This window comes from Gobio gobio (genome assembly GCF_949357685.1).
Source record: "Gobio gobio genome assembly, chromosome: 1".
In the NCBI taxonomy this organism is placed as follows: Eukaryota; Metazoa; Chordata; class Actinopteri; order Cypriniformes; family Gobionidae; genus Gobio; species Gobio gobio.
Genome location: NC_137097.1, coordinates 684,561 through 756,649, shown reverse-complemented (window position 1 = coordinate 756,649; position 72,089 = coordinate 684,561). Strand labels below are relative to the sequence as shown.

Below are 72,089 nucleotides of genomic sequence, written 5' to 3'. Positions count from 1 at the left end.
CGTGACCTGGCAAAGATGGCACGCAAGTACTTGTCTGCTCCATGCACAAGCATAGACAGCGAGAGACTGTTCAGTGCAGCAGCTCATGTTCTCGATGAGAAGAGGAACAGACTTCACTGTGATAAAGCAGAGAAGCTACTCTTCATCAAGAAAAACCTGCCACTTTACCTCAAGAAGTAGAATGGGCTTGTCTAATGTTTAAATAGCCTATTTATTATCCACTTTGCACATCTGCAATTTTTGGTGCATTTGTTGTTGTTCAAGTTCTACAGTTAACATATGGGCTATGGCAGTCTTTGTTTTGATACACTATTATGTTGAAGGCCTACAGAGAAAATATTGTTGTATCTTTAAGCAGTTGCACTTGTTCTGAATGCACTTTCTTGTAGTAGTCCTACAGAGAAAAAAATTGAAAACCTTTCTGCAGGCCAGTTGGCCTGTACCTTATTATTTAATGTACGCATGAGTGGGGTCAAGTTAAACATTTTAGTTTGAATTTTATTTTATACTGTGCATTGTTGCAATGTGCTAAATAAATATTTGCATAATTTGTAATTGATTTATTCTTTGAAACTTTAATATTAATGTATGCAATTGCAATGCCTTGATTTTAGTAAAGTTAGTACACAGTCATAGCCATAAATGCAATGGTACTAATAATTGGCATAATTTCTTTCTGTGTTTAGGTTTTCGGTTTTCGGCCATGGTTTCCTCTTTTTCGGTTTTCGGTTTCGGCCAAGAATTTTCATTTCGGCGTATCCCTAGTTTTAACATAAACACAGTCGTGACCAGCTCACAGGAACAGTGGGATCCATGCGTGCGTCAGGTCTTAAAGGGACAGAAGTTATTTATTATTCAAACTACAAAAAGACAAACGATCACTTACGAGCACACATTTTCTGAATGCCTTTGGCAGAATTCAAATGAGCCATTTTAATTACATTTTAAGATTAGAGTGAGATTAATCTAGATTAAAAACATTAATCTATGCCCACCACTACTTTATATATATATATATAATTATTTTTAGACCATACCTGAGCAGTAATGTTAGCACTGTGTTTGCCTATATAATGTGTATCTTTGTTAATTGTTTATCATATATATATATATATATATATATATAAAACAAAAGATAAACAATTAACAAAGATGCACATTATATAAGATATTTTTGGCTTCATTTAGCCGTAGTCACGTGACATAGGTGTTTTGAATCATGCTTCGGATCGTTCTACTCGAAACATCTGCGCTACAGTTTTGCGTCAGCCATCCCTGACGTGCACATGAAACCGAAAGTATAATTCACTCGTCTCGTCTCGGTCTGTTTCGGAGCACGCGCGCTGCTTTTGGAATGATTTCTGTTACTGTATCACTTGACTATTCTTAATTGTTATTGAATTAATCCTGACATTGAGCATAATTTACAAATAATGTGACCAAAAATGTTTTTATGTAAAATGCTTCTTTAATAAACATGAAACAAACTACAAATGGAGTATGCTGTTTCCGCAAACAAACGAATGAAGAATTGATGAAAAAATGTGAGTAGTAAACTACACTAACTAAAGGAAAACATGGGACACATTGGTCACAGATAGTTTGGTGATGATCCGAGATCTGTGTGCCAAATTCCTCAACATTCCCTCTGTGTTTGGTGTCTTAATGAAGACAAGCGACAGGAACCACTGCTGATTTACTAAAAGGAATAAAACAAAAGTAAACACCAACGTCTAATATTAATGAATTCTATAAAAAATGAAAGCTTTTTTTTATGCTTTTTTAAAGTCATTTTTATGTGCCCCACATTCCTGTTGCCCGCAGGTGGCGTTATGACTGTCACTGAATATTGGCATGTAGATGTGCTCAGGACATGACTCTTATCAAACATGTGAAGTTTGGGGCAGATCGGACATTGTATGCCTCACTTACAACAGCTTCCTGTTTCATGGCGAAACATCAGACACTAGCTGGGTCCCAAAGTGATGGCCGCGGACTGTGAAATGAACTAATGACTGAACCGAGGGACAGGGTTGCCAGGTCCGAACAACAAAACCCCTCCAATTGCTAATCAAAAGTAACGGAATCACCGGCAAAACGTGGGGGGCGGGCGGTAGAACTATTGCTAAAGTAAAGACAACTTAAACCTGTGGACTATAGGAAACAAACAACCAATTCCAGACTTAGCAACACTGAACGAGCGGCGTTAAATTGCCTATAGGCAACAGGTGTATGACAACAGATTTTAATTTGCACATTTTAATTTGCATGACAAAATAAATGTATTGAAGAATTTGTTTAAAGGTAGGGTAGGTAAGAATGATCTAAAACACTTTTGTCCAAATTTGTTTAAACTTTCTTTATATGTCAATACATAATTAAAATGTAAGTACTCTGAAAAAGAGAGTATAAAAATCGAGTGACTATAGACTTTTTAATCTGCAATAAACACCGCTCATTATTTTCGTTCGGGACGAAACAAGTGATTGGCTTGGGCGACTGTCACTCTCTCTCGCTACCATGGCTACCGCCGCTTTTGCTCCAGGATCTGCCCACATGCGCGCAACCGTTTGATTTGAGTTCAAGAGGCTGTATTTCTGCTGGACAGGTAATCCTTCATTTTGATTATACATTTTTTTGGTTTATGTTTTCATGAAGCATGTCTCACTAGCACACGTAGCTGCCTAATATAGCTAACATAACATTACTTAGCATAAAGTTACAATGTTATACACTTAGCAAACCATTAGTAGAGATGATAAATACTCAATATGCTTAGCTCAAGTTGATCGCTGTCGTGTTGAATTTCGCAAAATGTAACTTTAGATAACAAAATGCATGTGTAAAAGCTAGTACACCGCATCCAGGAACTTTTTTTAGAACTAAGTTAGCTTTAGCTACTACCCTCTGTCTAAACTCTTTTACCATGTTCACCGGGAACTTTACCTGCATGTTTATTTCGGCCCTTGGTTTGTTTTTATATTCTCTACTTATGTTTACTGATGTTTTCATCTTGTATCTGTGTGTGTCGTAGACACGGTGTTGTGTGTGTATTTTAAACTTTACCAGTATCGTTATTCTAGCTTGAGAGTGAGTACTAAAAGACATCTTATTTGTTTATATTCATAATGATAAAGTTAGATTTTTTATTACATGTGATTCTGACATGATGTCACTACATGCACTTCTTCTCCACTCGCCTCAGGTAAATAATGCGTCTTTCAGCTGAGCTGATCGCGGTGGGCGTAGCGCGTTCATGTGTTTTGGGGGCATGGCTTTGGAAAGAGCCCAGAAGGGAGAAGATGGAGTGAATGGAAATAATGTCACCAGTGGGTAAAGTCTAAAGTGGGTAAAATAAAGTCTTTAAAACAGTCGTGAGAGGTCTACAGACACTCAATTTTTATACTTTCTTTTTCTGAGTACTTACATTTTAATTATGTATTGATATATAAAGAAAGTTTAATCAAATTTGGAAAAAAAGTTGTTTAACCAAATCCTACCTACCCTACCTTTAATGTACTTGCATTACAAAAATAAACAATGTACAGAACAACCACTTCTCTTTTATTCAGCCTACACATTTCAAGTTACATGACGAAAATAAACAATGTATAGTAGGCTATTACTTTGGTTAATTTACAAATAACTTTCATTACAAAAATAAATATAGCCTATAGAACATTTTCATTTTTAACTTAGGCCTATACATTACAAAAAATTAACAATGCATTTACTTTGTTACATTTGCAAATAACTTGCATTCCAAAAAAAATAAAAATAATGTATATTCATTTTAAAAAAGAATATATAGAAAAAATTTTCTGTGCATCCCGACCACTTGTTTACGTGAATTTACATGAATTTACGTGAATTCCGTGAGTTTACGAGAATAACATCCCAGATAGCAAATTGGCTTTGGGCCGGATCTGGCTAAATTTCGGCTGAGATTTTGGCCCACATACCGCATGGGATTACGGTCCAAGGTTGGCCCAAGTGTTGTTTGCCGAAAGTCAACCAGAGCAATGCCGGAAGAAGACCAAAACTCGCCCAGAGCTTTACAATGTACCCAGAAATAATCCAGAACTGGCCCACAACAATGCCGTAATCCCCAGATGTCAGCCAGACAAGAGCCAAACTGCCACCACCCTTACCCCAGAACTCAGCTCCAGGAAACAGCCATAACTTAGTCCCCAAAACTGAGCCAGAAATTATCCCTGTGTAATAATTATATATTGTGCAAGGAATAATAAAAGAATGACACTACACAAATGTTAAGTACAGCATTTTATTGAGAGGGGAAGAAAATCTCAGCCAGAAACATGAAAAAGATAAACCAATAGTAGAGTAAAAGCAACAAATAGTCACAATACAAGAATAATTAAAAGAGCAATAAATTAAAATGTATGTTACAAAACAATGCAATTAAGCAATTAAAAAAAAAGTATGTGTCATGCTTAAATAATGAAATACAGAAACAGATCAAAATACAGTGTCCGAGAAACCTCAAAGCACTGAACAGAAGAAAACACTAGCAAATAAAAAAAAACATCTTCATGCTGCAAATACAGGGCTCCAGACTGCGCCTAAAATGGTCGCATTTGCGACTAAAAATATTAATTTGCGAGTGATATTTTTGCAGAGATCGCCACTGGCGACCATACAAATTTACATATCATGATTATAAAATGTGCATGTTATGTGCGTGTTCTGTGAAGAGTAGCCTATCACATCATTTGTTGTGTTGACGTAGTAAAATGAGACGCTACACGTGAAAGTTTCACTGTGATAGAGCGCCAAATGTGATTGTGAAGGGGTAAATCGAGACTCATCTTTCCGCGCTATAAAAACCATGTCAAAACGAAAAATATCGGACTTTTTCAAACAATCCTCATCGAGCACCAACGGTGATGACGCACCTGCTTCTAAAAAAGCAGGCTCCAGGAGCTGTGCCAGCACACCCGCGAGAGAGGACAGAGACACAGAGGATCTTTCCATGTCAGTCAATGCGCACCGTGTTGGTGTCGAAAGACATTTCAAAACTTCTTGGATTCAAGAATTTTCATGGCTAAGGTATGATTGCGAGTCACAGAAAATGTTTTGTGACTTTTGTTCAAGAGCGGGTAAAGAAATAGCGGGGAAAACGGACTTCATTACAGGAACCAACCATTTCAAAAAAGAGACTGTGAGAAAACACGCCGATAGTAACAAGCATAAAAATGCTTGTGATCATGTTATCGCGAAGAGTGCTCCACAGACTACACCATTAGCACGTGCAGTTTCTCGTGCATGCGAACTGCGTGACGAAAAAGAATGGACGGAGCTAAAAATGAAGTTTAACGCAGCCTATATGATAGCATGTGAAGAGCTGCCGTTCACTACATTCACCTCTCAGATTTTGCTTATGAAGAAAAACGGACTCGATGTGAGCAAAACGTATGACAGCCAAACAGCATGTGCTGAGTTTGTAGTATGCATTGCAGATGAAATCAAAGAACAAGCACTGACAGTTGCCCATACAGCTAATTACGTCTCCATTATCACTGACTGTGGCACAGACGTTTCTGGGAAAGACAATGTAATTGCATATTGCAGGCACATTTCTGCAGGTGTAGCAGTGAACCGGTTTATTGGTTTAGCTGAGCTTGAACACTGCCATGCACGTGGAGTATTAGATCAAATAAAATGCTTGTTTAGTGATGCTAAACAAACTGTTCATGATTGGTGGCAGAAGAAAATTACAGCCTTTGGAGCAGTTAACATGGGTGCCTCAGGTGGAGTAGGAGCTCTCTTAAGAGAAGAAATGGGAGAGCACATTCTTTCCTTTCATTGTATGCCACACAGACTGGAATTAGCCATGCTGGATGTTCAGAAGTCTGTTCCAATGATTGAAAAAGTCTATGACTTACTGCAGCTAGTATGGAAAACGTACCATTTTAGCCCCAAAAGCAAGCGTGAGTTGAAAGCCATCGGTATGGAGTTAGGCTGTGCCATACGAACACCTTCTGCAGTGAAGACCCAGCGCTGGTTGCCTCACATTTACCGGGCCCTTTCTGTGTTTCTTGCATCTGATCACACTACAGCCCAGGGTCAATATACAGCTGTGCACCTCCACATGCAACACCTTGCTGCCTCGTCCAAGAACACTGACATTAGAGGAAGAGCGAAACACATCTCACAACAAATGGAAAAGTTGCCTTTTGTGGTGTTTTGTCACTTTCTCCATGACCTGTTTGGAGAAATCTCTAGGTTGAGTCTTGTGTTTCAGAAGAACTCACTTATTCTTCCTCAGGCTACAGCAGCTATTGATTCCTGTGTTAGTACAATCAAGGGAATGAAGGACAAACCAGTGAGAAATGGAAAGTTGGAGGAATTTCTCAATCACACAAACTTAATTTCAGTTTCTCAGCATGAGAATGTGGTGTGAGAATGAGGCTCAAAAAGAAAAACAGACCAGAAGGCAGAAGAAAGCAGCCTCATCTGACTACACGGGCATTTCCTTTCAAAACATACCACTAAAAGGCTGTGATGATCTTCCAGGTTTCAGTGGAGAACTAAACCACCTCATTGACGAAACTGTAGAAATTACATTTAAGGAACTTGAAAGGAGGTTTGAAATGAGAGACAACACGCAGCAAAAAAACGCAAAAAGGGCAGAGATCATTCAATGCTTCTCAGTCTTCTGTCATGATTCGTGGCCAGACGACATCCACACTTTTGGAGAAAATGAAATTGACACACTGTTGAAATGGTATCAAGACATCTTGCTGACAAATGGATGTGACATCAGTGCTGTACAGGCCGAATGGAGATTGCTGAAAAGTCTTGTAAAAGGACAGATTTCAGATGAATCCTATAGCAGCTTGTGGGAAGTCCTATTGACAAAAGAGCCCTACTGCACAGATTTCCAGAATGTTTTGCATCTAGTTGAGATAATGCTTGTCCTACCAATTTCGGCTGCTCAATGTGAACGTGGCTTTTCAGCTCAAAACAGGATCAAATCTAAAGTACGCAATTCACTCCATGTTTCAACCTTGGAAGATTTGATCAGGATCAGCACTGAAGGCCCATCACTTGAACAGTTTGATCCTGAACCATGTGTCAAACGCTGGCTTTCTGCAAAAAAGAAGAGGCGGCGGCCAAACTACACTCAGTGGCCGAGTGATGCTGACATAATTATGGTCAGTGACACTGCCTCAGATTCAGCATAAAGAAAAATTTTGACTGTATGCAGTTCATAAGTTGGAAAAGACATTCAGTTCCCAAGTGAACTTCAGTTCCAACATTGACTAGATGGAAATGCTGAAACTGTAAAAAGAGGGGAGATGTACGCACAACAGGATGATTAAAAGTAAGTGATTTAAAAAATGTATGTTCATTGTAATGTGGCTCTTTAAAAAATTATTTGCCGCCTGTTTTTTTACCCTATAGGAGCCAATGGCTCCTTAATTAATTTTTTTGTCTGGAGCCCTGAAATACTCACAAGCAGTGATGCCCGTAACACGTTACTCTAATCTGACTACTTTATTTTTCCAGTAGCGAGTAATCTAAGGCGTTACTATTTCCAAACCAGTAATCAGATTAAAGTAATTCATCCAAGTCACTGTGAGTTACAATTTTTGTTATTTTCCTTAGTAAAAATATATATTTTTGCTTTCTTCTTGTGTCTCGTGGAGAGTATTAATGTCAAGTGAAGTCAGTCTTTATTACATTTTTTTATTAAAACATGTTTTTTTTTTCCAGGAAATATTTTTTAATTTCAGTTTAAAATGTCAGGAGATACATTTTTTAACGTTACTGTTAAAAATGCACTTCCAATAAAGTGAGTGTTGGAAAAAATGGTTGTAATTTTTATGTTGAGGCGGCAGGGGTGTTGTCTGCAACTGCTAAATGTAACAAAATTAGATTACAAGTTACTTTATTAGTTACTTTTAAAATCAGATAATCTGTAAAATAACTAAATTACTTTTTAAAGTAGTAATCAGATTACTTTTTCAAAGTAACTGTGGCAACACTGCTCACAAGTCACAACACAACCGAATACAGAAACTCGCTGAAAACGGCAAGAGACTTCAACTTCCTGCAACAGAAGAAAACGCATGCAAATAGGAAAAACACCAGCAAGTGAAGAAAACATTAGTTTCACAACACGCATGTAAATAATAAATAATAATAATAATAATAATAAAAACACCACTGTCGAGTAAATATTTGCATTGTTGGTCTGCCATTTGCAGCGCATTTCTGTATTTGGTTGTGTTTTTGCGTATTTGCAGCACATGTGCACAAAAAGCAACAGAAACAAAGCAATACATTCAATTGATACAAACAAGAAAGCAAAACTGTAAATGTCTCATGCATAAATTTTAAAATACAGAAAAAAAGCTGGTTATAAAAGACAAATAAAATACAATTAATATTTACAGATGAGCAAAAAAAGCTAAAAATATAAGTTAAATAACTTAAAATGTGTGCTTTACATGAACATTTGCAAAGGTGTTGTTCTTTGTAATCCGATCATATTTAGCATTTGTGGGAAGAAAAAAAAAAACACATTTTGAGCTACATATCTATGTGGTTTGAAATCATATTCATACCTGGCAGTGTTGCTGTGTAGCCTTTGTCTATGTATGTGTGTATCACAAGGCTGAGGTTTCCCCTTCCTGTTTGTTAAGAGGTTTGTGTGTTCTGCTCTCACGATAAAGGAAGTTCCCCTAAAGAGCTTCAAAAGGCCTCTTCTTATAGTCACACCACCTGACTTGCCTCTACTTTTCTTTGTTTTTCTAATCCATTCTGGCAATCAACATGAAGTGCCATATATCATTTTAAACTGTGAATGGATGAATTTACCAGAATTAAGAAAAACTGCAGCATTTGTTTTTTTGTGTGAACTCAAACAGAACCTCCTGGATTTCTTTCTTTAGAATGTTACACTTGGATGTTTTAGACTCCCAGATGAAATGTTGTCCACATGTAACAATCACTAAGCAAGTAATAGCCATTTATTACAACATTATTACGTTTTACGTTGAAAACTGGTGTTTTTTATTCACTGACAATGTAGATGTGTCCAAAATAGTCCAAGAAGTAAATAGAAACATTGTTATATGATAACAGAACACTGAAGCAAATGTGAATATATATATATAAATTCCGTAAAAATACAGTACAACAGGGGTGTCCAAACTTTTTTTAAAAAGGGCCAGATTCGATGTTGTGGACATACCCGGGGGCCGGTCCCTTTTTATAGATATTTAACAATAGCTGTAACACTTTCATCAACCAAAAAGTTTTAATGGATGAAATTTAAATATTATTATTGAGTTAAAACTTTATTCTTATTTATATTGAATAAGTACTCTATTTAGATCACCACAGGTAAAACCACACTACAAAAAATACTTTTCTTACTTGGTATTTCTGCCTTTTTTTCAGTCCAAATATCAAAAAATTCTTACATCAAGATGCTTTTACTAAGGAAAATTACATATTTTTTCTTGATTCCTGGGGGGAAATTACATCAAAATGAATTGAATTTTTGCTTGAAACAAACTAAATTATCTGCCAATGGATTAGAAAAATAATAAACAAGATTCCAGACAGAAACATTATTGTTGTCACCCCATTTGCAGATATATTTGCTCGTTTTAACCAAAAACTCACTTCAATTTCATTTTATTTTCCAGAAAACAAGAAAAAAATCTAATGTCATTTAACTTATCTAGTAAATGCATCTTGATTTAAGAATTGTTATATATATTTATACTAGAAACAAGACAAAAATACTAAATGACAGCATTTGTGCACACAAGGCAAAAAGTAAAAATAAATATATATATTTCTATATCTAGAATGGCTTTAAGGTATTTAGTCTATAAACATATAAATACAAATGCACAAAACTGCAAGTTTATGACAAAAATAGTCTGCAATTTGGCCTTTATTACTTATTTAATACATGTCTACATTACAAATTAAATAAAATGAGATATTAACCTTCATTTCTGACAAATTACCACGGTTAGAGTCAGTTACCATTCAATTCAATTCAAATTTATTTGTATAGCGCTTTTCACAATACACATTGTTTCAAAGCAGCTTTACAGAAAGTGCATTTCATAAATGTACATTGAAAAATGTTAGAAAGAGAATTTTAAAGAAAAATGTTAGAAAAAGTTAATCAATCATGTATTAATTTAGGCCATAGCGCTGGCGTTGAGTCGTCTCTTCACAGACGTCGAGTCGTCTCTTCACAGGTGTTGGGGCATCTGAAGTCCCGAGATAACAACAGAAAAGCAGATGGGAAATAATTAGCATAGCTGCTGTTCAGAATATTAATGCTTTTGAGCCGATTTAACTGTAGTATATAAAAGGTAATTATAATGTGAATGCTTGGCTAAAGAGATGCGTCTTTAATCTAGTTTTAAACTGGGACAGCGAGTCTGAACCTCGAACAATATCAGGAAGACTATTCCAGAGTTTAGGAGCTAAATGTGAAAATGCCCTCCCTCCTTTAGTGCACTTACATATCCTAGGAATGACCAGAAGCCTAGAGTTTAGTGATCTTAAAGAGCGCGATGGATTGTAGGGCGATAAAAGATCCGTTAAATACACTGGAGCTAAACCATTTAGGGCTTTATAGGTCAGTAGCAATACTTTGTAAACACGCGGAGTAGACGAGGTCGGAGTCAAAAGGTTACTATCCACTGACTTGAGAGCATTGGCGCGCGATGTTTCAAGCGCTGTTCGTCGCTCTCTCAGCACGGCTTGTGTGTCTAGAAGGCCGCGAATGTGCTTCTCCAACGACTCCAACTCCAACTGCACCGAATGCAGCTCGAACGTGTCCTCACCTGCACTCAAAGGTAACATTAGACACACATCCGAGTTATTCGCCATTGTAGCAGATGTGCTACGATGGCGAATTGTAGGTTTCAGTGGTTACCGGGTGTAATGCTAGCGGGCTACGGCTAGTAGCGGATGTTCTGATATAAGTAGCGATATCAAAGCAATCCGATTATTTTTATAGAGAATCGTATCGGAGATATGTTCACACGCTGTAAATAATAGAAAGTATTCGTTTGTAAGCGAGTGTTAAGAAGAAAATCAAGGATTATGAATCAAATCAACGGAGCTCCAAACACAAACAACGCGCTCACAACCTGCGTATGCGACCGTGAAAGTAAATCCACAGTAAATCCATGATAATGTTGGTGAACTGTTGTTTGTAAAGTATTTTAACTGAATGGGCTCAGCTGATTTGCACATTAGTGTTATTGATTAAGTCAGTGCTGTTTAACTGGATTTAAATTAAATCAAATCACAGAGAGATTCAGTACCGGAGACCTCCGCGCCGAACTCGAACGCTTCTCATTGTGATCGAAGCACTCAGCAGGTAAACACATGTTCAGAGTCAGAGCTCGCGAGTTGTGCTGTTCCCTTTCGAAAGGGAACTCTCGCTGCGTCTAGCTGACGCTATGGGGAACGCCTCCAGCGTCACAGGTGTCTGAAGCTACTATCGAATCACGTCAATCCTATTGACCGACGACAACCCATGACGTCATCACTATGCGACCCGGAAGTATATAAGGGCGCTGTGCCAACACATACACATCTTTCTCGTCTTCAGGGACTGTCTGTAAAGCGGTAAATTCTACGGATCCTGGTAAAAGACTTTGTACATTATGAAACGCACTGAGAAGAGGCAGAACTGCTTCAGGAAGTGTGCCGACCCGTGTCAGAGATTTCTGACACCGGAAGACACACACACTCTGTGTGTTTTCTGCTTGGGAGAAGAGCATGCACAAGCAGTTCTTGAGGGTTCTGCTTGTGCAAATTGTGAGAGGTTTCCGCTGCGAACTCTCCGCTCTCGTTTGGCCCTCTTCTCGAGGGAAGGGGGCGCTTCATCTGGCGCAACCGATGTGGGTTCCACTCCCGCTGAGGCGGAGCGGCTACGCACATCGTGGGGCTCCCAGATGGAGCTCGCCGATCGTCTGGAGAGAGGCGTTGTTCTCTCAGACGATCCAGCGGCTGACGAGAGTGAGCTGCAGGTCGACGTGGAGAATGGCAGTTCTCCGCGAAGCTCTGCAGCGAGTGCTCTTCTGGACGGGCAGGAGATGGCTGAGGAGGGTGGTGACAACAACCAGGATCAGCCTGGATCCTCTCAGCCACCCTGTCCCGCGTACGCTGAGCTGCTGGACACTGTGGAGCGCGCCGCGGGCAGGCTGAGGCTGCCTTGGCGGCGCGCTAGGGGAGAGATCGCGCGTGGTAGACTCGACGATCGGTTTCTCCCCGGCCACAGCCCAGTACCTCAGGCGAGCCTTCCATTCCTCCCGGACCTCCATGATGAGGTCCGGGCGGCATGGAGGAACCCGTACTCCGCCCGCATCCACCGGCATCAGCGAGCTAGTTTCGCTGATGTCGAGGGGATGGAGGAGCACGGGTATGTGTCGATGCCCCCCATGGACGAGACGTTCGCGAACTATCTCGTCTCAGGGCGTGCATCGACACTGAGAGCTCCAACTCTGCCATCCCGACCGCTGAGGGCGACTGCGCGGTTGAATGGCAGAGCGTACGCGGCAGCAGGTCAGGCTGGTGCGACCCTGCACACGATGGCTGTGTTGCAGGCGTACCAGGCGGATCTGCTGGAAGACCTCGACCAGGGGGCGGGGCTGTCCCCTGAGGCGGTGGCTGAGTTGCGCCGCACCACAGACCTGGCTCTCCGGGCCACTAAACAAACCGCTGCCGCGATCGGGCGGTCGATGGCGGCGATGGTGGCCACGGAGAGGCACCTGTGGTTGAGCTTGGCTGACATCGGGGAGAAAGAAAAGAGCTTTCTCCTCGATTCACCAGTTTCGCCCTCTGAACTTTTTGGCACCTCCGTAGAGGCGGTGGTTGGGAAGTTCAGAGAGGCGAAGGCGCGCTCAGCCGCATTCAAAAACTGTATACCGCTGAGGTCTGCGTCCGCACCCAGGCAGGCGGGACCTGGTCCATCGCGGCTCGAGGGCCGTAGAATGGACCAGAGAGTGAGCGTCTCTTCCCGTGCCCCTCCTCCGTTGAGGAGTAGGACACAGAGGAGACGCCAGTCCCGCAGGAAAAGGGATCTTAGGGAGGTGATCCAGGACAAGCGCTCCCGGCGTTGGTAATGGGTCACCTCCTTTGAGGGGATTTCAATCCTACCCTCTCCCTTTTCCTTTTTAAAAAATGCCTTTTTAATGCAACATTTTAACATTCTATGTCTTTTAAATCCCAGGCGCTTCTTACATCAGGCCTGAGGCGGGCCTATGATGATTAGAACAGTGGTTCTGACGGCCCGCCGTAGCTTGGTTAGTGAGAGCGCCACTTTCAGGCATGCAAGGGCGGTAGAACATCGCGGTGATAGCTGCTTGGTGAGTCTTCGCTCTACGTGCCGCAGGTGAGAGTGGTAATTTTTTGTGTTGAAACACTAAAGAATGTGCTTCTTACAGAGACACCATTCCCTGTTGCAGTACGGGATTTTTCTGAGACGGAGCTAACTGAAGTTTTCCCCCTGTAGGTGGCTTATGTCAGCATCAGGTGCTGCTTGAGTATGTGTTGGCCTTCCCTTCTGCGATTGAGTTATCGCGGGGCTGGCCACCGCTCATGGTATCATAGTTTTGTATTAAGGCCTCCTCTCAGTGTGAGAGTGGTGTTTAGGCCGCCGATCTTTTCTATTGAAATGTTTGCGGGATACTAAGCGGTAGCACACCCTTCTGGGAGAATGGAGTGTTGTCTTTCTACCGCTTAGGGTTTTTTACTATATGCCTTCGGTAAGCCACCGCAGGTTAGAATAGTTTGTCTCCTTCAGAGTGTTTGTTAGAGACTGATGCCGGAGCTTCAGTTAGGCATTTGGCTTAGGCTATGTGGATGAGGGAGCTGCATTGCTGAGGCACTGTCACCTCTGGTCGTCACTTCGTGATTCTGAACCTTCTTGTACCATCCCTGTGGTAGCCTCCTCTCACTTGAGAGTCGTTTTTGTCAAAGCAATAATAGTATTAGTCAGCCAGTGGATCTAACTGTCAAGGGTTTCATAGCAGTCAGTTAAACTTGCTACCAGGTGGTAGGCCTCACCAGGCCTCCTTGGAGGCGAGTTCCTGAGTTGGATACTCGGGGAGCTAGCATTGCTTGCTATCAGGTAGTAGGCCCCTTCAGGCCTCCTTGAGGGCGAGAGCCGAAAATAAGGCGTGAATTTGATATGGCTAGCCTGATGGCTATCAAACGGTAGGCCTCATCAGGCCTCCGTGGAGACGAGCCCCTAGGGTCTTTTTTGTTACTCTCACATTGTGCAATGTGTTTGATATCAGTTGGCAGGCCTTTGAAGCTAGGCCTCGCTGGAGGAGCGCTCTGAGTCTCAGTCGCTTGACAGCTAGCACGGCTGAGGTAGTGCTAGCAGGTGGTAGGCCTCACTAGGCCTCCCTAGTAGGCTTGCTCTCAGATAGAAGGCCTCTTTAGGCCTCTCTTTTGAGGGTGAGCTTCCGGTAGAAGTTCCCGGGCAGCTAGCATGGCTTGCTATCTAGGTAGGCCTCACCAGGCCTCCTGGGAAGGCAAGTATCGATGCAGGGCATCGTGAAAAATAGCCCGGCTGGCTTTCAGGGTATAGGCTACAATAAGCCTCCCTGATGGTCGGCTGTTAGGTGGAAGGCCTCAGTCAGGCCTCCCGGGAGGCAAGTACCGATGTGTGGGCATCGGGAGTATTTTAGCCTGGCAGGCTACTCAGGTGGTAGGCCTTATCAGGCCTCCCTGAAGGCAGAAGAACCAGCCTAGCTGGCTATCAGGGTGTAAAGAGCCATTACGCTCCCCTGAGGGTCGGCTGCCAAGTAGGCCTCTATAGGCCTCTTGATCAGGCATATTATCAGTTGGAAGGCCTCGCTAAAAAAGCAGGCCTCACTGGAGGAAGTACCGATAATCACATCGGGACAACTGGCCTGCCGGCTAGCAGGTTGCAGGCCTCATCAGGCCTCCCTGAAGGCCTGTTGTAGTGGAAGCAGGCTAAAATGGGTGGAAGGCTTTACAAAGCTTCCCTGAAAAGGAGTTCCCAGGTCATGGTCACTAGATCAGTAGTATATATTGCTATCTGACAGTAGGCCTGTACCGGGCTTATCCCAGAGGCCGGTAGTAGGCCTTATTAGGCCTCCCTAAGGCGTTCTTGGGGCCCACTCACTTGAGAAACAGTTAGGAACGAAAAACAAACAGGTAGTAGGCCTCTCCAGGCCTCCCTAAAGGCGGGCTATCAGGTTGTAGGCCTCAATAGGCCTCCCTTGAGGGCGAGTTCCTGAGTCAGGATGCTCGGCTAGCCTGCGTAGCTTGACTGTCAGGTAGCAGGCCTTCATTTGGCCTCCTTGAGAAAACAAGTTCAGTTTTCCAGCCTTGACAGACAGCTTCAACTGTTATCAGGTGGCCCACGGGACCTCCCTAGATGTAACCTCAGCAGTAAGCATGCTTCGCTGGCAGGTGGTAGGCCTCTTTAGGCCTCCCTGAAGGTGAGCTCGAACGCTCTATAAGTTGGCATATATTGCTGTCAGGTAGTAGGCCTCTCTAGGCCTCCCTGAAGGTGAGCTTGAACGCTCTGTAAGTTGCCAGCATGGCGTGCTGTTAGGTAGTAGGCCTTTATAGGCCTCCCTGGGGGATAAACCTTTTATCAGGTAGTAGGCCCACCGGGCCTCCTTGAAGGCGAAGTTCCCGAGGTAGGCACTTCTTGGTTACCAGTTCTCTGTCTTAGAACTGGTCATAGTTGGCCTACAGCTGGAGGTTACCCGCCAGGCAGGCTCAGCTGCTCCCCTCACTGAGGGTCGTCTATGAGCACACAGCCGCCTGAGCCTGGTCAGACGGTTGTAGGCCTCTCGTGAGGCCTCCCTGTTAGATCAGTCCGTAGGCCTTTCCGGCCTCCTTATTGCTTTGACACACAAGCACCTGATAGATCCTTGATTGAGCAGGCAGACTCCCCTCGCTAGCAAGGGTTGTAAAGCGCTATGCTGAGTATTGCTCTCTTGGATAACCCGTCTCTGAGTTCCGGGCTGAGTAGGACTGCCAGTTTTTCAGTCCCTTAGTTTGGATGCCTCCTGGGCACCATCCAGAGGCTCTGTCTCTGAACAGACAGGGTTGGCTAAACCGAAGTGTCCATAACTCTTAGGGCACCAGGTCAGGCCTCCCTGGTGGCATTCGGGAGAACTTGTTTCCCGAGTAGTGACTGGCCAGGGTTCCTTCGGGTCCCCTAGCCACATTCCCTTAAAGTGACCCCTTCTGTTGAAGTAGTGGTCTCGGGCCTTTGAGCAGTCTGGATAAGAACCTCACGCAGTTGCGTTAAGGTTCCGTTTAGATGTATAGCTTGGGCTATGACCGTAGGGAATGCTGTCGCTGACAGCCCAGTGTGACCTGAGGGAGTGGCTCAGGTTTTTTCAGTTGAATTTACTTGTGTTGACAGTGGTCACTGCCACTAGGCAGACACTCCCCTCAGCATGGCGGCGTTGGTATATCGTTCCCCATAGCGTCAGCTAGACGCAGCGAGAGTTCCCTTTCGAAAGGGAACGTTCTAAGGTTACGTATGTAACCTCTGTTCCCTGAGAACAGGGAACGAACGCTGCGTCGCTTTGCCATGCTTCAGGGCCTATCTGCCATACAGTCCCTTCAGACGAGAAGATGTGTATGTGTTGGCACAGCGCCCTTATATACTTCCGGGTCGCATAGTGATGACGTCATGGGTTGTCGTCGGTCAATAGGATTGACGTGATTCGATAGTAGCTTCAGACACCTGTGACGCTGGAGGCGTTCCCCATAGCGTCAGCTAGACGCAGCGTTCGTTCCCTGTTCTCAGGGAACAGAGGTTACATACGTAACCTTAGAACGTTTCGTTCCGCTTTGGGCGCTGTTTCCCTGGCCCTAAAATCTAGTACTGCCACCTTGCGGTGACATCGTGAAACTGCAGGATTTATAAATGATCCGTGGCGGGCCACATATAATATATTTTAATAGACAAGCTGCGGGCCGTTTGAAATTCGGGCCGGACTTTGGACACCCCTGCAGTACAATGTATTGGAATAATTTGAAGGAATAATTTTCCGTATTTGTGTTTTACAGGTCTTTACACATATTTTAAATTACACATTGAATTGTGGGAACAAGAACTGTTCGGCGCGAAAAAAGCGAGACGCAAGCACACGCAGATGATCTCGGCCCAAGTTTCTTTTTAAAGTCGGTTTTTGGATTTGTGGAAGCAGCTCTAACACTTCTGTGGTAAAAAGTGAGAATTATGTTTTGTTTTATGTCAAATACGCTGTTTACGTAACGTTTTTTAGTTGTCATCTGGCTTGTTTGGCAAAAGAATGCTGGAGCCGTCTCGTTTATCATTATATGCATATCGTCACACATTGAAAGATTTAGTTCATATACCCGTGGAGCTTCCCTGATTGTAAACGTGTTATGGTGTTTTCACTTGTAAATGTTTATTAACTTTTGTCTATTATGTCTATTAACTACATTTATATATTCAGAGCATGTGAGCGCTCAACCCAGAATGCCCTTTACATCAAAGTTAAGAACGAAGGAGACCTATGCCCAGTTGAAAGGGTGTGTGGAGAAACTGAGTTAGCAAAGATTCATTTTGTGATGTAATCACAACGAAGTTCTTGTTTGTACTTTGTTTTGGGGTAAAAAGAACTTTGAAATACCTTTGCAGCGTCATGTTAAGGAACATCCCAACGCATGCTGCTGAGGGTGCCGTTGACATTAATATGCTATGTGCGAGCTTTCCTCTCAACAACAAAAACACACAACAAATATGGAAAAAATAAATAGTAAGAAAGCGTTAGCGATGTGGATATGTTTGCTCTGTTATTCAGCACATTCAGCACTATCCAGTCAAGTAACGTTGTGTTTATTTATAGCCTATGACTTTATACAATAAAGTTTAAAGCCATCATCATCATCATCATCATAACATTGGAAACTTAGAAGCTTAGAGCAGGAGACTTGGATGTATATTCTTTATTGAGAACATGTGCTGTCGGTAGCTGAAGTCTAACTTAAAGAGTATAAAACACTGTCATTTATCTACATTTTTAGGGGGAGGAATTTACACAGTAGAGGAGGAGACAATCTAAACAAAGGCATGCAAATGTTGTGTCCAGGTAAAGGGACACACCCCAGACATTACAGTGTCACCACTTCTAATCCAATCAGTATAACAGTGTCATTCAAATGCATAGATGCTAATCCAATCACTCATGGGACAGGGGCTCCAAGAGATGAAAAAACTTTGCTCTGTATTACAGACACAGTGGTTCATAGGTGGGTGTGTATAAGTGTGTGTGTGAGTGGAGGTGTCAATATCACACTCTCGAGGTCTTTTTTTCAGCATTAAGGCCGACTTGTAGATTGTACACATCTGATCTGTTCAGGAAGCTGGTTCCATCTGAAGCTTCAATGGCAGGAGAGATCAATATATCAAAGAAAATACAGAAATGATCAGACAGTGCCACATCCTTAATAATTAATAACTATCGATGAAATGTTTAGACCCTTACTGATGAGTAAATCTAGAGTGTGTCCACGATCATGTGTGTGTCCGTGTACATGCTGAGTCAGATCAAAAGTGTTAAGGACAGTCATGAGATCTTTTGTTGTACTGGATTCAGCATTGTCAATGTGAATGTTAAAATCCCCAGCAATAGAGATTGCTGATAACAGCTCTGTAAACTTTACAGCAAAGGCTGGAGAGTATTTTGGAGGCCTGTAAATACTGATAAGTAGAATGCTGTTCTGAAGTCCACCACTAGGTGGCTGTGTGCTAACCAAACTGATGTGAAACCGGCACATGTGGCAGCATAGAACAAAATGAATACAGCAGTTGAATCTAATCCGTGTATCATTCGTTCAGTCAATTTTTGATTTAATATTGAAAGTTGAAAAATGAGAAAACAGCTCGTTTTTCGTATTTTTTGTTCAGAGGTTGAAAAATGAATAAACAGTTTGAATATTCGATTTCTACACATGGGCAGGAATTATATGCCCCTTTCTGCTGATTGGTCAGCCGAATATCAAACTATTCCGTCATCAGTTCTTCCTCAGTTCCGCACAGCAGAATAAAAGTCCTGCGCTTCTGCAGCTGAACAGATTTTTAACGCGTTTATTGCAGCTACATTTCATATTTTTCTCATCAAACAACCAGACTAACGAATGGCTCGCCACAACCCGTCCCGGGGCAGAGCCTAGACAGGGCTTTCTTCTGTGCAATTCACCTCTTTGCATCAGCTGGCAGTATATGACGGCTGTCATAGCCTACCTTTAATTATTAAATAATTATAAATAAATATAATTATATATATATTAAACACTAATGCAAAAAGGAAAGAATAATGCATTGCAACCAGAAAAAAACTGAGAACAACAGATATTAAAATACATACTCTTCTTTTTTTATGATTTATGTTTTATTAAAATTGATCTCAAAAGATTTTCATTAAAGCCTGTAATAACTTGCCATTTCGGTTTGTTTCTCAAACCAGTATACCTTCAGAGGCCAAGAAGATTTGTCTGTAAGGGTACTGTCTAAACGCACAGTTACCTGACAAACATTTTTAAAGTAAACCTGACTCTCCATTTTCTTCCACCCCAGATAGGGGATTTCATCTTTATTTTTTATTTATTTTCATTCCTATTATAACTGTTTTAATTCGCTTACGAATGTTTTAATTTAATTTCTGTGTGAAGCACTTTGAATTGCCACTGTGTATGAAATGTGCTTGTTACGTGTATCTGTGCTTATACCGTTTTGAGTCCATAGGTGGCGGGGGAATCCCCCAACTTGTGACAAAGACATGACGTCACCCGGGATACCGGATAAAAGGGCGTTGGCGGCGACATGAAATGTCTCTCTCATCTCGTGTCCTGTTGACATCACGGCTGCCGCTCTCCTCGCCTCTTAGGAGCATTTCCGTTCTCCTTTCTTTATTTGGTTAATTGGTGTTTCTTTGTGGGTTTATATACATGTTGCTGCTGATTGGGCTGACATATTTGACACACCCACCAAACGAGATAAAACGCATCTCAAATCCGTTGCACACCGTTTCCAGGAAACATGACGTTCAACCGGAAACCGTAGCAAAACGTTGCGCACCGGTTTGAGCGTTGAACGTGCCCCAGATCTGTCCAACAGTGAACTCACGAATCAGTTTAATCATTTACTCAGAACAACACCTGAAATGAGAACACAAGTGTGCTTACCCAATTTAGCAAGAGTGGATAGTAAGAATTATTTTTAATTATCAACAGTCTTTCAGCTTATTTATGTGGACAATGTGTAGTAAAATAAATAGCCTAAATCATTTAGTTTAGACTGGAGTGAGGTGAACCCAGAACAAATCTGTTGTTAGCTAGCTGATTGTATATGGCAGAAAATTGTATATGGCAGAAAATTAGGCTATTTGTTCATTTTTTTTAATACTATTTTTTAATATTGATATGATTACCAAAACAATTATCAGTAAATAGTGTAAAAATGAGGAACAAAAACAAACATCAAGGTATCAAAATAAGATAAGCAAAAGTTACAAACTTTCTTTGAATTTATTTCAAATTTATTGTCAGTATTGCGCTTGCAGATCAAGTGGGTAGGGTTTTTTTTTTTTTTACCGTGCGTGTGTGTGTGTATGGATGACCATGTCTGTCAGCCACCACCAAAGACCATTTTTGACCCAGGAAAAACCCTGAAGGCGTACATGGCGTCTTGAAGCGTTACCTTGTGTCTGTGATTGACTCATGTGTTCGGTCCGAATCAGCTGTTTAAGTTAATTTGATTAATGAGCCTTATTTGCTGGTTATGGCCGTAACAGTGCTATACAAATAAACTTGCCTTGCCTTGCCTTCAGAGCGCTTGGAATATATAGCACAGGTTGCATTTATGGATTAGGCTCTGTGACGATATATTTGCATCCGCTTTAAAAAATAAATAGGCCTAAATAAAAAGAGCAAATGCGAACAGGACATTACAGTGATTAAGCCCAAAGTTATTGTGGGTGGGGATAATTAACACAGTGTATAGCCTATAACGCATCATATGCATTTTGTAATAATAAAGCACATTTTATAATTGACCGTATTTGCCAGAAAAGTCGCACCGAGTGTAATTCACATGACGTCGGGTCATGTTGAGAGAGAAACACGTGAACGTTACATTGTAGTAAATTCTGCATTTTATTATTGCCATAAATTCAGAAAAATACCGGTAAATAAAATACAACATTAACATTATAAACACTATTAACACGTACGCTATGTGTAAGCTATTTTACTTCCCATCAGTGACAAATCCTTAAATGAATGGTAGCCTATTCAGAAAACAACAAGAATGAAAAATATAAGTAGCCATATAATAAAAAGAAAAATACACAGAAGCCTAGCCTATATTAAATAGTCTATATATTATGCCATTTATTACAAACAACATTTAGCTTAAACACCAAGCCTATTAATTTATTTGAATTGATTCATATCGACATTGGGCTCGTCGCTCGTGCATCTTTCATTCGGTCCAAAGTTTCCACATTTGGATGCTATTATACTATTTATGTAAAGAAGGCTTTGTATTTCAGTCCAGTCCCATACGCGTATAGGCTAAATCGGCATCTTCACATGCAGAGGTATGAGTTTGGAATAACAGCAAGTTGCCTACTGACTTGCACAGCCTTAATATTGTACAACAGACAAATTAAATTAAACCAAACTTTTATATGTTTGGTCTCAGGTGCGATGCCAGAACTGAATTATGTGATCTCGCGAGTCGCCGGCACTATCACTTAATTTTTTCCTCATTCGAAACAGTAAAATATTTATTTTATTTGTGTACATTTAAAATTACTACAAAATGTCATGCCTTTGAAAAATTAAGAAACCAACAGGATGCGCTGCTTTAGCGCGTCTCGGTCTCATATGAACATCTCTCTGACGCATATCAGAAACATGAACTATAATACAGTGAATACTGGACGCGCCTACTTTAAAAAGTCAACATTTCGATTATTTGACATTAAATGCATTATATAAGTCACTTTGGAATAAATCACGGCATGTTTCATGATTAAAAAAACGTGACTTTACAGTCCGGAAAATACAGTAGGATATAGCAAATTATTTCACAGACCCCTTGCACTTTCCTAGATTAAACCGCTGGTCTACACAGAAGAAAGCCCTGTCTAGGCTCTGCCCCGCCCCGGGACGGGTTGTGGCGAGCCATTCGTAAGTCTGGTTGTTTGATGAGAAAAATATGAAATGTAGCTGCAATAAACGCGTTAAAAATCCGTCAGCTGCAGAAGCGCAGGACTTTTATTCTGCTGTGCGGAACTGAGGAAGAACCGAGGACGGAATAGTTTGATATTCGGCTGACCAATCAGCAGAAAGGGGCGTATAATTCCCGCCCACATGTAGAAATCGAATATTCAAACTGTTTATTCATTTTTCAACCTCTGAACGAAAAACGAAAAATCAAGTCGAAATTTCGTTTTTCTAAAAAAAACTAAAAACGAGCTGTTTTCTCATTTTTCAACTTTCAATATTAAATCAAAAATCGACTGAACGAATGATACACGGATTGAATCTCAGTCAACACGCCCAAAACTAATTAATAAAGAGAGGATTAGACGTGAAATTTGGCATTACTTTGCTTATAAAACTGCATACAATGCATACTATTGCACTATTTACATTCGCGTAAGACATAACCGACTGCGTTTATGGCACTAAAGATGGAAATTTTTTACATAATTTTGTGTGAATTTGACTAAGGAAAAACAACTCAATTTGTAATGCGCAAGCTCTTTGGGCTTGTGTGTGTTGTTGGTATGAGCGCAAAGAAAACTCTTAAAGAGCTCCCATCCCATGTATTACGAAATGCTATAAAATCGCTTGCATGTTCAAATTGGCAAGGTTTAAAAATACGTGGGCAAGTGATTTCCGTCAGCTCTCCCGAAACGACAGCAAAAGTGTAGAATCGGAGCGCACAGATTGCTATTATAGTGCAGGTGCGATGTCTTTTGAAACAGGAAGCACTTTGCTTTACCGTACCGAAGCCAAAATTGTGGTATTGAGCATCCCTACAGTTTTAATCTGCTTTGCATGAACTTTCCCTGTAATATTTACATTACATTTGCATATATTAGCTCACCTATCCACGTCTTTAGTTGAAAAGTTGGCTGGAAGTCAAGACAGAAGTGGCCGTAGATGAGTCTTAGATTGCTCATAAGAGAAATGTACATCTGACATGAGAAATACAAAAAGAAAGGTCGTTTTTCTACATAGGAATCATGATGTCAATAAAGCTTCAGTGTATTCCAAACTCATAACTGCAGCATTGACTGCGTGTGGAAGTGGAAAAACCTGGGGGAATACAAAATGTTGTTACATAATTCCTGTAACAGATGTGTACTTATTATTGAAGTGGTTAACTACTAGGCACACTAATCTAGATGCTGAGGTATCTAGTTACCACGTAAATTCACAGGTATTAGGGCCACAATATAAAGTGGGAGCAAATAAAATCTTGTATTATTTGGTTTACAACTAAACAGGGGGAAAAATGGATATGCAGGATATGCATTCTTGCTGAACAAAGAATGATCTTTACAAATTGTAATATGCATTTTTGACTCATAGCCTCTTCATTTTCAATGATTATGGCATTATTTTGTCACAACAGCGAAACAATAGTGTCAGAATTCTGAAAACAAATGTGACACAATCTACAAACAGAACATGATCTTCAACTGCAAACAAGTCACTTTACATTCATTCAAATTCTGGTTTTCAAGTACAAGTCACTGATTTGTATTTGTGAATCAGGACGTGTTTATTTGTGAGCTAAACCATACATTATCTTATGAATTAAACACATTTTATTTTACTTAATAAGGTTTTCCCAGATAAGCAAGTTATTCTTATTTAAAATATGACAACGAAATTGTTTTTTTATCAAAAATTTTAAGTGCTTGTTTGTATAGTAATTCTAATGGTTTTAAAACAATGGAATGTGTATTAGACCAGCTTGTCAAACAATATGTGATATGAGAAACAATCATAGAGGGAAATATATACCTTTGCAGCCTCATTTGATAAAGAATTTCTAATAAATCTAAAATTAACCAAGTTAAATTTAACCTTTTTGCAAACCTTTTTTATATGGTTTTTAAAACTAAAACAGGAGTCCAGATGTACCCCTAAGTATTTATATTCTGTAACAACTTCCAATCTCTTTCCCGAAATAAAAATATCCTGTTTTACACCAGCACTGTGTCCTTTAGAAAAGAACATACAGACTGTTTTTGACACATTTAATTTCAGGTCATTCTGATTGAGCCAGGATGTAACTTTTGCCATAATATCTGTCAACTTTTTTGCAACCTCTTCTGCGTTTTTACCATGTGTGAAAATGACTGTATCGTCAGCATACATGAGGATATTACATTGTTGACACACCATGGGTAAATCATTAATATACATGCTAAAGAGAACTGGGTCCAGTATGGACCCTTGTGGAACACCAGTTGACAGACATAATGAACTAGATTTAAAATTATAAATTTTTACTAGTTGTGAACGGGAAGATAGATAAGATTTAATTAAATGTACAAAGTCAATCGAAAAATTTAAATTGAGTAATTTATGCAAAAGGTTATTGTGGTTTACAGTATCAAATGCTTTCTTTAAATCAAGAAATACGGCCCCTACCACTCCACCTTTATCCATTAATGCCTTTACCTTTTCTGTAAAGTAACATGTAGCCGTTTCTGTTGAATGATTTACCCTAAAACCAAATTGCATCGGATGTAATTGGAAAGAACTATTATTAAGATGATCAATAATTTGTTTGGCCACCAGTTTTTAAAAAACCTTTGATATTGCAGGTAGGACACTAATGGGCCTATAATTACAAGTTAAATGAGGGTCACCTCCCTTCAATATAGGAGCCACAACAGCCGGCTTCCAAGAATTAGGGAATATCCCATGATCCAATGAAGTATTAATAATGTGTGTTAGAGGGTTAACTATTGAAGAACTAATTTGTTTCAATAAAAATGTATCCATACCATAAATATCTTTAGCCCTTGAGGACTTAAGCGACAGGATTACTCTTTCAACCTCTAGCTTATGTAGCAGGCTACAGCTGTCTGGCCAAATGGCAATTCATTTGCGGTGCTGTGAGCCAATCGCGATGGTCGAGTCCCTATATATAAATCGGGACTTTTCGTTTGACAAGTTACGTCATCGACACGCGACTGTTGTCCTGTTTACCTGCCGGCCTATCTGTCTGATGTCTGTCTTGGTCTGCCTGGGTCATCTATTCGATCCTAGCGTTACCGGTAGGAAAAGCTCTGGTTCTTTGTTTCCACTCTTTTAACTTTATGACGGGCTTATAGGGAATGTTTTAATTTTAGAATCCCCGTTGCTGTAGTAGCCCTGTTAGCAGCTAAAGTTGTGCCCGGTTATTGGTGACCAGAGCCTGGGGCCGTGACTGGATGCTGTTTCACAAAGGTATGTGACTACGATAATCATTAGATAAATGTTACGGTGAGATGCGTTTACAAGTAGACACTTTTTGTATTTCAGGAGAGGCTTTATAGCCGGGGTGTAGCGGCCAGCGGGCGACATCAGCGCCGAACGCCTGCTGCTTTGCTTACTTTTTTATTCCGATTTGTTTACGTATATCATTGGATCATGTCAACAACTGTGGCTGCCTTTTTCACCCGGGACCTAGAATAAGTGGAACCGAGGTTTGCTTACATTAATCGGCAGCTTCCTGGTGAGCTCGGTCTTCCTGTTAGACCGTGAACTGGTTTCATTCAGCATCATATGACCAGTTTCATGGTTTAAGTGTGGAGTGTTGGATGGACTGACACCATTAACTGTTATTATTTTGGTCTATATTTTATAGGCTCAGTGTTTTGTGTGTTTATTTAAACTCTTGTAGGGAGGCTTTTTGTTTGCTGCTGATATACAAGAGTATTATTCTGATTCATTTGGGTTGATTATTGATTTGTTTTGTCTACCCCGATCAAAGATCGTTAAGCCAGACGGCATTTTTTGCCCCATTGTGCTGGCTGGGCTATGATAGTTTGTTTGTTTAATTTGTATTTTGCTTTGTGATTCAATTGCTATCCATATCTTTAACCCTAGTACCATCTTGGGTTTAACAGTGTTTTGCAATTGTTGTGTGTGGTTGTGGTTGATTTTCACGTGCTTGTCTTTTGTCTAGGTGCTGAAGACCGCCAGTGGGAACAGTGCCCCTTGTGGTGGTGGGTCCCTTGGTGTGTGCAGTGGCGGTGCGTTCACCAAATGTGATTATTTCCCTTGCGGTGTGTGTGAAATTTATCACGTGTGAGTGGGGTGTTGTGTTATGGACGATCATTGCTCGGGCCACTAGCCTCCCACTGGTAAGTTTCAGCCCTAGCTTCACCTCGTGTGTGTGTGTGTGTACATTGTGATTAGAGTATATTGTGTTTGTTATTTGATTTGGTGTCAATTACATTCTATTCTCTGTGAAATTCGTACTATGTTTGTTGTGAAATCTTGAATGTTTGGAGTGACTCTGGAGTGTATGGCTCCATGGGTTGTACATTTTTATAAAAAGTAAAAAGAGAAATTAAAATATTATTTTTGTACTTGACCACTGTCTCTGGCTGATCCTTGCACGAACCTGAGTGTCTTGTTAGCGAAAAACCATTAAATCTTTGGGTGTAAGTCCCATCGTGGCGTAGTCTGCTATTTGTCTGGGTCTAAGCCCAGCTATATATATATATATATATTCCCCCTGCCACACTTAGTTATTGGTCTTAAAACCAGCGCTGTCTCACTAGCATTGCATGTTTGGAAATAAGGTTGGTGTGCTTTAAAACTTTGAGCAATTGTATCCACTGACTCAATAAAATAGTGATTAAAAGGCTGTGCCACATCAACAGGGCTCTGTAAAATTGAATCATTAATCTTTAATTCAATTGGCCTTGTTTTATTATTATTTTGACCAGTCAATTTTTTTATCTGACCCCATATAGTTTTTGAGTTACCATGAGCGTTTTCAATGATTGTGATAAAGAAAACGTCTCGGTTACGTATGTAACCCTCGTTCCCTGAAGGAGGGAACGGAGACGTACGTCGGAACTGACCGATGAATTGGGATCTGATCTCAGAGACCAATCTACTTCGAGTGTATTAAAAACGAGCCAATGGAGATTGGCATGCGATCCACGCATTCCACGCACCGCCCCGCAGCGCGGGTATAAATAAGGAAGTGGAATGCTTGATCATTGCCTTTTTCTGCTGAGGAGCCGAACTAGTGACTCGGCCCCCTAGCGGAAGCACAGCACCTGGCGACGGGACGTACGTCTCCGTTCCCTCCTTCAGGGAACGAGGGTTACATACGTAACCGAGACGTTCCCTTTCAGTCGGTCACGTTCGACGTACGTCGGAACTGACCGACGAATTGGGATCCCTACCAAAACGCCAGGGCGCTGGCCCTTCCAGCGTCCTGCTTGAGCGCACTGGACCGTCTTAGATGGTACGGAAGTCAGGGCTCCAAGCAGGGAGTTCAGTCACTGCTGTTTCTGCAAGACCCACTCAGTGTGACTATTGGATAACGCTGGGAAAGCGTGCCCGTCTCGGGAGATGGTACGCTGCGGAGCCACGTCCTTCGTAGAAGGCTAGGTGGCAGAATACACATAAGGACTAACCTGGCAGGGTAGTGCAACATATGGCAGTCTCTGGGGTGGTTCCAGCCTGGTCCCAGGGGGGAAAGAACACGCCCAGAGACGACAGAGCGGGCTCTGTCAAGGGAAAGACACGGGGCTAGCCGAGTAGGGCAGCTGGTACCGTGGAAGAATACACATATGGGGTAGCCGTGAGGGGACCGCTACATATGGAACCCAGCCTACACACACGTTTCACAAGCATACGGGTGCAGGCCTGGCGTCAGACGGCCGCAACGTCTGGCACCGCAGGGGTGACGGAGGAGCTCGACAGGGTTAGCCGTTTCCGGGGAACACAACTGGAGAAAATAGACGCACGTATCCGGCCCAGAGGGCGGGAGTGGCGTTGCAAGCCGACACTTAGAACGGGCACTTAGCGCTACTGGCCACTGGGGGCGAGGATGCGGGAAGATACCGGCTCTACACGGAGGCTATAGAATCTAGCGAACGTGTTAGGTGTCGCCCAGCCCGCAGCTCTACATATATCTGTCAGCGAGGCGCCTTGAGCCAGCGCCCAGGAAGAAGCAACACTCCTTGTTGAGTGTGCTCGCAACCCGAACGGGCAAGGCACGTCTTGGGACTGGTAAGCCAAGACGATAGCATCCACTATCCAGTGGGCTAACCTCTGCTTGGAGACAGCCTTTCCCTTCTGCTGGCCTCCGTAACAGACAAAGAGTTGCTCTGAGGTCCGAAAGCTTTGAGTCCGGTCGACGTAAGCGCGAAGAGCGCGGACGGGACATAACAAAGCCTGGGCTGGGTCTGCCTCCTCCGAGGGCAGCGCTTGCAGGTTCACTACCTGGTCCCGGAAGGGAGTGGTAGGAACCTTGGGCACGTATCCAGGCCGGGGTCTCAGGACAACGTGAGAGTTGGCCGGCCCGAATTCTAGGCACGATTCGTTGACCGAAAGTGCATGCAGGTCCCCTACCCTCTTGATGGAGGCCAATGCCGTCAGAAGCACTGTCTTCATTGACAGGATTTTAAGCTCCACAGACTGCAAAGGCTCAAAGGGAGGGCTCTGAAGTGCTCTGAGCACTAGAGCTAAGTCCCAAGAGGGTAACGAGTTTGGACGAGGAGGATTTAGCCTCCTCGCACCTCTGAGGAACCTGACGATTAAGTCGTGCTTTCCTATGTACTTACCTTCGACTGCGTCGTGATACGCCGCTATTGCTGCGACGTACACTTTGAGGGTGGAGGGAGACAGCCTTCGCTCCAGCCCATCTTGCAGGAAAGAAAGCACGACACTAACCGAACACCTTCGGGGGTCTTCCCGGTGGGAAGAGCACCATTCAACGAACAGGTTCCACTTCAAAGCGTAGAGGCGCCTCGTAGAGGGGGCTCTAGCAGAAGAGATGGTGTCCACCACTGCCTGTGGTAGACCACCTAGAACCTCCGCGTCCCGTCCAGGGACCAGACATGGAGTTTCCAGAGGTCTGGACGCGGGTGCCATAGAGTGCCCCGTCCCTGAGAAAGAAGGTCCCTCCTCAGGGGGATCGGCCAAGGAGGGGCTGTCGCGAGGAGAGTTAGTTCTGGGAACCAGGTCCGGTTGGGCCAGTAGGGCGCAACTAACAAGACCTGCTCCTCGTCCTCCCTGACCTTGCACAGGGTCTGTGCAAGAAGGCTCACTGGGGGAAACGCATATTTGCGCAGGTCCCGGGGCCAGCTGTGCGCCAGTGCATCCGTGCCGAGGGTGCCCCCGGTCAGGGAATAGTACCACTGGCAATGGGTCGAGTCCGGAGAGGCAAACAGGTCTACCTGTGCGGCTCCGAAGAGGTCCCATACCAGCTGGACCGCCTGGGGATGGAGTCGCCACTCCCCCGGAGGTGTCGACTGGCGAGAGAGCTCGTCGGCTGTCTGGTTCAGCGCACCTGGGATGTGAATGGCACGAAGCGACCTCAGATGCTTCTGACTCCAAAGGAGGAGGTGGCGGGCGAGTTGGAACATGCAACGGGAGCGTAGACCACCCTGACGGTTGATGTACGCAACGGCTGCAGTGCTGTCCGTACGGACCAGTACATGCTTGCCACGTAGCGGCCCCTTGAGGCGGCGCAGTGCCAAGTGTACCGCTAACAACTCGAGGCAATTGATATGCCAATGCAATTGAGGTCCCGTCCACAGACCTGAAACTGCATGCCCGTTGTACGTGGCCCCCTAGCCCATGGAGGAGGCATCCGTGAAGAGCACAGCATGCCTGGACACTTGTTCTAAGGGCACCCCGGCCCGGAGAAACGAAGCGTCGGACCATGGGCTGAAAGTTTGGCGGCAGTAAGGAGTCACGGGGACCCGGTACTGGCCGCTCTGCCACGCCCACCTCGGGACTCGGCCATGGAGCCAGTGTTGAAGCGGTCTCATATGAAGCAATCCGAGCGGCGTAACCGCGGCTGCAGATGCCATATGCCCCAGGAGCCTCTGAAAAAATTTCAGTGGGACCGCTGTCCTGTTCTTGAACGAATTCAAGCAGTTCAACACCGACCGGACCCGCTCTTCCGTGAGGCGCGCAGTCTGGCTGACCGAATCCAGCTCCATACCGAGATAAGAGATCCTCTGCGTGGGACAGAGTTTGCTCTTCTCTCGGTTGACCCGAAGGCCCAACAGGCTGAGGTGACTGAGCACCATGTCCCTGTGTTCGCACAACTGCTCCCGAGACTGGGCGAGTATGAGCCAGTCGTCGAGATAGTTGAGGATACGAACGCCGCGTTCTCTGAGCGGAACAATGGCTGCCTCTGCGACTTTCGTGAAGACGCGAGGCGACAGGGACAGCCCAAAGGGCAGGACTTTGTACTGATATGCCTTCCCCTCGAACGCAAAACGTAGGAACGTCTGTGTCGAGGAAGGATAGAGACATGAAAGTACGCATCCTTCAGGTCGATCGCTGCGAACCAATCTTGGGGACGGATGCATTCGAAGATGCGTTTCTGCGTTAGCATCCGGAACGGGAGCTTGTGCAGGGCCCGATTCAGGATACGCAGGTCCAAGATTGGCCGTAACCCACCCCCTTTCTTGGGTACAATGAAGTAGGGGCTGTAGAACCCCGCCTTCATATCGGCTGGAGGAACCGGCTCGACCGCGTCCTTCGCCAGTAGGACATCGATCTCTGACCGCAAGACCTGAGCATCGCTGCTTCGCACGGAGGTGAAGAGGATGCCCTTGTACTTGGGAGGCCGGTGAGCGAACTGAATCGCGTAGCCGAGTCTGTTGGTACGGATGAGCCAGCGAGACGGCCTGGGGGCCGAAGCCCAGAGACCGCACAAGCGGGACCAACGGCACCACAGACGTACCCGGGGTGGGGCAGCGAGGCGGAATAGACAGACCCGACTCGGGAGGCCCGGAGGCGGCCCGGAGTGTTGTCTGAGTATTCCAGGGTGGGGCAGAGTGTGGGTGAGAAGGCCCGGGGGCGTTCTCGGTGCCCACACTGCTGCCCCCTGGCGAAGGGAGGGGAGGAAAGAAGTGACAAGGCCAAGGGGCGTCGCACACTGCCAACCTGGCCCTCTTGGGGCCCAGGGAGAGAGGAAACTGCTCTGAAAATGTGGGTACCGCTGGACTCCGGAGAGCCAGCGGCAGAGTATTGACACCAGTCAGGGCCCCCGGTCCTCCTCCGGGGGGGTGAGGGAGGGGTGCGGACACCAACTCCCTCGGAGCAGCTCCTGTTCTCCCTGGGCTGCCCATCTCAGGGCCGCTTGCCCTTACGCTTGCTTGTAGACTAGCAAGCCCTGAGTGGGTTGGGCGCCTCCCTTACGTCCGACACCCTGCCTCCCAGATGGAGGCTGCTGCCTGGGTTTCGCAGGGGCAGAGGTGGACGCAGGGGGGGCGCCCTCGGCGACAAGCAGGCAGAGGTGCTGCGAATTAGGATTTTTTTATTTTTTTTAAACCACCTCTGTCTGCTTCTAGGCCATCAAGAACTGCTGGGCAAAGTACTCGACGGCGTCGCCGAAGAGGCCAGCCTGACAGACAGGGGCGTTAAGGAACCGAACTTAGTCGGACTCACGCATATCTGCCAGGTTTAGCCCCAGGTTCCTGGACCACTAGTGTGGACATCGCCTGACCCAGGGAGCGTGCAGTGACTTCCGTCGCCCAGAGAGCGAGGTCCACCACCGCACGCAGTTCCTGCATAACCCCTGGGTCGGGACTACCCTCGTACATGCAGGACAGAGGGTAGTGAGAGAGGGAAAAATTTATACAGATTTTGGCCCTTTTGGTGTTCCATATTTTGACACCAAATAGTTCCATACTGCTCATTTTTCCAATGCCCATCCGGGAAAAAAGGCACAGGGGTAGGCAAGGCGATTTAAGCGTTGCACTACGCCTCAGCCACCCGGGAAAGCATGGCTGCCAACTCTGAATCTGATTCAGCAAAAGCACACACCATTATAGTGGGAAACTCAGCATCATCATTTCCAGTGCATAACAGCCCTCTCTCCGATGCAGCAATTGACATCTGTCCTCTGCCAGAGCCACAAATGAAACATTAGGTCTCCTTGTTTTAAAAGGACCAGCAATCCCATCTGTAAGCTACCAGCAGGCATGTGAAACAGTGAACGTGGCCGTCAAACTCGACGGCACACGGTGCGCTGAACGCTCAAGCCCTATGAAAAGGCAAGACGAACACCGCACCGACGTGGTCATGTTCTCATGAGAGAACATGAACCACCCACGAACAAAGTCTCGGCATGCTCATGATGCGATAGAGGAGTGGGGGCCCGAAGAGATGTACCCGGCGGGGATGCCCCACTGTAATCCTCAGGTCCACCAAAGCTTATTAACTAAAGTAGTCCTTTTCTGATGCACCAGAAAAGAAACTAGATCAGGGAATAAGGAAAGGGACTCAACCCCATTTGAGGTTTCATAGTCTGGACCGCGCATCTAGAGAGTGCCGAGTGACGCGCTGGGTTGCCGTGGCAACCCCCGCTGTCAGCCGGCGCTCGACGGCACACGGCGCGCTGAACGCTCGAGCCCTTACGAGAAAGGTGAGACGAACAACGCGCCGACGTGACCATGCTCTCCTGAGAGAGCATGGATCACCCACGAACGCAATCACACATGTTTATATGTGAGAGAGATCGTGGCCGTCAAATGAGGACAGGAAACAACCGCATCCAGAAACACACGGTTTGAATGACATCTTGAAAAAGACGCAGGGTCAAACCGTGTTGCTCTTTTAGAAAAGGAAAACCGCTCTTTCAGTGCTGAAGCACTCAGGGAGATGACCGCGGCTCACGCAGTTCAGATAGTGCAAGCCTGCGTGAGCACTCAGAAATGGAAACGCCCAGCCAACCAACAAAACCAGCTCTTTATCTCCTCTGAAGCGGCCACCCGCTGAAAAGCGCCGTCACACCCGCACTGGAACAGCAATCCTTCTCACGAGACTCGAATAACACTCTTCGTAGACACAGCAATGACGCTGTTCGGCTCCGAAAAAAAAGGCAATGATCAAGCATTCCACTTCCTTATTTATACCCGCGCTGCGGGGCGGTGCGTGGAATGCGTGGATCGCATGCCAATCTCCATTGGCTCGTTTTTAATACACTCGAAGTAGATTGGTCTCTGAGATCAGATCCCAATTCGTCGGTCAGTTCCGACGTACGTCGAACGTGACCGACTGAAAGGGAACTGCCTTTGCTTTCCTCAATACTCTTACTACCTTATTTCTTAACATTACAAATGTATTTCTATCGTGGTCCCTCTTTGATCTTGAAGCTAATTTTAAAGCATCATCCCGTTCTTTCATTAATTGTTTAATATTATCGTTCACCCAGGGGAGGGACCGTTTCTTGTACTTACATTTCATCTTGATTGAAAAATCACTAATTGTGGATTGTAATGTTTCTGTGAAACTTTGACCAGCCATTTCTGGGTCTGAATTAGATAATAAATCTTCCCAATTCTTATTTTTTATTACTACTTTAAAATTGTCATGCTTATTTTTTGGAATACCGAAGAATTCCTTATTACTGGCATGTGTATTAAATCACTTGCTAGTTAATTTTCTAGATATAAGCACCATATTATGGTCAGACAGTCCCGTTATCATATTATATGACTTTATAATTCTATCTGGTCTATTACTAAATATTAGGTCAATCTGAGTACTAGTACTCTTTGTTATTCGTGTAGGACCTTTGATCAGTTGGGTCAAATTAAAACCATCAGTGATTTGCTTAAGCTTCTTCCTTATAGATTTGTCTTCACAATTTAAATTATCACCCATAACAATAAATTCCTTCTTAAATTTACAGACATAATACCTTCTTAAATTCATCATAAAAACTATTATTTATAGCAGGTGTATCGATAAATAACTATAAGTGTAAAAGACATCTGAGATGATAAAATCATGTTTAAGCCTATACATTCTAGATCAGTAGGATTTTGCCATAGAATTTCATTACAACGGACAGTGTCTTTCACATAAACCATAACTCCACCTCCTTTCATTTTAGTTCGATCCTTTCTGTGAATATCATAACCCGGGACATATAAAGCAGCTGATAGAGAACTGCCGTGAAGCCAGGTTTCTGATAAAATCAGAAAGTCCAAATTGTATTATAATAATATATGATTTATCTGATCAATTTTTGTTTTTAAGCTTCTTTTATTTAGGTGTCCACCTAATATACACTTTGGTTTTACATTCGGGTCCCAAAGAATTCTAGAATTATATACAGTTTGAAAAACTTTTAATTTCCTATTCTTTTGTATTGCTCTGTTCACCGCTGCATGCTTCTTAGTATGCACTTGCCTATGTACCTGAAGATTATTGTTCAACTGTGTGTCACTTGAACTTACGGGCATACAGTCCCTGCCGCCAACCGCGACCTGAGAATGTGTAGTTGTTGAGTGAATTCCCACCAACGAAGGTTCTACCGTCCGGGAGTCTACCGGTGGATGACCGTCAGTCTGCACCTCCAGGCCAACGGATCGACCCTGCCAATCGGGCGCTAGATCCTCCGGGGTAGGCCTGCTCAGGATCTCCGATGGCAACGACAGCTCTCACCTCCATGAGTTTTGCTGCGGACGCTCGCCAGACGCAGCGCCCATCGACCGAGCCAGATCGACATCAAAACTCAGCTGGGCCATTATCTTAGGACCCTCCATGGAGCTCGGAGAGAGCACACGGCACACAGTATGAATTTGCTGTCTAGTTTCAAAACATGAGTAGCCTGGTCTACATACCTGAGTAGAGGTAGAGTTGCGGATGGAATTGTCAACAATCCCCTCATCTGTTACAATAGTTGGACCAGGGAACTGGTGAATGTCCAGGGACAAAAGTAAACAGATGGTAATTATCACAGCATTATTGTATTGTTGTTTACACAATGTTCCTTTCAATTTTCTTCGGTAATACCGACGTGCAGTTTGGAAGGTGATAGTAAACGCATACTATCCATATTCAGAGAAGCAATTGATCATGTTTGTTTGTTTATGAACAGCTTTTTCACAATTGTCGTTGATTTTATTTAAATATCTATTATTATGAGACTGCTGAAGTGCATAGATATTTGCTAGATGTACAAATTTTAAGATTAGCGTGTAGAGTAGCAGAGCAGCTACCACACCGGACCGGACCGGCCATCCGCCATCTTTTTTTTTTTGTGTGTAGTTTGTCTTTTTTTGTGTGTAGTTAGTTAGTTTGTGTAGTTTGTCAGATTTAATTATTATAATTTGGAATACCTGTGTCATGACGTCATCGCATGCTAGTTTTGTGCGCGCCCGTGATGTGCTTCATTCGTAGTAAATGCAGAGACAAGAAGCCATCATCAGCGTTCCACTCTTCATTTTTCTTCCTCATTTTCAGGTAACAGAAATGTATAATGTACAAAGCACACTTTCGATTTAAGTATATACAGTGTAAAATATAATAATGAGTTGTATGTGTTTAAAGTGGTTATTTATACGTTAGTAAAAGTTTGTCATGAGTTCAGTGCGGTTGAGCACATGATTAGCATAAGTGATTAGCGCGAAAGCCCGCCATATGAATGGTTAAAGTATAAATAATATTCGAATCGAAAGATATTATTCTTTAGCTTTATGAATAATCTATAATTTATATATGTGGTCGTTTAATCTGCAGTGATGTCTGTTAACTGTGTTATATTTTACAATATTGAGTGAATTTATTATAAGAGTGAATTTCATGTCTTGTCATTCAATGTAATATCAGACAACAAACTAAGCAGTATGTTTCAGAATATGGATTGTATTATGAATTTGTTTTTATATCATTATTATTTAGATAAAGGTTAAGTACTAGTGAACATGTTATATATATATATAGATAGAAATGATTGATGAGAGTGTAAATGCTGGATAAGAAAAATGTTTATAGTTGTTAATGCTAATATTCAGTCATTACTATGCAAAAGTTATACATGTGTTGACCATGTAATATGCTGCACAGTTGTAAGATGCATAATTTTATTGATTTGATTCGTAGTAAATGCAGAGACGAGAAGCCATCATCAGCGTTCCTCTCTTCATTTTTCTTCCTCATTTTCAGGAGAGTACTACATTTTTTGGAGGCACCGCTGGGATAGATGTCAGACGGTTTATCCACCTTGATCGGCAGGGGACCGCCTAGCGACATTCATCCCTTAACTACCCAGATCTACAGCAGCTGAGTATAGTGACAAGACTAATTGAACGGAGCATGCATTCGAGGTACAGAGGCAGCTGAGTTAAGTAAGATAAGTCAAAGTTCACATGCGAAGCTGAAACACTGCAGTAACGATGGATGCCTTGCACAGCCTGCAGGAAGAAATCGGTGAGAGACTGTGTACATTGCCAAGAGTAAAAGTAATTGAACTGAGCCAGTTTCTTGAAATCCATAAAGAAGATGTAGCAAATTTCACACGCCTTTCCCTAGTCAGACTTCTCAGTAGTTATCTGCTGCGAAGGGAGCTGGAGGAACTTGAGGAGGGGGGCATGGCTGAACTACTAAGCGTAAATGAGAAATTGAGCGAAATGATGCTAACTGATGTGAATGTGAATGAGAATGAACCAAATTCAGTCCAGAGACAGTTAGGAGAAAGAGAAATACAAAGACAAACTGGAGAAATTAATAATACAACTGATTCACTTCCTGCTGTGCAAACAAACTTGACTGCTTCACAGAGCACAAGATTGGTGCCAGCATCAGCAGACAATGTAGCAATTAACTCTTCGCTGCCCCCTCAGGGACAAATGATACCGGCTGTGTGGCACAGGGAGTTTAAGATTTCTGGTTTTATCGGAGAACCTGGCCAAAGAGACAGATTAACTTTTTCGAGTCTGGCACGTCAAATTGAAAGCGGCCTAAATAAGGGCTACACAGAGCACGAGATTGTTGATTCAGTTATTCGGGCCATTACACCAGGCCTTCAATTACGTAGCTATTTGGAAGGGAAAACAAATTTGACCCTACCGATGTTGAGACGAATCCTCCGTTCACATTACCAAGAAAAGAATGCCACTGAGTTGTATAAACAGCTGACTGCAGAATCACAACGTGCAAAAGAAACACCCCAAAGTTTCCTCATCCGTGTGCTTGACTTGAGGCAGAAAATTCTCTTTGCGTCACAAGAAGACGAGTCAGGTTTGAAATATGACCCAGCACTTGTACAGAATATGTTTCTTCACACTGTGTTGACAGGTCTATAAAATGACCATATCCAGAGTGATCTCCAACCGTACCTGACAGACACCACAGTCACAGACGAGACACTGTTGGAAAAGTTGAATGTAGCATGTTCTCATGAGGCTGAGAGAGAGAGTAAAAGAAAGAGTGAACGAAATGCCACTGTGAATGTTACTCAGTTAAGTGAACCAACTCCGCAATCAAAAAGCAAGCAGAAACAGCCGACATTTGACTTAATGTTACAGTTGAAAAGCTTAAGTGAAGAAGTCATGCAGATCAAGGAATCAATGCAGCAACCTTCACCTCTGCTGCAACAATGTTGATAGTTGGATTAGATGATTAGATGATAGTAATGCATCTAGTTGTGCATATGTATTTGTAGCTGCAGCCACCCCAAAGGACCAACCTCCATTAGCCAAATACAACGGACCAAGAGACCAAGGTTGGAGGCTCTCTTGCGGAGAGAGCTTTCCCCACAAACTTTCATGGATCATGGTGCAGCTGGCCCCGGTGTCCACGATGGCCTTTCCAGACCAACCCCCGATGTGGATTGGAACAACCAGCTGTTGAGGAATGACCACAGGAGTAACAGGCTTTGGTGAAGTGGGTGGTTTCTTGGACGTGGGTAGGATTTTACTTGTTATTGCTGTCAACAAATTATTCGTTGCTTGACTTCCGGACTTCCGGGAATGAAATGACCGTTGACTAGTGAAAGGATGTTGCTGTGGTTTTGCAGGTTGAATTGATGATGGGTTTGCATAAAGAGGACAACATCCAGGTGAGTGCTGTCCCTTACATCTCCAACATTGCACTTGGGGTTGCACATTGGTTGCGCTGCTGACGGTTTTTTGAGTTACCTCCTGGGACAATTTTCTGCTAACACTCTTTTCATATTGCAGTTGTTGCTCATGGTCTTTCTCTATCTGATGCCCCAGTTTTACCAGTTCTCCAACGTTGCTTACACAACCACGTAGCTGGCTGGCAAGGTAAGGTTTTATTTGTTTGAGAATCATTTTAACTATTTCATTTTCAGTTAGGGAAGGTTTCCATCGTCTGCAAAGGGCACGATAGGTAAAGGCGAAATCTCTGATTGATTCTCTCTCTCCTTGATGTCTTGTGCAGACCCTTTCAGCCAGCTCATCTTCGTAGTCTTCGGAGAGGAAAGCAGAGAGGAAAGCAGACTCAAACTCATTAAATGTGGTTATTGAAAATCGGGCCACCTCCCACCAGTCACGTGCAGTCCCATGGAGTACACTGCGGAAGGTCGCCAGGAGGTCCACCTCGGCAAGTGGGTGCAATGCCAAAAAGTCCTGACACCTGGTTAGATATAGCAAAGGATCAACGTCATCAGACGGTCTTCCAAATGTGGGAAAGGTCAGTTTCAAATGGTCACTTTTCCCAGCCGACATAAGAGGACCCACTGGGAACACTTGCTACTGTTGATGAGGATGTGGTAAGTGGGACAATAGGGGGTGGTGGGGTTATCCCTTTATCTTGCTGATCCGCCATTTCCTTTTCTGGCTGTTTGGCTTTCGTCATGTTTGTTTGAAGTTCATTTACCTGTGTGGTTAGCTTGTCAATTTGTGTGATTCAGTGACTACATTCACCGGAGAGCTGCTCATGATCCTTTTGAAGGTTCTTTTGTGTAGCAGTGATATCTCTCTGAAGTTCAACCTGAAGTTGATCCACCATGAAACGGACTTCAGAAATCAAGGTCGACTCCAAGGTTTGTAGCTCCTGTGTGATCATCATTTTCATGGCTTTAACTAGCTGATCGGAATCTGTTGGATCTGCTTGGGTTGTAGTTAACGTGGTGAGAATTTGCTGTTGGTTAGCCTCCATTTTGGCCATTTCAGCCGTCAAGTCTCCAAGTTGTTTATCACGGTGGGAAGTGGCTGTTTTTTGCCCTTGTGTGAGTTCATTCAAAGCTTTTTCCTGTCGTTTAATGAAGTCAAATAGGTTGTTCCAATTACCTTGTACTTGCGTAGTAAAATGTTGAATTTCCCTTCCAGGAGTTGGGAGGTAACCAGGCAGATCATGTTGTGTTCCTGAAGATGGAGGTGAAACTTCAGGTGAGGTGCATAATTGCATGGAATCCGATCCTCCTTGCCAGTTCGGAACTTGGACTGATGGACTGATGGACTGATTGGGGGAGACAAAACGCACATGGGTTCCTGATGGGACACTACTAAACTGAGTAGGTGTGGAATAAAAAGTGGGAACAAGTGGTTGTGGGAAAAATCTAGGTTGCTGCTGCATTTGTTGATCCGGATGCCAGACAGGGGTTGATATGTCTGGAGGTGGATCAATTTCCACCCAAGTGGTTGGAGAGGGGACAGAGGTATTGGCCATGGTTACTGCGTGTATGGAAATAACAATGGTGACTTGTGAAAAATAAAAATATGTAATGCAAATACTATTGGGCCTGTCTCAGTTTCTTCAATTTCTGGGGCCCCAAAATAACAAACTACACAGTGGTTACATTTTCCACAATCCAGAAAAGGAAATACTATTCATCAGGTGTCATTCTTTTGGGGCAAAGGGGCACCAAAATAACAAACTACAAAGTTTACAATTTCTCAAGTACTTACAACTGCACACTTTTTTTTGTTTTTTAAGGGGCACCAAAATAACAACCTACAATATGGTAACACTTTGTCAGAACTCAAGAAAAACTACTGAGATTACCACTTCTCAATGATTTACAAAAGGAAATACAATTTTTTTTTTTTTTCTTCACAATTTGACCCACTGTTTGTGGTGTGAGATACTTGGCACAGAGTTCAATCAGCATCAAAGGAACCAGTTCAGTTCAATGTTCAGATAATTCACACAAAAAGAGTACAAAGTCCAAAGTGATATAAATCACAGCAAAATATTCAAACCATCACATATTCAAACAACCACAAGAAAAACAAATCAAGTCAAAGTGATAGTATAATAATCATTTCAGGTCCCTGTTCGGGCGCCACTTCTGTAACGGCCCGAAAAATTCAAAACAATCAAAATGATTTTAAATTTCTGTAAATTAATTCGGGTGCCAGACAGGCAATCCTGTCATATTTTGAACAAAAAACCCAGATAGCATAAAATGCCACTCGTTACATAAATCAAACTCAAAGTCAAACTTCAATATAAAAATCACAAAGAACATAGGATGTGGTTTAGAAAAGAAGGTTTTATTTCACTGAAGACGGGAAAATTAACAAACAAAAAACAATATAACCACAATGCACTCTCAATTCTGTTTGATAAACACAAACGTAATACCAAATTTAATTCAAATAATTTTCATTTTAAAAGTACCAGATTCAGGATATCCCCATAAACAAGATAAGATACAGCCGGTTTGTATGCAGGGATGCCACAACTTTCCGCAATGGTGAGTCTCTTTGTTTGGGAAACAGCACGGATGATTCCGACGATCGTTACACCAGATTGTTGCAAACGTTTGGCGCTGGAAACATCTTGACTCTGGGAGTGTGAGTGTTGGAACTACCGCGTCCACTCCAGCAACGGCCCAGCGTTCAGAGGAATAACGTCACCGCCACCCAGGTAAGTGGAAATACGTTCCTCTTCACCTTTCCTTTACGATTTCGGGACGTTAACACCACAGCAACAGTTCTTCCATTCAACGCGGAGTTATTGGCTTCTCAGCGCACATGGATTGAGGCTTTTCGGTTCTCACTTCTCCTGCACTCTGGCACAAACTCAAACACCTCTCTCCACAAAAAAAACTCATTTTTTTCCTCTTCCCATTTTCCATTTAAAGTCCTCCTTTTATCTGATTACCTCATTTCCTTTTCCAATTTGGCAACGGAAGTGGGCGGAGATTACATTTGTTTTTGTTCTTTGTATTTCAGCTTTGTTACAGTCCACATTTAAACGTAATGAAAAGAAAATAGTCAAGCAATGCCAATGTGCACTGTTCTATAGTGGCAACGATATGCTTCCGTTCATTCACTCTTGTCAAAGCCGCTGACGTCAGACGCACGTCCGTCTACAAACCAATCAATGTCCAGATGACGCCCACAGAGATGATGACGAGTGGACGTAAGTGTGTCATGTAAAGTTCTTTAGTACGCTCGCATAATTGCAATGTGAAACCAAACCAAAACTAACCGAATGTATAAAATGTATCAAAACATGAACTTTGGTTCGGACCTTGGTGCAGACTTTCAGGTGTGAAAACGCCCTAACAGTTGATATAGTTCTTTAATGCTGATCTAACAGCAGAAGACACGAGCCGGGGTTAAATCCCAGTTGTGCAGGCGGGGTGTGTTCTAACACAATGAATCCCTATTAGAACTATGCCATTATATTCTATACTTTTTATAGAATATAAATGATTAATTTCTGATGAATTCTTTTGAGAAACCATGAGAAAAGGGTGAATAATGACTGAGAGTCAATGTTCGGAAATTATTAATTATGTTTTGAACTGTGCTGTAAAGTTGTATTTAGCGATGTGTTTGTTGTCAATCTCAAAAATGTGTATATTTTTAATGAGTAAAAAATGCCATTATTTTATATATAAAAATTAATAATTGCATTTTAATAACAATATATTTTAGTTGGATATTTTTTATTTTTTTTATTTTAGATGGATATTTTTTTGATTATATCAGATAACATCTTAACACCCCTCACATGTTACAATGTACCCCACCTATGGGGCATGTTGTCACATTTCACTTCCATTCGTTTGGGGTAAATCAACAAAAAAGTATACACTGTATTAATGAAACAACTACATAATTGTATTTGTACTAGACGTGTGAAATTAATGTAATAAATACTCTGAACCACAAGTGGATTTACACAAACTGAGAAAAAAGCGTTAGGTTGTGCCACGCTCTCCCCTACTTTGGGTAACGCTGCCATGTGGAAAATGGTAAAAAAAAAAAAAAAAAAAAGAGGTACTTTTTCTATAAAATTATGATTTTCTTTTATATTTAAATGCACATTTATTTTAGAAATAGATAGGGTTTTCACCCCCCGGCTCTTAATGCGTTGGGTTTCCTTCTGGAGCTTCAGTGAAGGTTTGAACCTTTTATAATAGTTTTGTTTGAGTCCCTCAATTGTCCTCAGTGTGAAAAGATGGATCTTAAAATCATACAGTCCCTGCTGGAGAGGGTTCAAATATGCAAAAGATGCTGAAGAATGTGCAGGACCTAGAGGATTTTTCTGAAGAACATTGGGCAGTTTAACTGCTCAGGACAAACAAGAGACTCAAGAACAACCATCACAAAACACACACACACACACACACACACACACACACACACACACACACACACACACACACACACACACACACACACACACACACACACACACACACACACACACACACACACAGCCGTGGATCATCCAGGGAACGACACACACACTGAGAATCAATGGTTCATAAACTTTTTATCAGGGTTATTTTAATAAATTCAGCAATTTTTTTGTCTTGTGGACTATATGTAAACATTTTTTAAGTAAAATATCTTATTCAGGACAGTACTAAATAAAAAATAACATGCATTTTGTATGATCCCTCTTATTTAGTTAAAATTATTCCCATTTTCACGGATTCTGCAAGCGGTTCACACACTTTTTCATGCCACTGTATATCTTTTCTACTCACTATAAGAATATACTGTTAATTGCATAATTTTTTGTATATTTAAGTCCAATTTTTATTAATTTATATTAATCGTTAATTTAATAGACTACAAAGTAATAATTTATTTGTATCTAATTTATTTATTTTTACTTTTTACATTTTATGTTAATTTAACATTTGATAAATTATTTATTTATCTTATTTATTTATTTAATATACATGTTTTTTCTCTAAACTTTCGCAGGTTTATTTAAGCAAATTTATTTATTTATTAATTTTATTATTATTATTATTATTATTATTATATTCACAGATTTACTTTAGGCTTTCACATATATTTTAATCTCAATTATTTATTTATTTACAATCATTTATTTATTTTAATCATATTTATGTAGATGTAGATTTTTTTAATGTTTTTTTTTCTAGACTTTTCCACAGACCCTCTGTCACGCAGTGCTGTAACCCTATGCTAAAGTATTCATTGGCGAAGCTCTCTCTTCCCCCGGGGTCTCTCTACTCATCAGCTGACGGTGGTAATGCTCCTTTCCTCCACCCGCTCGGTCTCTTGAATTCTGCAGCCACACCTTTATCTCACTCTCAACTTCAGAATCAGGAGGACTTTGTTGAAAGGAGCATTTTCTTACAGCCTCTGAAAAGCAAATAGGCTTATATGAAACAGCACTGTGTGTTAAGTAATTTATATATGCCATTTCTAATACCGCATGCTGGCTTACCTGTTAAAACCCTCCTTAGCCTCAAGTTCTGAAAAGGTCTCTTCTGGTTTGAGCCATTCCAGTTCAATTGAGTGGCTAAAGAATGGCCAATCAATGTACCAAATATTCTTCTAGTTGCAACTTGGACATTACACCCACCAATGGTACCTAGATAGGCAGTCTAACAGGAAGGGAAATATAAAAAATTAAAAAGTGATTTGCATTGAGGAAAAAAAATTGGTTCAGGACAAAAATATTTGTATAGCCCCTGTACAGTAACGTCACGTGCAGCATTATTAGGCACGTCAATTTTCTGAACATATTTTTTTTCCAGGCATATTTTACCAATTTCAAACCACATTGATCTTAATAACTAGCCTGGTTTTACCAGACTCTCGTACATTTCATTTGCACATAGAGTCTGGCCACTCTCCATTGACAAGCGTTTACTTCCTTGAAGGCGGGTTCTCTGTTGAAGTTTAAAACTATTGGATCTGCCAAGAGTCACTCTGGATCTGCCTAACCAATCACTAACGTTTGGTCGTGACGTATGTCACGCGCCGTTCGCCAACACCACCTCAGTGTCAGTGATAAAACCTTGTGCATTCGGATTGTTATTTATTCACGGTGGAGAGGAGAGTTTTGTGTTCGGAACGCGCTGCTCTCGTGGAGCATATCTCGTGCAATCATAACATGATTGTATATGCTGTCAATAAAATGTCATATGCTTGGTATGATAAGAATAAATGCTGCCGTGCCGTGAATAACAGCCCAATTCAAATGTTTACGTGCTTTTCTTCTTTTATTTTTTGAGTGGTGATGAAATATTTTGCTCTTGTAAACACTTGCCAGTATTTAAAGAAATACAAGTCTAGAAATGCAAATTACAGCTCACGCAACCGCGCAGTGCTCTGCAGGGGTCTATAAAGGATATAAACAGTGAGTTTTGAAGTTATATATTCTTGAAAACTCAGAGATGTGGATTCGGACAGCAATTACATTACCACACGACCTTGGTGTTTGTCAAAAGCAGTCGATAATTCAGCCTGGGGTTTTTCTCGCGGGTGGTGGGAGACGGACGGCTTCAGCAACTCCTTCACCACTAACGGAGCGAACTTAATACATTTCCCGGACCACAACATCAGCAGTACAGCAGTGGTTGTTCTTGCTCCGTGTAACGGGAGTTCGTTTGTTCAGAGAAGAAGGAGGCGGGAACCGGCGAACGTTTAACAACTTTTAATCAAATAATAAACACAAAATGAAAGTAAAAGCGGCAGCCCCTCATGGACGACTGCCGCGCACAAACATAACAAAACACAACTTAAAATCCAGGCCTGGTCCTCTCTCGTCCTTCACCGGTGACGCTCGTCCTTATATGCCTCCGTGCTCCCTCATGAGAGGACTCGAGACCGGTGTGTCTCAATCACGTACACCGGTGTCACTCGCTCGTCCACCTCGCCACACTCCGGTTTTAACTTCTGGACATTCGTCAGCGCTGCCACACACTCGCATCTTTCACCGCCGCCATTACTGAACTACAACTCAAACTAGCGCACGACATCAACGTCATCGCTCTCAGCCACTCCCTCTGTTCGCTGATTGGACCGGTAAAAAATTGTTCGGGGGAAAACCTAAGCATACACCGCAGTCCCAGACGTAGTACTGAAGGAAAATGAAAATTGAGCGGAAGTACGTAGGAGGGCGGAGCCAGGCTACTTAATAACTACTATTAATTAAGAATTTATTCATTTATAAGTGATATATTTTAGGGTTTAGTTACCCTTAACACATGCAAATAATGAACATTTGTGAATTGCAGTGTCCCGGAGTGTTAACGTTACTCTACCGCTGCTTACAGATGTGAATCCTGTATGAGACGCAGGCGCCAGAACTGAACTGATACCTTACTATATTTCTTCAAAAGCAGATCGTGGAGACATTTTAATAGTCCAAAAAAAACAAAAAACAAAAGGGATATCCCATACATTCGTATACATTTATCGCCGTCTTTCTCCTCTGCACTTGCTGGGCGTGTGCTACGAACACAGCCATAGCTTTATAACAAACTTTTTTTGTCAGACTTTAAAAGTTTACTGTGGCAAACCCGACGTATAACATACAGAACAGGGGAAACGGGGTGAAAAGGACTAACCAATATGTATCCTAATATTTATCTGAGATAAGTATAGTTTAAGCTAAGTTAGCAACGTAATACGTCACTCCGTTGTCGCTCGACAACAACATAGCTAACTTAATGGTATGGATTAACAAAAAAATAACTGAAATACAATCCCATCAAAACACACACTATGGAAAATATTTACTGTTAAACGCCAAAGATAATACAACCTACAATTAAAACTCACCTCAGAGTCAGGAGAAATCCAGTCAGAAGAAGGAAGATCCGATTCCGACCGTTGGCGGCAAGGCGGCAAGTGACTCAAGTGCGCAGTGATATATGTTTAAGTATTGCCTATCACGTTAAATTTGACATCGCTAGCTTTTAATCTAAATCACCATCACACGTTAGCATTTCTTTAGCCTGTTAGCTTGTCATCTCTGCACCCGGGTCTCCTGGTCTCGGTGTTCATTAGTTGGATTAGTAAATAGTGTTCAGCAAACAATTGTGGTAAATTGGATTAATCAACAAACACGGTAAGTCCTGTCTTCTCCTGTCATTATCACTTGCACTGCATGCTGCATGTTTAATATAGGCTTCTCCGCTGGCCAACAGGGCTTCACATGTGATAAATGTAAGGAGATAGTAAGGCTGACGGAGAAGATTTCAGAATTAGAAACACGCATCCATACTTTATCTGAGTAGTGAGGATGTAACAGCTTTAGACACTGATTTGGATGCGAATAGCTTAGTGAACTCTGTACATTCTTCGGTTCCGGCTGCAGGGCCCTCGCAGCAGGGAAACTGGGTAACAGTGAGGCAGCATAGTCGCAGACCAAAGAACCGCTTTTCCGTTCCGGTTAGAACATCAAACAGGTTCTCCCCTCTCAGTGAAGCACCCACTGAGTATCCTGTTGAAAGTGCCCTAGTCATTGGCGATTCTATTACACGGAACGTGAGGATAGAGACACCAGCCACCATAGTCACTTGTTTACCGGGAGCCAGAGCACCTGACATCAAAGCAAATTTAAAAGTGCTGGCTAAAGCTAATCGTAAATTCTCTAAGATTATTATTCACGTCGGCACTAATGATGTTCGACTTCGCCAGTCGGAGATCACCAAAATTAACATTAAAGAGGTGTGCGAACTCGCTAGTACGATGTCTGAGGCTGTTTTTTGTTCTGGACCGCTCCCGGTAAAAAGGAGTGATGAGATAGTTAGCAGACTATCATCACTCAATGGCTGGTTGTCTAAGTGGTGTCTGCAAAATAACATAGGGTTCATAGACAATTGGAAAAGTTTTTGGGGCAGACCTGACCTGTTGAAGAAGGATGGCATCCATCCCTCTTGGGGTGGTGCCGCTCTTCTCTCTAGTAATCTGGCACATAGTCTTAGAGCTAAACCTTGACTCACTAGGGCCCAGGTCAGGAAGCAGACAAACTGGCTAAACCGACCGTCTGCTAGCTGTCTCACGTTACCGGAGTCAGATAAATCCCAGCACATAGAGACTCTTTCACCTAGATATTATCATATAGAGACTGTGTCCGTTCCCCGAAGCTGCTTCTGCTGATGAAACTGCAAACTATTCTTCAGTACATTTCTCTTTAATTAATCTCACTCCTGACTCTTGGTCTTCATTTTTCACTACTGGTCCTGGGTCCTATAACTGTTACCCCAACACACTTTTTTATTTTGGATTAAAATGTTTAATAAATCACAATTCTACATACATAAATTATACTTATAACTAAATTAAGCTGATCTCCATCAACACAAACAGATACATTGAGAAAAGCACACACGTACACACCGTTCTTATTGTCTATATGTGCATTTATTACACACACACACACACACAAACCGTTCTTATTGTCTATATGAGCATTTATTACACACACACACACACACACACACACACACACACACTTCTTATTGTCTATATGAGGATTTATTACACACAGACACACACACACACACACACACGTCTGGTTCACTATCTTTGTGGGGATTTTCCATAGACGTAATGGTTTTTATACCGTACATACTGTACATTCTATCCCCCTACAGTGCCCCTGCCCCTAAACCTATCCATCACACACACACACACACACACACACACACAAACACACACACACACTGCCCCTACCCCTAAACCTGCCCATCACAGGAGACATTCTGCATTTCTACATTTTCAAAAAAACATAATTTAGTATGTTTATGAATCCATATACATTGTGGGGACCGCTGGCTGGTGATCTCAGGTTTTACTATCCTTATGGGGACATTTCCCAAACAAACACACACACTCACTCACACACACACACACACACACACACCGTTCTTATTGTCTATATGAGCATTTATTACACACACACACACACACACACACACCGTTCTTATTGTCTACATGAGCATTTATTACACACACACACACACACACACACACACACACACACACACACACACACACACACACACACACACACACACACACACACCGTTCTTATTGTCTACATGAGCATGTATTACACACACACACACACACACACACCCCGTTCTTGTTGTCTATATGAGCATGTATTACACACACACACACACACACACACACACACCGTTCTTATTGTCTATATGAGGATTTATTACACACACACACACACACACACACACACACACACACACACACACACACACACACACACACACACACACACACACACACACACACACACCGTTCTTATTGTCTATATGAGGATTTATTACACACACACACACACACACACACACACACACACACACACACACACACACACACACACACCGTTCTTATTGTCTATATGAGGATTTATTACACACACACACACATGTTGTTACAGTGACAGAAGTTCAGCTGTAGTATTAATATAATGAAGAGACTCTATAACACTCACTGTCACTGATTTATCATGAGCTCAAAGCATTATGGGTAGAATCTCTCATCAGTCTATCCTGATTCATCAAAACAGTTTCACTGATCCAGAATTATAAACCCTAAACCCAGGATAGAGCGGCTGAGTGAATCTGGTCTGTTCTGTGTGGATGAGGCTCATTGTGTCTCCAGAGACGCTGTAGAAGGACAGAGTTGCTGCACTGGGATCCACATACACTCCTACTCTACGAAATCGACGGTTGATGGGCTTTACAGGGAGTTCAGTCGTTATCTGATTGTGTCTGAATGCGTGCCTGTGGCAATAGCAGAGCAAACTCCAGGAATGGTCATTACCTCCAAACAAACACTCATGACCCCATCCCTTCCTGCTGATGCTCTTATATGACACTGATATAGACACACCATCACCACTCCACTCAATCTCCCAGTAAGAGCGTCCACTCACACTCTCTCTACACAACAGCTGCCACTCATTATCAAATCTGTCTGGATGATCAGGATACGACTGAGACTCTGAGTAAGTGTATGTAATCACTCTGTTCCCCTCAGACAGACGGAGGCGTTTATTCACTGTGTTCCGATCCGGAGTCAGCCGAAGGTAGTCTGATGAAGAGAAAACACATCAGAATGAGGAATCATGAATATGATCTTGTAATGTAGCTGAACTCTTCATGTTCAATATATCATCAGTGTCTCAGTTCAGTTTAATCATCATTCACATGATAAACTCTAAAACTCTTCTGTCATGATTTCTTTCCTCTTCTCCAGGAAGAACATGAACACACTCATGAGTTTCTCTGCTTGTGTTCTCAGTGACTTACAGTGCAGGAAGTCGTCTCTGGTCTTGGGATCAGTGTCTGTGGAAATCAACAGACATGAAGAGTGTGATTATCATGTCAAGAGGAAATGCATCCGTTGCTAACACATCAGAAATCCTCCAACACAGAAGATATTTAGAGAAATGTTCCTGCTCTTTCCAGAGCCCAAATCCTGACACGAGCACTACTGAGGGTTTGACACTATTGAAATGTCACCATATTTGATTTGTGTGTGTGTGTGTGTGTGTGTGTGTGTGTGTGTGTGTGTGTGCACGCGCGCGCGCGCGAGTGTGTATGGTGAATGTGTGTGTGTGTGTGTGTGTGTGTGTGTGTGTGTGTGTGTGTGTGTGTGTGTGTGTGTGTGTGTGTGTGTGTGTGTGTGTGTGTGTGTGTGAGAGAGAGAGAGAGAGAGAGAGAGAGTGAGTGCAGAGCTGCCAACTTTTAGAAAATTCTTGGAGTGAGATTTGGTGGGGCTAACCAAAATTTTGCCGCCATACAAAGCAATTTTTTTTTGCCTCATTCAGCATACACACATACACTCACCTTAAGGATTATTAGGAACACACACTAATTCTGTGTTTGACCCCCTTTGGCCTTCAGAACTGCCTTAATTCTACGTGGCATTGATTCAACAAGGGGCTGAAAGCATTCTTTAGAAATGTTGGCCCATATTGATAGGAGAGCATCTTGCAGTTGATGGAGATTTGTGGGATGCACATCCAGGGCACGAAGCTCCCGTTCCACCACATCCCAAAGATGCTCTATTGGGTTGAGATCTGGTGACTGTGGCGGCCATTTTAGTACAGTGAACTCATTGTCATGTTCAAGAAACCAATTTGAAATGATTGGAGCTTTGTGACGGTGCATTATCCTGCTGGAAGTAGCCATCAGAGGATGGGGACATGGACATGGTCAGAAACAATGCTCAGGTAGGCCGTGGCATTTAAACGATGCTCAATTGGCACTAAGGGGCCTAAAGTGTGCCAAGAAAACATCCCCCACACCATTACACCACCACCACCAGCCTGCACAGTGGTAACAAGGCATGATGGATCCATGTTCTCATTCTGTTTACGCCAAATTCTGACTCTACCATCTGAATGTCTCAACAGAAATCCAGACTCATCAGACCAGGCAACATTTTTCCAGTCTTCAACTGTCCAATTTTGGTGAGATTGTGCAAATTGTAGCCTCTTTTCCTATTTGTAGTGGAGATGAGTGGTACCCGGTGGGGTCTTCTGCTGTTGTAGCTCATCCGCCTCAAGGTTGTGTGTGTTGTGGCTTCACAAATGCTTTGCTGCAGACCTCGGTTGTAACGAGGGGTTATTTCAGTCAAAGTTGCTCTTCTATCAGCTTGAATCAGTCGGCCCATTCTCCTCTGACCTCTAGCATCAACAAGGCATTTTCGCCCACAGGACTGCCGCATACTGGATGTTTTTCCCTTTTCACACCATTCTTTGTAAACCCTAGAAATGGTTGTGCTTGAAAATCCCAGTATATATATATACACACTTACCTAAATGATTATTAGGAACACCTGTTCAATTTCTTATTAATGCAATTATCTAATCAACCAATCACATGGCAGTTGCTTCAATGCATTTAGGGGTGTGGTCCTGGTCAAGACAATCTCCTGAACTCCAAACTGAATGTCGGAATGAGAAAGAAAGGTGATTTAAGACATTTTGAGCGTGGCATGGTTGTTGGTGCCAGACGGGCCGGTCTGAGTATTTCACAATCTGCTCAGTTACTGGGATTTTCACGCACAACCATTACAACTAATTACCGTCCTCCGTCCCCAGCTCCTCCACTCGTCAGTCAAGATTTGGCATTCTGATTCCCCCTGAATCAGACTACATTCCTGAATTGGGTTGTACATTTTAATGACATTAATGCTATCTGCAATACATCGTTGCATCTGTTCTGTTTACCCTAAGGGGGGTTTATCACTGCTCTCTCTGCTCTTATCCATGCTAGGCTGCATGGATGAGCAGGGAGTTCTTGCCCAGAACAGAACCATACCGCCAATCTAAACTATGCTAATTGTCTATCACTTTGACGATAGTGATCCTGACAGAAATATTTGTTATATATCTATATATGTCTGTTTTGTATATACCTTACCTTTTATAGGTGGGAAGGGAGATCCAGAATGTTTCTCTTTGTTTCTCCAGTCAAGAGTCAGAGGTGGATTATGTAAAGCCATCAGGCAGGCCTGCTTGTAGCAATCATCAGCGAGTTCAGACAGATAGTCGTGTTCATTGTGTCCAAGTTCCTGAAATGAATTGGAATCAATCAAAAATTCAGATGGTTTCTCTGACAGAGTAATGCAGAGTCTAAACAGCCATATATTCCTGCTGTTTTAAACAGCTGTTCTGAACCGATTCATTCAACCCTTAAAGGGATAGTTCACCCAACATTCTTTCATCATTTACTCACCGTCATGTCGTTCCAAACCTGTAAGACTTTTTTTTTAGGCCAATTTTTGAGATAGAGGAAAAAACACTTTTTTTGTCTCTTTGAATGCAAATGACATCACATTGCACAGAAAATGAAAATGGCTTGTTCTATGAGACAGTTGCGGTTTTATGGGGATTACAAAAAAGACTGGGTGGATTTGTATCTTTTTATCTATCTATCTATCTATCTATCTATCTATCTATCTATCTATCTATCTATCTATCTATCTATCTATCTATCTATCTATCTATCTATATATATATATATATATATATATATATATATTAAGGGTGTGACAAGACACTTATCTCACAAGACGAGACACAAGATTGGGTTCACGAGAACGAGACGAGATTTATACATAGTATTTTTAAGAAATACTCAATGATGAAATACATAACTAGAAAAAGTCATCTCACAAGAAATCTCGTCACACCCCTAATATATATATATATATATATATATATATATTAGGGGTGTCCCCGACTAATGATTTACACATTTGAATCAGAATTGTCGAATCTTTCTATAGTCGACCGATAGTCGAATCATCTATGTGTGTGTGAATGAGTTGGGACTGGGAGGGGCACGACAGTCAGCAGGAGGGTAAAACTATTTTTATTTTCTTTTACACACTCCACACAGCAACAACTTTTAATAAAGCGACCAAAACTGCCTGCCAACTGACAGACGAACTGACAATGGCTTTCTTATTTAGGTTTAAATAAAAGGTAATGTGGTGGATAAACATTCGTAAAACGTTTTCTCGTAACATTTTACAGCCGCGATCGAAATACAGAACATCACACAAATACATAAAATAACATTTTGATAAATAAACCTAAACAAAATACCTGCCTAGAGAGGAAAAGAACACACTGACTGCAGACAGGATTTGCATTTCACATTTTGCAAAATTAAATTAAATCTGCAAAATTGCTGTGCCAGCATGCTTTCAGTGCAGCACAACATCGAGACAACGAAAAACAATAAAAAGCATTAATTTACAGAATTAAATTAGAACAGAATATACATTACTAATAATAAAAAAATAGATAAAAACGAAATCAAGTCACGGGGAGCATAATAAATGTGTGCAAAATGCCAAAGTGCAGGGGAACATATGAAGACTTCAGATGCTTAAGCCTCTAAGTCCGTCTGACATATTTCTTTAAAATAAGCATTTTTGACAGGTTTCTATGTATAGGTAGTATTATGTTCTATGTATTCTACTCAAGTACCGGTACTTCTGAATGGGCTGAGGCTGGGATTTAGTGGGTTTGAAGTGAAAGTGTTTTATGAACGTATACTATATGCGGAGAGCATTCACTCAGTGCATCTGAAGCATCTGAACTCTTCATATATAAAAAACACAAGCCACAGTTAAATTAAGTAACCCTGAGTGACCAATAAATAAAATAAAAATAAATAAATTATTAAAACAACGAAAGTTTAGCCAGAATTGTGAAGTTTCTTTTTAACTGCCGAAAGAACAATAAACGCTAAACTGGCAGTTTTTTTAGCTAAACATGTTCACAGCAAATTAAAATTAGAAACGGCTGAAATTTTTGAAAACACTTGTACCCTACCCGATCGAAAAAAATCCATTCTTTCACTCTGCTTGTGTGCGTTTGAGTCTTTTCGAATTGTGTGCGGGGAAAACCAACTTGTTAACGTTGGCCGGCAGCAGTGCGCTCTTAAACTTGCCCGTTTTAAGTGGAAAGCCATGTTTGTTGTTGATGAGTGCTAGGACATGAGCTGTTGGCACAACTTGCATTTTGCTTTTTCATCTTTCATCTTTTTTTGCTGGATCATCTTTTACTATTTCAAAGTGCATCCACACTTTAGAGTTTCTTATTCCAGACATTAAGTAATCCCTGCCGCCAAGATGCGCCTCGTCTGTCACGGATCAGGGAAAGTTAAACTTAAATCTGTCACAGGGGTGGTTGGATTTATTCACACACACACGTTAAAAATATTTATTGAACGCTTCTGTCTTTTTTACGCTTTTTTTTTCAGCATTATCATAATTAAAGGCTGTATATAATTTAATATAACCGTACAAAACCAGTAGTTCTGTGTGAAATTAGACATTACGCACCCCCATATTGCCAAAATGGTATGATCCTCGTTTCATAACACCCGTGAAGATTCAACTGTGAGATCGGTGGTCGAATCAGGCTCCGCATATCGATGCATCGAATCTTCGAATATTCCGGGTCACCCCTAATATATATATATATATACTTTCATTCATCTTCCAAACACAAATGAAGATATTTTTAATAAATTCTATGCTATTTCTGTCCCTCCGTTGACAGCTTTGCAACTACAACTTTGAGCTTCAAATAGTACACAAAGAGATCATAAAACTAATCCATATGAACTGAGTGGTTCAGTCCAAATTTCCTAAAGAGACAAAATCGTTTATATGATGAGCAGATTTAGGCTTTTATTCACATATAAACATTAAGCCTCTCGAGCCGGCGCAATCGGCTCACTTTTTTTCTTTATCAGTGCCAAAGAGACTCAAATAACGTCGTTTTTTTATCATTCAGGCAAGTGTTTTACATCATTATAATCTGTTAAGTTTCTATTTTTTTTGTGTACAGTCACAATAAAAACAAAATGTATTCCTTTTTGCAAAATAAAGAAAACAAACGATGCGTGATCTGCAGCCTCTCTGTCAAAGACGTTCATTCAGATAGTCTTCAGAAAATGACCTCTAGCTTAGTGAATACTTGTATCACAAACATGAGACATATGTCTAAAGAAACATTGAAATGTCAGGTTTTAAACAATGTAAACCAAATTGAAAACAAATATTCTGTTTATGTAATCTGTTCGAAAAGAGAGTGATGTAAGTCTTTCGCAAGCCACTTTATTATCCACTAATGCGGCCACGCCCACGGATCGCGCGCTCTATAGAGATTCAAATACTGACGTCCAGAGTCGACGCCCACATCAACTCATACAAACACATCTAGTGAAGCACGTTACTTCAGATTCATCGTTTTGAGACGCGTTTGAGCAGTAATCCTGGATTTATTCTCCTCATGAAAAGCTGTTAATTTCTTAGAGCAACGGATTCAGGGCTGATTGTAAGGTCAATGTTAGAATCAATGTTAGCAGTTGTTAGCTGTGTTGCTTACATCATGTCTGCCTGTCATGTTTTACCCTTACACAATTTTTATTTGTAACAGTAGCAAACCCACAAGAGTGGTCAGATGTTAATATTCAAAGCCTTACAGTTCAGACTGGGATATGTACTTTTTTCTATTTATTTTTTATAAGTAGCCTATAGTCTCTTATGCTGAATATGCTCACTTTTCCCCAGGATTCTTTGATGAATAGAAGGTTCAAAAGGACAGCATTTCTTTGAAATAGAAAGCTTTCAAAGAATCCTAAAAATATTGTAATATAAAAACTGATAATCATAAATGTGACTTGAGCATCAAATCCTCATATGAGAATGATTAGTGAAGGATCATGTGACACTGAAGTAGTGCTGAGCGGCAGTGGTTAAATTGGCTTTTGTAGGGAGGGGGAGCCCTTGTTTACGGTGAATGGTCATAAAAAAATCGTGCCGGAAAAATACTTAATGTGTTTTTACAACAAAGGGGCTCTTTTTCCAGTATTAATGTGTAAGATAGGGTTGAGTAGTTATTCAAACAAAGAGAAATATTTTACAGTTCACTTATGGCCATAAGCAGGGTTTTTAAAATCAGTGTGGTCCCAAATATCAGGTAGTTAGGGGGGTTCTGGGGAATGGTCCCCCGAGAAAATTTTGATTTCTCTGATCTACATTATGTGCATTTTTAATAAGTTTGAAGGCCAAAAAATTAATAATAAGTAACTTTCAAAACCATGTCAGTGGGCAGCAGATTATTTGACAATACCCCCCTAAAGATGAGCTCTGACTAGTCTTTTCATTTTCGTCTGTCCCTGAAAAGGGTTGGGAACTTTTTTTTGACCAAAGAGCCATTTTTTTTCTTCATTTTTGGTAAATGCATTTTTCCAAAAGAGCCACAGTAAAAAATTATAAAAAAATTATTATTAAAAAGCATTTTTTTTTCAATAAAATGTCAACAGTAGTAATTATTAGGTCCATAACTAAAAACAAACAATTATGCAGCAAACAATAAATAAGTTGCAATATGGAATTAATTGTGCAGGACTTTCACTGTGAGGTTGACCAACTGATGAGTATAAATCCTCTTGGTGTGTGTGAACGCCCACAGTGCTTACATCTACTATGTTTATGTGAATACTCGACTTGGCATTTTGATATATTTCTGTGTTTATTTGGCCGTTTAGGCGCGCAACCGAAGACAAAGGCTAGTGCGCGTGTCCGTTTGTCCGTGTTGCGCTCGGAGCGCGCGCACAGCATCCTGTCAGAAATTCAGTTGTCTTTCGTGACTTATCATGCTTTTATTATTTATTTTATCATGACACTCGCGAACAGCACTGAACACACAACTTTAATATTATTATCATAAATTTGTCATTAACTTCGGTAGGCTGTACAACAGGGGAATCGTAATTGGCTGCTTTTTTCTGCAGAGAACGGATCTCTGTTGATGTGTGTGTCTAATCTTTTTATCGATCATGTTAGTAAATGTTAGATATGTTGGTAAAGTGTGAGAGACCTGGCGAGCCATAGGTTCCCGACCGCTGCTCTAGCCGTTCGCGGATTTCCATGGTAACTCACTGTTAGAATGGTGATGGTTTTACCTGATGGCTGTGGGCGCGGTGCTGAACCAGAGAACGCAGCGCAGCGATTAATGCATTATGACGTCTGATAATTCCATGTAGCCTGTATTTTGCCAGGAGACGAACAATAATTAAAGTCTAATAACAATATTTCGTGCTGAAGGAGATGGAGCTGAGCTCCAGCAGGGTGTGTTGTGGACCTGAGGAGGCGGAGCTGTGCTCCGGTGCGCTCCAGCCCAATTTAACCTCTGCTGAGCGGTATGACTAAATATATATATCACGGTATTTTTCTAAATTATATCGGTTTCACGGTATATGACGGTATTTTTCCCCCTATGCATGACAGGGTGTTAATCACATTTTCTACTGATTGAGAGAGGAAATACTGCAGTAGATTCACTAGAATGTCCTATTTTACTGTCATGACGAGTGAATATTGTAGAAAAATTCCACTCTAGAGTTAATACAGGTTTACAAAGCCCCACAAAATGATGCTGTGGAGAGACAACCAATAAAACACAGACCTGCAACACACTCATTACAGACAGATGAATATAAAAACTTGAGTTGAGGGCACCTTAAGCATTTTAAAAATCTAACCCTATATAACAACAAACTGCCAAAACGAGGAGAAACGCGGATATTTGCAATACATTTAAGAGCACTCTCTGAACGAATGACACACATCAGTTAAACAGAAAAAATAAAGCAGTTAATTTTTTGCCCATTCTTCTTTGAATTGTCAGTTTATTTATTAACTTACATTATTGTCTTTTGTGTAGCAGAATAATCCATCGTGTCAGCGCGTTTGTAATCAGACATACGGTTGTATCAGTGTAATAAGTGCATACATTTCATTTTAATAAGACGTTATGAAATATGCGCGCATACACGCTTCTGGTTCATGTCTAGAGCACTAGAGTATATGAAATATGTCCATAAAAAATGTAAACGCACTCGCATCGGTCTATATCAGTGCTATATGATCCATGTGGTGAGCATTGTTAAACCCATCGTGGCGTTCCGCGCAGAAACCACTCTCTCTCGCGCGCCGCGTGTAGTTTGAATTCTCCACTGTAATCAAGGGCTGAATCCGAGATAGCTCCCATAACCTCAAATAGAGCATTATCTGGAGGGGACAGCGCTTTGTAGTGAAATAAAGTCCCTAGTGGACTTTATTGAGTGCACTCATTCTATCCCATTGCACCGCAATAACGAGTGTACAGCCGATGTACACACATTGCTGTCCAACTTCACACACGTTTTTATTCACTGCTTCAAATAAAGTGATAACGTAGGGAATAGTGAATGAGAGTATAGGATTCAGCCATAGGCTGTGCTGTAATGCGATCTCAACTGTGCTCTGACTGCTCTTACTACAGTGCATCAATGAAATGGGTCCCCTCTCAAACAATGCATGAACCGCTGCGTTCCGAACGTTGTTTAAGCGACATACTGGTATTACGGTATCATCAAAATTCATATCATAATTATAAATAAATACCGGTATTCGGTATGAACCGGTATACCGCCCAGCACTACACTGAAGACTGGAGTAATGATGATAAATTCAGCTTTGATCTCAGGAATACATTACACTTTACTATATATTCACATAGAAAAAAAGCTGTTTTACATTATAATAGTATTTCACAATATTACTGTTTTTGGATCAAATAAATGCAGCCTTGATGAGCAGAAGAGACCTCTTTTAAAAACAAGAAATGTTGATTTCTTTCAAACATTAAACAGAGCTTTTATTTTGGTGAAAATAAAATGTAATTTTTTTTGCATTTCATTCGACTGTGTAGAAAGAACCTTTTTATTTTCAAATAAAAACTTCCAAAATGTAGGCTACACAACTTATAATTCCAAGGGGATGATATAGCACTTGCAGAAAAACATTTACTGAGAAACTGGAAGCTATGCTGTAGCCTAGTGCAAGACATGAAAAACGTCAGACAAGATATTCCCAATAGGGATGTAACGATACACTCGTGTCACGATTCGATATGTATCTCGATACTGAACTCATGAAACAATATGTATCCCGATATGTATCCAAAATCAAGAGTGTTTTTTTAATTTTGTACTTTTTTATTATTATTAAAATAATATTATTATTAGTGTATTGTTATCAGGACCCAACAAATATTTCCCCATTGCATTATTATACATTATATTCAACATAGTTCTTTAATGTAATAATGTCACTGCAACTCCGTAAACGTTTAATTTTTTCCCTCATGCATTACTCGCACTTTCAATGCATCTCTCCCGCTATTTCCCACCTCTTCCGCTATTAATGCACTATACAAATAGAATAAACCATCTAAAATGCTTTGAATAATCATGCTAGTAAAACTAAATGTGATCTGGTGATTTAAATGGTGTTTCCGCTTTAAGTAATGTTTGCGCTCTCACTTTGAAGAGTGCTGTTCCGGCACATAGTTGCCAAGTCCGCGTATAACACGCGACTTTGGGCTTCTTTTTTTGGCAAGTCGCGTTAAAAAATCACGAGTCGCGGGTTGCGGTTTTTTGGGCTTATTTTAAAAAATGTGGTTGCTTGTTAGGAAAATATAATAAGCAACTTCGTTTCTTTACATTTATGGTCGCTTTTTTGTCCAATACATTGACTGACACTGTCTTCTCACAACAGGCATTCAGTGCAACGATACAAGTGCTGTAGTAATCGGTCCTTTTATATCCCGCCTCCTTCTCCCCTTCATTGAAGAAAAATCGCGTTCAACGTGCAGGCATGTGACGTTATAAATGCACGTAATGAAAGTTAGTAGACTTAAATAGACATTTTTACAAACAATAGCACAAGCAGAGATGGAGAGGAAAGAGGGAGGAGAGGCACCTAATTTAATTAAAAAAATATTTTTGTAATGTATTTAAAATTACAGGCTATTATAAAAAAAACAAGTCTACTAATAATAACAGTAGGTATGGTTCGAATTTATTTTATTTTAAATATGTGGCTATATTGCAGCGCTGTAGTGCTTGTGTCCCAATGTGCACACTATCCATCCTAAATAGTGTGACATTAGTAATTTTCAGTACTATCTAGGGCAGATAGTGTGCACAATGAGATGCAGGGCTTGTCTTTTTCACGGTTTGCAGTGTGTGTTGTTCACTACTTACTGCCCCTAATATGTGTGCACTAACTCCGACTATGGGTTACCATAATTGGCCTCCATGTCACTCTTTACTCTTCAAACCTCTTCTGTTCACAGCTGATCGGAGGATATTGTGTGTCCTTTATTGCAATTTGATGATTTTTGGAAAATCACATCTGTTTTTGCTTTTCAAACTCTGAGAGGTTTCAGTTTAATATGTTGCAGGCTCATTTATTGATAAAAAAATTATTTATTATAAATAATATTGATGATAATAAATTATATAATAATATTGGGCTTGTTTTGGGCTTGTTTTTGAAGCTGCGGTTGCTTATTTGTCTCGCGAGAGTTGGCAACACTGTTCCGGCAGCGCGTGCACTTCAGATGATCAATGCAATCCGTCACAGTTCTCATCACAAGAAAGCGTGTCAAAATGACCAAACTGTAGATGTTTAGCTCATCCAAGAATTTTAATTCTGCATTTACTCCCTCTCAATGTTGTTTCTCGCGTGTTACAATAATTTGAACGTCCGTGTTTACTACAGTCCATGTTTACTAAATCCATCCATTCATAAAAAGGTTACCGGGCAACTGACGAGTAGTACGTTTTAGTGCCGATTTTCTCGCACTTTGGACTTTGAACCCTGGCTAACAAGCGAATAGTGTCTGGCCGATGGCGCCGCAAGCTCATGCAGTGCTGTCAGAATCAATCCGTGCATATATTAGAAAACTTCACATTTTGCAGTTTATTTAGTAATTGTTTTTAGGCCATTTAGCGATTTCAATAATCATAAAATAACATACAGCAAAAAGTAATTGAATGTGCTCTTGGGGGGCCCCCTGGTGGCCAAGGGATAGTGTCAAGGGATAGCAATAGTGACACTTTGGTAGGGGTCCCTATTACATCAGCCATCAACACATCCACAATTGCTGTACCACTGCGCCTCACTACACTGTATCATCATCATCATCCAAAGACAGCTGGAAACCACCAGGAGAAGGCAGGAGACAGGGAAGATCAAAGACATGGAGACAGACATTCCATGAAGACCTGAGAAACTGTGTCCAAAGGAAAGATGTTGAGAATGTGGCCAGGTTTGCTTGTGGACAGCCCAGAAGCTGAACCCTTCAGAGCAAAGCCTGTCACCAAATAACATTCAGAGCCTCTACAGTAACCTTGATCAGAGTTTGAAGACTCTGTTAGAAGACTCAATGGGCTGGGTCAGTTCTGCTGCTACTAATGCCGTGTCCAATGTTGAGTAAACCACAACTGAAAAGGATCATCTCCAGTTACTTATATATCATTGATTCTCTGAGATAAGGGAATGAGACATTGCCATATATATCCTAGAACTTACTAGGTGAGCTTCACCATCTGGCCGCAGCCAAAACATTCATAGGAGATGCTGTTGTTATAGGAAATTTTAATCATAGCTATACCTTAAACATTGCGCATGAAATGTTTATTGATTTGCATATATTCATACAGAACCAGTTTACTAGGTAAAAGGTCATATACAGAATATAGAGAACACGTTCTACACTTACACATGGAAAACATGTTTTGTACAGGAGACATGAAGGCTGGGATTTGACACTCAGGGGTCAGGATGGCCTAAACGTGGGGATCAGAGTTAAAATGAACAGCACACTTGGGATTTGAGCAAGTGCTGCTTTTCTTGTCATGTGTGTAAATTTACAGGAGGAGTGACTTTGTTTGGGAAACTGATAAAAGCTGAATGCTGTTATGTCTAGTCAGTGCACTCTGCAGACATTGAAGAAGGCTGTATGACTGCGACTCATTTCTTGCAAGAAATTAAATCTTTATAAAGACAATTGGGCAAGGTTTTGTCTCTTATTCAGTAATGCGGCGATAGTAGAAATTTTGCCACAACACTGTTCAGTTGAGCTTTATATCGGCTATGAACTTGCCAACAGTTGGTGTGCTCAAACACCATTGCACATTACACATAGCACTGGTGTGATTCAATAGGAGAAAAGTGTTTCCTCATACCGCCAGATACTGACTATATTTATCTCATTCCCTTAGGGGACCACAGTAATCTGAGCCTTTTGTGTGTATGTGTGTGTTTTTTTTTAACCTAATCTGAAATTATACATGACAGATTTGTTTTTGGATGTCAACATACCTTATTCATATCCTGGTAATGTGTGAAGTTTTCATACAGTATCATCATTTGTAGATTTTGAACAGCCATGTCCATGCACCGCGATTGCTAAAATATGGTAAGATCAGTGTCAGCGTAATCATCAATCAGAAACAGCTGATCTAAATATGATAACATGTAGATAACATCTCTATCTGATCAAGATTTTTATAACACATAACTGCTGAAATATTCGCTCTGAAGAAGATTCTCAGGTCAGTTGTAGCACGCATTATAAACTGCCCAATGTTCTTCAGAAAAATCCTCCAGCTCCTGCACATTCTTCAGTTTTCCAGCATCTTTTGCATATTTGAACCCTCTCCAGTAGGGACTGTATGATTTTGAGATCCATATTTTCACACTGAGGACAATTGAGGGACTCAAACTTAAAAGGTTGTGTTTCCTTCTGGAGTGTCAGTGAATGTTTGAACCTTTTTAATTGTTGTGTTTGAGTCCCTCAATTGACCTCAGTGTGAAAATATGGATCTTAAAATCATACAGTCATTGCTGGAGAGGGTTAAAATGTGCAAAAGAGGCAGATATAATAAATTCAGATATTTATTTTTTTGTCTTGTGGACTATATGTAAAAAATGTAATGTAAAATATATTATTCAGGACAGTACTAAATAAAAAATAACATGCATTTTGCATGATCCCTCTTATTTAGTCAAAAATTATTCACATTTTCACAGATTCTGCAACCAGTTCAAATATATATATATATATATATATGTGTGTGTGTGTGTGTGTGTGTGTGTGTGTGTGTGTGTGTGTGTGTGTGTGTGTGTGTGTACACACTATCTATTGTATAATAAATTCTTGCACCTTTTCGTTGTTGACAGATTCACTTATTTTGAAAGAAGCATGCAATAGATCTTTCTTTTTCTTCATATCAGTTGATGCCTTGTCGAAAACATTCTATAAAAAAAGAGCACAATTTCAAGGAATTAGTAGTATTTCTTTTTACACTCTTATGTTCTATCATGTATGATCAATATTGCTGGAGGGTGATATGGTACCTTTATCATTCTTCCTACGGTTTCCTTTTCTTTCTTTTCATCAATAGTTTCCCCTCTTCTCTTGTTTTCTTTCATTTTCTGTCGGCACGTTGGCCATTTATTATATGTCAACATTTCATAACTCTTTCTTAGCTCAGACTCTCTGCAAGGATTATTTATATCTTCAAATGTTTCACTGCTGCATCCCATTTCAGCAGACGCCTCGATCGACATCCTTAAAAAAGAAATATCTCAAAATAAACGAACAAATAATTGGCTATATTACACTTATTATTTTATAAGATATACAATTCTTTTTTCGTGATGCTAAATGTTACAACAGACAAATATATATATATATATATATTGAACAATGTTGAGAACCAAAACGTTTTATTGCCAGTATGTTCCAAAACAATTTATATATATTGTCACGATCACCAGTGAGAGTGCCCATGATTCCATGATTGCCACCAGAGGGCACTCCACCCCGGACTATTGCCAGGTAGTGATGGCGCGGGGACGGCTGATGTACATAGTGGTGTATTTGAGGTAAAAAAAAAAGATATAAATACTGTTGGGCTTCTCGCAGAAACTGATCGTTTTGTGTTTTAAGACATCATTGTGTCGCCACGAGCCACAGGGTTTAATATGGATTCATATGTCTATGTTTTTTTACTCTCATTGTGCTCATACTCTAAAATGTCCCCATTGACATGCATTATATGACTGAATACTGCAACGGTTGGAGTTAAAATTCTTCATTTGTCTTCTACTGAAGAAACAAACACACCTACATCTTGGATGCCCTGGGGGTAAGCAGATAAACATCACATTTTCATTTTTGGGTGAACTATCCCTTTAAGGGGGGTATTTTCCCCCACTCTACCCTACAGTTACTATTATGTTACAGATACTGACAGCACTTGCATATTATTGCCCTATTGTTGGCTTGATTGCTTCTGTTGCTCACCTCATTTGTAAGTTTAAAAATGATTCAAATTATTTCCCCACCAGTGTTTTTGTTGTTATTGTTGTTGTTTTTTACCCACAAAACATTTCAAATCTTTTGAAGGCCCCAAATGTCAAGACCAAAACAAAGGGGCAATAATGCTTTCGCTATTGCAGGACCAAAATTGTTGAATAGCCTGCCAAATAATTTACTTATTAGGGGCTTTTGCACTGGGTAGTTCTAAGAACTTAGTTACAGGAACTAGCCACCAGGGTGGTTCCCCAGGAACTAAAGGTTCCCCTAGGAACATTTTCCTTGTTGCATTCCCAAAAGTTGCGTGTTTGTAGAGTTAGTTTCTGGAGTAAATATAGACAATAATCTGTGTATGTTAACATTTTTTTTATTTTTTAAATGGCGGGTACTGGTGTTTCGCATGCGTTCGGCCAATCAGCGTACACTGGTAGTTCCTATTGTGCTGGATTAGACCTTACTCTGAAGTAGGAGCTAATTTAGTTCCTCCAAAAGGAGTTTCTAGAACTAAAATCACTCCTAGTTCCTGTGGAGGAACACGCCAAAATCTGGGTACTCTTATTATATTCCTTTACTACAGTCTATTTATGCAACACATGCACTATAATGTACCTTTCTTTTAATTCCTCGAGGTTCTTTTTGTTGGTATCTGCTTCAATTCTGGGAGACACAAAAATAGTATTATTTGTAAATTCTTCATTCATTTATATGCAACAAGAATGACAAAGTGATTGCTTTACTCAGCAAAAGTGAGATTATTCTTAGTATGAAATGTATCTGATATCAAAACATTTTTTTGTTTATGCTGCCAGGATCACTATCGTCAAAGATGACTGGCAGTTAGCATAGTTTGGAATGGCGGTATGATTTTGTTCCGAGCAAGAACTTCCTCTGTCATCGATCACGTGACTCTAGGAAACCAATACACACCCCGATACGGAGCTTCACTACAAAATGTGTCGCATGCGCGATACGCACATCGGCGCTTCAGTGTCATACGTAACATCACTACCTCAAATATAATTATATTTTCAGAATGACATAACTTTTGAATTATGAAATATGCATGAATAACACCACCTTATTTTCATGTTAGTTCCTGCTTGTTAGTTGATGTCTTAAAGGGATAGTTCACCCAAAAATGAAAATGTGATGTTTATCTGCTGACCACCAGGGCATCCAACATGTAGGTGTGTTTGTTTCTTCAGTAGAACACAAATTAAGATTTTTTAACACCAACCATCGCATTCTCTCAGTCATGTAATGCAGATGAATGGGAATAGTTTAGCTATGAGAGTAAAAAAACATAGACATCCGAATCCTTATTAACCCTGCAGCTCGTGACGAAACATTGATGTCTTAAGACTCGAAACGATTGGTTTGTGCGAGAATCCCAACAGTATTTATATCATTTTTTACCTCAAATACAACACTATGTACAAAAACTGCGAGTGTGCCATCACTTCCAGCGAGTGAGGTTAAATGTACACGATATGGCGTATCTCATGGGATACAAGCGGCAGAAGTCATCTTTTGCGCATATCTACGCCTTATTGTGTAATTTGATCTCACTTACAGGTAGTGATGGCGCGGGGGCGGCTGATGTACATGGTGTATTTGAGGTAAAAAATGATATAAATACTGTTGGGTTTCTCACAGAAACCGATCGTTTTGTGTTTTAAGTCATCATTGTGTTGCAACGAGCCACAGGGTTTAATATGGATTCGTATGTCTGTTTTTTTACTCTCATAGCTCTCATACTCTCATCTGTTACCATTGACATGCATTATACGACTGGATACTGCAACGGTTGGAGTTTAAAATCTTCATTTGTGTTCTACTGAAGAAACAAACACACCTACATCTTGGATGCCCTGGGGGTAAGCAGATAAACATCACATTTTCATTTTTGGGTGAACTATCCCTTTAAGGGGGGTATTTTCCCCCACTCTACTCTACTCTACTCTATTTACGTTACAGATACTGACAGCACTTGCATATTATTGCCCTATTGTTGGCTTGATTGCTTTTGTTGCTCACCTCATTTGTAAGTTTAAAAATGATTAAATAATGATCTAAATGATTTCCCTGCCAGAGTTGTTGTTGTTTTTTACCCACAAAAAACTTCAAATCTTTTGAAGGCCCCAAATGTCAAGACTAAAGCAAAGGGTTTAGTAATGATTGCTCTATTGCAGGACCAAAATTATGGGATAGCCTGCCAAATTATGTGTACTCTTATTATATTCAGGCCCATCGCCCAGGGGGTGCATTGGGGGCCAGGGCCCCCCAAAATAATTATTGTGCCCCCCTATATGCAATATGCATGGTCATAAAATATAATTTTGTTAAACGTTTAATTTTGAATAGCTGCACTTGTGAGAATTACACTTTGTTAGCCTATAGTTTCAGCAGAACTTAGCTCACAGGAACAGTAATCTCTACAACAGTAACACTAGAAATGCATAACACATTATCTTCAGAAATTATTCAGAAAATCATTATTTTAGAATTATTACACAAAATGCAACTTTAAATATAATTATATTCATAACTATACCTATACCCAAACCTTGCACAGACCTACCTCGTTAATTATTCAAATACAACAGCCAATGGCAAAGTTGCATGTGTGTCAATGTTGAATTTGTTAGTCTCCCTAAGTGGAAACTCTGCTATTTCCGATATAGCTGCAGTTAAACCAAGTATAGGAGCACAGAATTGCCATGTGTCTACAGTGTGAATTACAATTGCATTAACCATGAGAATGTTTTCATCACAGATTCAAGAACCCCAAACTTTGCATTTTATCATGCTCCTTAACAAAAACATTGGTGTGAGAAGATTATGAGCCAGACCACACCTCATACTGATATTGTATTGCTGGCTGCCTGTTACAGGGCTAAATTTGCATCACAATTGTTACCCCTCCTCACCATTGTTTGGACATGATTTACACATAGTCACACCTAAATTCAGTCACATAGATTTAATCTTCACACAAAGTCAAATCTCCATCTGCCTCACAAAATGTCTTTACATCTAGACTGTTATAAATGAAAGCTTTAGCATAAGTTCTGCCGGGAAGACTTAATTGTCACATCAAAGACGTGGCTGTGATCTTCATCACCATTCTGGCGTCATCACTACATCAGTATTTATCACAGTGATATGCATATGGTTATGCATTCCGATGCCGATTGGGTGTAGTATCTTACTCTTTCTCAATTTTGTCGCAAGCATGTCTGTATAGAGCAGACACATATATCGTATGAGACGCGCACAGGTGTCTGCCGGTCTGCTTGTGCAACGTGATAGCTCGTTGTGGCTCGCTTGTGTCGTAACTTTCCATAGTGCTCGTAAATTATTTGTGACACCGGTTACCGTTATTGATGGAATTTTGTTAAAAAAAAAAGCTTATAGCGGCTACTCAGTCTCTCAGCGGCGTTGATCAAGGACAAAGAAAGGGACTTTATGCATTTGTGACGCATAAATAAAATATCAGTGAGGCTAAATTACTTTTGCTTGATTTTCTTTATTGCACAGACTGATTTCTTGTTGTTTTGTGGTCAACAAAGAATACATCGTCCCTGCTCACCCCCTCTCCCCCTCAAACAATGAACAGGTGACTGATATTCCAATTCCTACCTAATCACGTGACCCCCCCCACCGTGATCACCGTGATCATGTGACAAAAACATAAATCCTCTAACCCTTTCATGTCTACAACATTTCCAGCCCCTAATTATTATCAAGTAATAATTAAAATTTTATTAGAGACATGACATCAAATGAATAATTAATTAACAACGTCATATAAAATGTACACATCTTCTTCCAAAGAAGGAAAAAAATCTTGAAAAGTCAAGCCAAAAAGTGTTCATACACCCAAAAATGATTTCCAGTTTTCTCTGTCAAGTTCATAGGTCAATGTCAAAGTCAAAAAAATGTCAAGTAACAAGTCAAGTTATCCATCTTCTGCTTCTTGTAGAAGACAGACCTTTGTTATCGGCCTGTCCAGACAGCTGCTCTTTGTCTTAACTTGCACATGATGCACAAATCCTCTTCTGTCGGGAAAAGTTTGAATTATGCGTCCCATAAGCCAAGAATTTCTAGGTGCTGTGTTATCCACTATAAGCACTATATCTCCTGGTTTAAAGTTGCGTTTGACTCTTGACCATTTCTGGCGTTCTTGAAGCTGCGGCAAGTACTCGTGAACCCATCTCTTCCAGAATAAATCTCACGTGTACTGGACTTGTTTCCATCGTTTACGAGCATAAACATCATCCTTTTTGAATTATCTGGGTGGTAAACAGGGCGAAGTCCTCAAAAGCAACAGGTGGTTTGGGGTTAATGCTTCCAGGTCACTTGGGTCTGTGGATGCATTGCGAAGTGGAAGCCATTATTAATGGTCGTCCAATCACCAAAGAACAGTATGTAGGCCCTCTTCATCCAGATTCTGCACCTTCAAGGTAGAATTTAGAACTTTCCGAACAGATCTAATTAACTTCTCCCATGCCCCTCCATAATGTGATCCAGTCGGGGGGTTAAACGTCCATTTCACTCCTTTCTGAAGAAGGACATCATTGATTTTACACTCATTCCATTCCTTTATAGCAACTATTAGTTCACGTTCTGCTCCGACAAAGTTCTTTCCATTATCAGATCGAAGTTCTTTGACTTGTCCACGTCTTGCAGTGAAACGTCGGAGCACATTTATGAATGAATCTGTGTCCAATGAAGATGCCACTTCAAGATGTATGGCTCGTATGGCTAAACAGGTGAAAATGACCCCATATCTTTTCACGATGCTTCTTCTGCTCTTTACCTCAAAAGGTCCAAAATAATCTACCCCAACACAGGTAAATGGAGGTTAATTTGGAATGACTCTCTCTGATGGTAAATCTGCCATCTGTTGGCATCCTGGAAGTGAATTAAATCTTCGACAGATAATGCATTTGGACAGTACTCTTCTTATTGCTGTACTTACACCTGTAATCCAATACTTCTGTCGTAATTTGGACAACATATGATTGCGACCACCATGTCCTACCTCCTGGTGTATGTGTCTCAAGAGAATGTCTGAGATGTGAGAATTCTTGGCCAAAATGACTGGATGTTTGGATTCTTCAGGCATTGATGCCCTACTTAATCGTCCACCAACCCTCAAAACATCTTCAAGAACTGGACAAAGTCCATGAATGTGGCTACTTTTCTTTACACTTTCACCTCTTTTTAAGATAGCAAGCTCATCAGGAAACATCTTTTCTTGTGAGAGTCTAATAATCTCCAATTCAGCAATCGTTAGTTCTTCTGTTGAGAGGTGAGATTGTTCAGGTTGACTTTTGAAAATCTCCATTTCTCTTTCCACAGAACTTTGTTGTCCATTCAAATCAGAATGAGAAAAATCAAGTCTCAATTGTTTCCTCTTCTGACTAAAAGACAAGAGCAGCTTCATAAATCTTAAAATCCAAGCCACTGCTTTCTTCAAACCGAACCAGGAAGAAAAATGATGGATTAAACGTGAAAGCACATCATCATCTTCCTTGAGCTGTACAGAGTTAATCTCGACTCCTGTCTTGACCTCAGGGTCATCCACTTCAAGCTTTTCAAGTTCACTTAGATTAGCAGGCCACTCACTTTCAGGAAGAAGAAGAAAGGCAGGACCTGATGCCCATGTCTTGTTCTTAAGGAATGCATTGACTGTCGATCCTCTGGAAGCTACATCAGCTGGATTGCTTAATGTATCTACATATCTCCACTATGAAGCTTCAGAGGCCTTGAGGATTTCTGTCACCCGATTGGCTACAAATATTCAAAATCGTGAGGTCTCATTATTGATGTACTTGAGAACAGAAGCACTGTCCATCCAAAACATGGAATCTTGAAGCGGCAGATGCAATTCTTTCTTCCATAATACATCCATACGGCTTGCCATGGTAGCAGCAATGAGCTCCATACGAGGGATAGTAACAGACTTTGTTGGGGCTACTCTTGATTTTCCCATGATAAAAGCACAATGTACTTGAAAAGGCATGTTGTTTAAAAGCAAGTATGTCACAGTTCCATATCCATCCATGCTCGCATCTGAAAAATGATGCAAATGTGCAGTAGTGATGTCACCAAAGTTTGGAGGTTTAAAACATCTTGCAAGCTCAAAGCTTTCCAGAAGGTGAAGTTCTTGCAACCATCTGTTCCATTTTTGACCAACCAATTCAGGCAAGACATTATCTCATCCCAAATCACCTTTGCAGATATCTTGCAAGATTTTGTTTGCAGACAACACTACAGGACTCACAATCCCCAATGGATCATAGATAGAACTAATCATGGATAGGATTCCTCTTCTGGTCAGAGGTCTGTCTTTGATTATGATCTTGAACTTGAATACATCAGACTGAATGCACCATTGCACTCCCAACACTCTCTCAACTGATGGAGAATCCCAATCCATGCTCAAGTCTTTCACCGTCTTTGCTCTTTGATCCTCAGGTATTGCATTCAGCACTTGACGACTGTTGCTTATCCATTTTGTGAGCCTAAACCCACCTTTGGCACATATGGATACAAGCTCCTGGTACAAGGTTATTGCTTGTTCAACTGAAGCCACTGAAACCAAACAATAATCAACATAAAAGGAATATAGGATTTTATCGACTGTTTCCTTGTTGAACTGCTCTTTATGATCTTGAGCACATTTTCTTAGAGAAAAATTTGCACAGCTAGGAGACGATGTTGCTCCAAAGAGGTGTACCCGCATCCTAAAGTCAACTGGATCCTGACCCAAGTTCCCATTGGGCCACCAAAGAAACCTTAGCAAATCAACATCATCAGCTGGTACCCTTACCTGATGGAACATTGAATCAACATCTGCCATGATCACCACTGGTTCTATTCTGAATCTTGTCACCACTCCAATGAGTGAGCTGGTAAGGTCTGGTCCTTGCAGGAGTTGAGCATTAAGTGATGTTTGCTGAAAACTTGCTCCACAATCAAATACCACACGGATTTTCTTCTTTGTGGCATGGTAGACACCGTGATGCGGAATATACCAGATCTTTCCATCACTACGTGTCTCCTCTGAAGGTACTCGTTCTGCATAGCCTTTGGAGACCATATCCTTCATAAAGGTTTTATAGTCAGCAAGAAAACCTGAATCTTTTTGAAGTCTCCTCTTTAGATGCAAAGCACGTTGCTCCACAATCTTCCGATTGTTTGGCATCTGAACTCTCTTTCTCAGAGGTAAGCCGATTTCATAATGCCCATCAACAAGAATTTGTCACCATTTCCATGAATGTATCATCTTCTTTTGAGTAGCCAGTTTGTTTCTCTTGACTACACTCTGGGAAGTCCATTTTAAACTGTTGTTGCCACATGTCTTCCAAATTCACAACTGAAATTCTGTTGACAGTGACTTCTGGCTCTGCACAATCCATTTTGTTCTTGCAGTTTACAAAGAGTGGTCCATTCACAGTCCATCCCAACATTGTCCTGATTGCATAGGGTCCATCATTCCTGCTGCGGATTACCTCCAATGGTTCCAATGCTTTTAGAACATTTGTCCCTATCAGCAGCTCAATCCCCACCTCAATCTCAGGTAAATGAACACTCTTTAAATGGGACCATCTTTGAAGATCTCTCTCTCTGGGTATATTCTCTTTATGAACAGGCATACTTTCCTGTGTATAGACTCGATGCAATTCACAAAAGTCCTTTCCCTTCAAGCCAGCTACCTCCATTCCAGATAGAACATGACTACTTACAACCTTTTCTTGCCCCATAGTTCGCAGAAGTATCCGCACTTTGGTTCCTGTGAGGTTAAGTCTTCTCATTAAGCTCTCCGTACAAAACACAGCAGTGCTCCCTTGATCTAAAAAGGCATAAGTAGTGACAATTTTGCAGCCTTTCTTGGCCTTGATCTGTACGGGAACAATCGGAAGCTTACAATCATGATCACCAGCCCCAGTAAGGCCACTAGATACTAAAACATCATCCACTGACGACCTTTCAGTTGTATTTGTTTCTTTGGGAAAGATATGCAGCAAAGTGGGATGTCTAAGACCGCAAACATCACAATAAAGAAGTTTTTTGCACTCTTTGCTGATGTGCCCAAT

At 41.4% G+C, this 72,089-nt stretch overlaps 1 long non-coding RNA gene across 1 annotated transcript; it reads left to right on the top strand.

Moving 5' to 3' along the window:
- The first annotated feature begins 25,185 nt into the window (after positions 1-25,185).
- On the top strand, positions 25,186-26,463 carry LOC307124073. The gene is made up of 3 exons (XR_013816239.1): positions 25,186-25,355; positions 25,431-25,527; positions 26,249-26,463. It is a non-coding gene; the product is annotated as an uncharacterized lncRNA (long non-coding RNA).
- Positions 26,464-72,089: the final 45,626 nt, after the last annotated feature.